The sequence below is a fragment of the Amborella trichopoda genome, chromosome 2 (genome assembly GCF_054954075.1).
Source record: "Amborella trichopoda isolate Santa Cruz 75 chromosome 2, AtrichopodaSantaCruz75HAP2 v2.0, whole genome shotgun sequence".
NCBI classification, from domain to species: domain Eukaryota; kingdom Viridiplantae; phylum Streptophyta; class Magnoliopsida; order Amborellales; family Amborellaceae; genus Amborella; species Amborella trichopoda.
In genome coordinates, this window is record NC_142337.1 from 58,091,339 (window position 1) to 58,146,784 (window position 55,446).

Below are 55,446 nucleotides of genomic sequence, written 5' to 3' on the forward strand. Positions count from 1 at the left end.
GATGAATGAATATGAAGAAAAAAATGAATATCAAGTACAAAAAATAGTGCATATTGTAACAAGTTATCTAGACTGTTTATTTTCAAGATTCTTAAGTATTTCTTGATATGCTTGATATGTACTATTTTTAAAATTTAAAATTTTATAATTAAAGATAAAAATAGATTTTAAAGCCATCATAAGATTTTCAACAACGAAATGACCTCTCTAAATAAATTTTATAGGTGTGCCATACTTCTACAGTATAAGAGGCAACCTTATACAAAACCTCACCCCTCATGCATTACGCGTATAGATAAACATAGGATTACTAGCCATGTTTTATTGGGGTTTGTCCTCTTTGGAAGCGTGTGGTCCCATAAAGACCAGATTGTTCATTGGTCCTACGACGGAACCAGGGGGGGAGGGGGTGGTTATTTGACTTAAAAAATTTTCCCATATTTTACTCAAGAAAAAGTATAGAATGACACCATTTACCTTTGGTACAAGGTAAGACATTAATCTTTACCATTGGATGTGAAATTGAGTGGCTATAATTATTCTATTGATCAAGCTCAAACTTTCAAAATAAATTTTTTCAAACTTTGTGAACATCCAAGCTATCAAACTTCACATCGGATAGTTGTAAAAAATTGTGACCACCTCCAAACTTTGTGATACATCCAAGCTATCGAACTTCACATCGGATAGTTGTAAAAAATTGTGACCACCTTATATCAAAGGTAAATGGTGTCATTGTATACAATCCCTTTACGAATCAATTAAAGAAAAAAAGAGTTGGAGTTGATAATCCTTAGATATGATATCCTTCAAAATGAACGGCCCACATTTATTTATTTATTCATGGAGCAGATTTTGATTAGGAGCACTTCATCAATTTTTTATATACTATGCTTCCTTTGGATTATTGTACGCCCACGTTTATAAAAGAACTGATTTGGAATCATATAAACAAAGATTTGAGAGTCCGTGAAAATGACATGCTCCCAACTAGGTGTTTGACCAATGGGACCAAGTGAAAAATATGGTCCCAACAAGTCCATACTTGCTTTTTGGCCTTGTTTTTGTGGAAAAGATTGTATGTTCTCATGGACGCCAAATGTAGACTTACTCCACTGACTATAAGAAACTTGCTTAGGAGTATTCTATGAACCACAACTTTTTGGATATAATTTTCTTATCCACTTAACCAACCTATATGAATAAAAATAAAAAAGCCTCGAGACTTAACACAACACATTGAGCTTTTGGTTGAACAGATCTAGATGTTTAGAAATTGTTTTCTTCTTTAACATTGCTCATGTAATGATTCTAAATTGATTTTAAATGTTTTAAACCAAACAAATCTTCATGAGTGGGTATTTTGCCTGAGAGAACATACGTACAAATTGGTCTCATGACTCACTTTATGCATCCTTCTTTTTCTTTTTGACTTTTTAGGTAAACATTTTGGCTATGCGTGAGATATACCCCCCCTTCTTTTATAGCAAATACCCCCTCAAAATAAAAAATAAAAAAGTCATAGTTTTTTTATCAAAATGTCCTCCCCTTCACGCCTCTCTCTTTCTCTCCTAATGATAAGACATATTTGCCCTACGGTCCGGCAGTGTTTCTTGCAAGTCATATGGTTTGGCAATTCCTAATGCGGTCTGACAGTATAGTTTGCCGGTCTAACACTATGATGCCTCGATTCGGCATATATTCATACTATTCCAGCAGATACTGTGGTACGGGTTCCAGTCTGACAGTAATATGTACCAGACCATCTTTGGAGCTTGTAGGAATGTGACGTCTTCATGTACGAACACAGATATTTTTGTCCTCCAAATGATGGGACAAGGATATTTTTATCCTCCAAATTATGATGACTTTTTTGAATTGGGGGTCTTTGCTATAAAATATAGTTTTACAGTAAAAATTGCTATAAAAGAAATAGGTGGGGGAGAGAATGTAAAGAAAGTTGAATCAATGGGTAAAGTTTTGTTTAGGACTTTTGTTTTTTATCCTTTTAGCATTTGGTCACATCACTCCCCCTCTCTTGCCACGCCTATACACATGAATGAATCAATCAAACTTTTTTCCTTGCATAGTTTTTTAAAGTAATGTAGGAATGGAAGTTGAGATATAGTGCTATAAAAACCTAACTACTATTGTTTTGACCCAAGTCCGATTCCTCTTTTTTGTTTGCATAGGTGTCTGTTGCATGAAATTTGGTTCCTAATCTAGAACTATAGACTGTAAATCTTCTAATAAATAAAAATCTAAATTCTAAGCTTTAGAGCGTAGTACCAAATACTATTACTAGATTCTAAGCTCTTCTAGGTCTCCATGTGGTATATGCATCATAGAAGAACCAAGAGAGCTTTTGTTGATATCCGTGTGATGCAAATCTGACATATTCTAAATCAGTTTCATACAAACACAGTCTTTGGACTTGAACTAGAATGAAGATCATGTTGTGGAACTACTTCCTATACTCTTTTGTGTAACCTAATATCCATCCTTGTGTGCCTGGTCGGAGTCTTTTCGGATTCGGGCGAGTAATTCAATCTCGCCTGAGTTTTTTGAGTTGGGCGTACAACTCAGGGATATAAAAAGAATAAAAAATTAAAAATTCTTATTTTTTTTTAAGTGTTGGATTGTTTTATAATATTTTTTTATATGATTGGATGTATTTGGTAAAAATTGGTAATTACTTTTTTACGATAATCACTATTTTTATATCAGCTAGGGGGCAAGACCAACCCGGAGATATAAAACAAATAAAAAATAAAAATTATATATTTTTTTAAGTATTGGATTATTTTATAATATTTTTTATATGATTTGGATGTATTTGACAAAGACTGATAATTACTTTTTTGATAATCACTATTTTTATATGAGCAAGGTGCAAGTTCTGGCACCTTGATCTATCCTATGTTGACCCTGCCTTCCATACACTAGCCTTTACTGACATTATGCTGCTATCCTTAGGGTTAATGTTGGGAGAGTATGTGTAAGTCATTTATTTGTTTTTTGTTATCAAGTTCTCTTGTGAGAGTGTTTTTGTTTTTAATAATGTGATAGTGAATCTATTGATTGTCTTTGCTCATGGATGTAATCACATTAGTGACGAATCTTGTTAAGTTCTACTGTTCCTGTATGATATTTTTCAATCAAAAGGGTCCAACAACATGAGTTGGAAATAAAGTCTACACACTTGGCACTTATCGAAATAAAGTCTTTAGCACGAGTGGCAAGTATGTAGACTGTGTTTTTTTATACATGAAGCTCACAATCATTCTTGTCATTTAAATTTCAAAATGGGTGGTTGTAAGAATGTCATTAATAAACACAAAATTAAAAAAAAGAAGATAAATGGTCTCCTTGTGGACAATCCCTTCTCGATTTTATCATACATGAATTGTTTTATGGACATGGTTTGTTTGCGGCCAGCCCACATATTGTAGAAATGTGGGCTTGGCAATAAATATATATTTTAAATATAATTTGATCCAAATTTTCAGAGAATATATAATCTCTAACATAGAGATCATGACTATGACAAATAAAACAAAATTAAAAACTAGTATTAATAATTATATTAAAAAAACATCATTAGTTACACTTATTTTTAATTAGGCCACTTAAAATGGATGCTTTATACCTCCAGCATATTGTAGAAACGCGGTTCAGTCTGCATGCAACAAATTTTCATCCTTGCCTCTCCCCTCGTTTTGTCGTCCCTCTCTCTCTCTCTCTCGCTCTAGTCCAAATCCAACAAGCCCACAACTATCCTCTCCTCAAATTCTCTCTCTATAATTTTATAGCGCACCCAAAGCCCATCTCAGCCTCTCTCTCTCTCATTTTGTAGCGCGTTTTAGTTCACTGGGCCTCTCTCGCTTCAATTTTTTTTTGCTTAAAACGTTAAATAAAACCTTAAATAAAGCACAATAACATTAAATGCCTCTTATTTTATTTTGGATATTCACTCTACCTTTAAACAAAGTCTAGCTCTAAGTTTTTTTTTTTGGTTTTTAAGCGAACCTTAGATGGACTTTCTAACGGATCAGAAAAGAGGCATAACCCTCTCTTCACTGGTTTCCATCACTGATTTTAGTGAACCTTTTTTTTTTTGGGTAGATCAATGGGTATTACTCGCCCGTACCAATTTGTTTGAAATTATTAGTGAGATACCCATTTCGAAAAGAGTCAATTTGTTTGAAATTATTAGTGAGATACCCATTTCGAAAAGAGTCAATTTGTTTGAAATTGTTAGTGAGAATGGATACGATGACATTGAAATAGTACTACCACCACGACTCTAGCTTCGTTCCCTATTTTAGTGACCTTAAGTTCCCTACCCATTTAGGCTCAATTCCTACCAAAGGTAGGGGCCTTCTCCCCACTCCCCACTAACTCATCAAAAAACAAAAATTTAGGACAGCTGCAGGGGTCGTGGTGATAGCATATCCACACCTAATCACCATTCCTACCACTAACATCACCCCCCTAACACTTTCAAAAAAATCTAACTTCTAACCTACTTAAAAAAAATTGGTGGGCTTAATAAAAGACAACTAGGGCATGTCTTCCAAACTGAATCCTCATTGTACAATTATCAACCAAATAAGAGCCCAACAGTAAATTGGACTAACATCAATAAAATATGCCCAAAATAGAGATAAAGGTTGAATAATCCCCATCAAGAGGAATGATTTCATGGTACGGTTGTACAAGGGGAATGATTTCATACAACGGTTGTATAGTAATATAATGCAATCATCTTCAAAAATCATGTAAAAGACATTTGTTTGACATAAATTTTTAAATATACACTCTTTTCATTCTTAACAATAATTACAAAAGATAAATGGCATTTTTGTAGTTAATTCTATATTAAATCGCTATTTCTAATAAGAGCAAATTTAAGATGTAATCTAGAGAATTCCATATTAAATCGTATCAAGTAAGAGCAATGTATTTTCCAGGTTGCATCTAAATATTACCTAAACAATATCAAGTTCCAGGTTACAACACTATCGAGTAAGAGCAATATATTTCCCCGGTTGCATCTAAATATTACTTAAACAATAACAATCTATTTGCATCTAATATATTAGGCCATCCATTTGCATGTAATATATTAGGCTAGTAATATATTTCACACCTAATATATTTCTAGGTATCCAAACGACACCTCAAAGATAAAAGAAGAAGAAGATACAAATCAACCAAAAAAAAAAATGTATAGAATTTAATTAGATATGAGATTCTTTTAAGCAGGAAATCACTGGAGATTTGTTAGGAGGAAACCGCGTTTAATAACTAATTGATTGAGGTGATATAATATTACACGACATAATGCGTGAGAAACCTCATCTAATTGAGATATTATCCCATTAGAAAGTGTTTAATGATTAATTGATTGATGATGCCTCGAATTGTGGGGAACCTCCTCTAATTGAGAGATTATCCCATTTAAAAAATTATCCGCAAAGTCTTTGAGAATGGCTTGAGGCAGTGGTATTGCCTAGCCCAGTATTGAGGTATTTGACTCCATTCTCATCACAAGGTACATACTCAAATCTGTTGAAATCTTAAGGGAAGAAATAGACCATCAAGTTCACAAGAGTTGAGGCCAATGTCATGAGATTGTGGATCGCAAAGGTCAGGATTTTCTAGAACAATGAGAACTTAACAATAAGAACTCAAAAGAAAACTTCCCTGTGTGTGGCTTAAGAACTCGACAGATAACTTCTCTAAGCGTACCTCTCCATGGTCATGAAAGACCTAGTTATAGAGGGATAGAGGAGTCTGTTCTCTAACGTTTGGCTTTATTTTCGAATCTCTGATAAAACGTGGCCCCATTAGATGAAGATATTAGCCCTTATTTTTAGTGATAAATATTAAATGATAAGAGAGAGAATAATGACACGTTTAAAGGCCCCATGGCCAACCTACACGTACTAACAAAATCTCCACTCACCACTTTTTTAAGAATGGGATTGAGATCGTGGTGGTAACCTACTAGTTTAGGTGGTTGAGGTGCTAGTGAAAGCACCACATAAGCCTCACTCCCGGTTTAGGTTTTCATTTTCTCTAACGCATTTGCAAATCGCTAATTATTTCCATTGATCTACCTAAAAAAAATAGAAGATTATCCCCAAACTATTAAGATGAACGTTCCGTATTTAAAATGATATATACAATTAATAGAAATAACGTAATACATTTTGAATATTCTTAACAGACATTTATTTGGCAGAACATAAAATATCCATTCTTGCCATTTCCACAACCTAAATATTATATATTTTAATTTTTTTTTTGCAAAAAGAGTTATTGCAAGTTCTTAGAAGATAACTTAAATAATCGATTTATTTATTTTTGTAGTAGACAACACAATTTATTTTAGAAATTTTAAAATTTTATTATCTAAAATTCAGGAAAAATTAGTTGGTAGTCACGAAGCAAATGGCATACGTGGATACCAAGCGACACTGAAAAGTTCTTAAGAAGAAAGAAGTCTTAAATGCAATTTCAAACTTTTAAATATTCAAAACTTTAAAACATCACTAATTTCTAAATTGATGTCATTTTTTCTATTCTATAGACGACATTCTTTATTTCATACATTTAGATATTTTGTCATTAAAATTTTGTTATTCAAAAAATTCAGGATTTTATACATTTAAAATTCATTTCTTAAAATTCTAAGAAAATTAGTTGGTAGTCATAATATTACAATAGAAAGCAATTGGTTATCGTAATCAGTTGGTAGTCACAATAATACAAATATGGATTACAGACAACATACAAATATTAGATTTTCTTGTTCTATAACTTTTAATAAGTTAATAAAGAAAAGGAAAAAATAGTTGTAAATATTTTACAAAACCATTCAAAAAAGGGTGTGGTTTCTATAAGGTTGCATCCTTAAACAATCCAATTAAGGCGTACCTCCAAATTATATCATAACATATAATTTTGTTGTAAAAACATTCTTGGGTTTATCTCAAAATCTATTGTCATATCTAACTAATAAATTTTAAACTCCAAAAAAGGTTAAAATTCACTAGATCTATAAACATATGAAAATTTTTAAAATGGACGGTCTAGACCAGCGTTTTAAAAAACGCCGAGTCGAACCGGACTCGCCCGGTTCGACTCGGAAATAGTGAAAAAGGAACCGGATCGCCCAAAAATCGGAAATCGTCCGGTTCTAGAGAGAACCGGACGATTCTGTACAGGTGAATCGCCGATTCACTGTACGGATCGGCGAGTCCGAACAGTGAATCGGCGATTCCGTACGGAATTTTTTTTTTTATTTTTTTATTTTTTATTTTTGTAATCCATGATAGATTTTTTTGTAATCCATGATCGAATTTTTTGGTTTTTTGTAACCCATAATAGAATTTTTTGTAATCCATGATCGAAATGTTTGTTTTCTTTTCTTGTAATCCATGATCGATTTTTTTGTTTTTTTGTAACCCATGATAGAATTCTTTGTAATCCATGATCGAATGTTTTGTAATATATGATCGAAATGTTTGTTTTTTTTTTGTAATCCATGATCGAAATGTTTGTTTGTTTTTTTTTAATCCATGATTGAATTTTTTGTTTTTTGCTTTTTTTGTAACCCATGATAGAGTTTTTTGTAATCCATGATTGAATTTTTCGTAATCCATGATCGAACTATTTTTTTCTTTTTTTGTAATCCACGATTGATTTTTTTGTTTTTTTTGTTTGTTTTTTTTTGTAATCCATGATCGAATTTTATGTAATCCATGATCGAATTTTATGTAATCCATGATCAAATTTTAAGTAATCCATGATCGAATTTTATGTAATCCATGATTGAATTTTTTGAAAATTTGTGATTTTTTTTGTTTAATCCATGATCGAATTTTTTTTTGTAATCCATGATAGAATTTTTTGAAAATTTGTGATTTTGTTTTTAATCCATGATCGATTTTTTTGAAAATTTGTTTTTTTTTTTTTTTAATCCATATTATTCAAAGAGAAAACGAGAGAGATGATGATTCTGAAGCCACCCTATCCCAGCCATATTATTCACATATCGAGTCCCAACAGCAACAGTGTAGGGATGAGCACGAAATACTGTAAATTAAATGCTGAATGGCGGTTCATGCAGGGAAAGAACATATCAATATTCGCATATTCATTCAAAAACATGAAAATTCTTAATGGAGTACCCTCATTTTTTATTGAATTCCTAAAAACCAATATTTATAATGAATTTTAATAATTTTTTCGGATTTTTTTGAAGCTTTATTCTGACCGATTCACCCGATTCCGATCCGGATCACCGATTCGCCGATCCGGATCGCCGATTCGCCGATCCGGATCGGTTTTTGAAAAGCCCGATCCGGGTCACCGATCCGGTTTTTAAACCATTGGTCTAGACAATGTGATGCAAGATGCACTATTTTCGGAATTCAAATTCTTTTGTTTTTTTCATATTCATACATCTCGTTGTCGAGATAATCAATTCGAGGGTTTCTCAACATTAGAACAACATTTTCCGATAGACTTTTGAGGCACATATGTATTTCTACATTTTAAGGTTGCAACCTTATGTAAACTTTTTCTTTTAAAATTAGGAATGGTAGTTGTCACTATAATTCAAAAATCTATTAAAAAAAAGTTGTTCCCATGCTAGAAAACCAGCCTATTGATCATCTTGACCTCAAGATATTTGGATATCCCAAAAAAACAAAAAAAGTAATTTCAAGAACTTAAAATACTGCATCATGTTATATATTATCTGGACCGTCCATTTTTATGATTTTTAACTGTTCATAGATCTCCTCGATCTGAACTATTTTAAAAACTTTAAATTTTTATGTTAAGGGTAAAAATATATTTTTATGCTATCGCAAGACTTTCTAGCTCCGAAACTACATCTTTGGATACAATTTGGAGGTGCGCCTTATCATGCCCTATATAAACCTTTCTCTTCAAAACCATTAAAGATTCAAGATTCAGGTGCTGATTTAGCAGGCGAGGAAAAAAAAAAGAAGAGATTAGGAATACATTAGTAGATCCTTGAATAAGTTTTAAATCAGAAAATAAAGGAATTTACGCAAAATATAGAAATTGGCAATAACGTTTTATGGTATTTTAAAACTATTTTAAGTCGATATAAAAATTTCTAAAAGTATAAGAGACCATTGAAAAATATGAAGTTATTAAAATAAAGAAAGAAGTTCTTTTAGTACCTTATTTTGTAACTAAGTGATGGAAATACTTTTTAAAAAAATTGAACATTAATAGTTAGAAAAATCTTAAAAGCAGTCATAAAATATTTCTATATTGCTTAAGAATTACAAATTATTAAATTCCAAAAATAAAGACCCGCTACCTTTTTCTTTTCTCATTTTCCTAGTCAAAATAATGTAACTATCTTAAAAAAATTGAAAATTTGTAACAAAAAATTAATAATTAATCATCACATTCTTTAGAGCACAAAAATTCATTATTAATACACGTGAATATAAAAACCTAACACTAGTGTTAAAGATCTAATATTGTCTCAACAAAATTTAAAAATATATTAATTTTTTAAGAAGCTCGATTAAACACATCATTTTTCTAGACATTTTGAAATTTTAATTTATTTGCCACTTAAAAGCAAATAAAGGGTCCAACAGCACGACTTGCTTGCTGTTATTTTTTCTTCTTTTTCACATTTTTATCTCAAAGTTGTGAAGTATGGTTCATTATGGTGAATGTCAAGAATCTTAGCAAAAGGCATGTTTGAGATGTAAATTTTTTGGTCTTCTTAATAAAATCTCAAATATTCAACCATAAGGTGATAGAATTATACCGACTTTGGCCCGTATCATAAATGTCAGTGTCTTCCTAATCAACCTTTTATGTTATGTATTTAACTCTTGCTTGATACGGTTTCAAATGAAGGGCCTCACTCCTTAACCCTAGGTATTTGTGAATGTATGTGTTTAATGTGTTTTAGGTATTTTTGTTCTTTGTGGACTTGAGGCTTTTGGTTTTGGGTCAGTTTTAGTCTAAGTTTGGTGGAAGTGGACTAGGCAACTTGGAAGTGTTTAACAAATATTAGAGGTACTTTCAAATGAAATTATTCAATAAATGCTAGCCAAAGTTTGGTGGACGTGGACTAGGCTTGAACTTGAAGTGTTAACAAATATTAGAGGTACTTTCAAATGAAATTTCTCAATAAATTCTGTCTCGACATGGTTTTATTCTCTTAATTTGAATGACGAAGTAAGCATGTCATAACATGTAATTTTTGTTATAGTTTTTTCTATAAGGATGCAACCTTAAACAATCCAATTAAGGTGCACCTTAAAATTTTATCATAACATGTAATTTTGTTATAAAAAATTATTGGTATTATCTTAAAATCTATTTTCATACCTAATTAGAAAATTTTAGATTCCAAAAATGGTTAAAATGAAATAGATATATAAACATATGAAAATTTTGAAAATGGACGGTTTAGATAATGTATTGCAAGATGCACTATTTCTGGAAACTTAAAAACTCTTTTTCTTCATATTCATACATCTCAATATCGATATGATCGATTAGAGGGTTTATACAACATTAAAACAACATTTCCGATAGATTTTTTAGGTGCATATGTGATTCTACATTTTAAGGTTGCAACATTACATAAACTTTTCCTTTTATTTATATCATTTGAATGACTCATTTTGGTTTAGGATAGGATGAGTGTAGCTGAGGTAAAGATGTTGAGATGGATAAAGGGCAATACAAGAAATGATAAAATTCGGAATGAATGTATTTGAGAGAACTTAGATATGGCTTCAATAGGTGTTAAGATGGGGGAAAATAAACTTTGGTAGGCAGATCATGTGCAGTGTAAACCCAAAACAATACCGGTTAGGAGATACAATTTGGTTAAAGTAGACCGCTCTAAATGGGTAAGAGAAAGGCCCAAAAGGACATGAATGGAAGTAGTAAGAAAAGACGTGATGACTTATAGTCTTATTGAGACCCTTCATAAAACAGAATGACGTAACATAATTTGTGTAGCCGACCCCAAATAGTTGGGATAATACTTTTATGACGATGATGATGATGAGAAAGCTGGGATTCAAACCTTAGATATTATTCGTACCTCACATTCTTAATCACTCTCAATACCCAATGAATCCTCTTGCCTTGCATATTTAAAATATTTAATCACCAGTGAGTTCTCTCTTATCTTCCATGAATTCACCATATTAATGGACAATTATGGGGAGGAGAGGCTGTTGATCAAGGATAAATATGGCTCCAGATTACGAGGAAATAATGGTTGTTTTAAGAGAAAATGAATCAAATTAATTTGGTGCATGAATATTATATCCAAAATTTTAAATTCGGATAAATCGGAAATCATACATGAGGGTAGAGTTGCTTCAGCCTGCGATTACAGTATAGAGTGTGACCGAAAAGTTTCTCCTGTTATGAAACAAAAATCTGCAGAGTGTGACCAAAAATTTTCTCCTGTTGGGAGAAGATTACCCACCGGAGCAAATTGTACACTTGCTCTCTTGGGCAAAACCCGAGCTTAGACTATTTTTAGGACTCCAAATTTTGGGAAGAGACCTACTCAACCAAGTAAGGAAAAAGAGATTCCTACTCCACCTTCTGGGAACATAAAGAAATAAGAGTTGGAAGAGTATCTTAAAGTTTTATGCAGAAAAAGTCATGCCCTAGGTTTGAATAACGACCATTCATTTTTTGGACGGTCATATCTAAATATATAATACCTCAATTTTTTTATTTTTTATTTTTATTTATTTATTTAATTTTTTTAATTTCCTCATATGGTGGTCCTAAACTAATCCTTAATTCAGATCTAATAGATCCTCTTAAATGGGTATCTTGCCCTAAAGCATATGTAATTTTTTTCAGTGGGAACATAATATTCATGTCATTCTCCATAATATTCATGTCATTCTCTTTCTTTCTTTTCATTGTATATATTAATCATTTGAGTCTTATTTCAACTATTTGGTTTGGTTACACGAATCTTATTCTGCATTAGAATTCATGAAACATATGTGATAAAAAATTTATACTGACTGTCAACCAAACACATCTCTCCTCCTTATCCAGGCTTGAGACCAGCATTTTCTATATTTTTCATGTAGGTAAATTAGAACCCCACATTGGAAGTTGTGGCCTTGGAGTCCCTTACCAGCACTAAGCCATGAAGTTGAAACACCATTTCATTGGCATTTTATTTGAAGGCTTTATGTTATGTGAAGAAGTAGGACAAAAGTCTTCATTAAATATGTGAGCTACAACGTATGTGATGCCATGCACAAGAAACATTTGGGCATGGGCTTAAAGAGGGAGCATTCACATTGCACAATCAAGGTGTGAGTGTGAACACGCATGTACTTGCCAAATGTTTTTTGTGTGCCTCAATTTTTCTAAGACTTGGACTGAATTTGGTTCTCAACGCACTTTTTCAACCTACTTATCACCAAAATAGGGAAAATATACAATAAATTCCCCATTGTGGCCTAAAAAGTTATAATAACCCCCGGCCATCATATGTAAAATCAGGCGAGGTGTATTAATGACGGCACATAAAGTTAGAGAATTCTTGTTTGACGGCACATAAAGTTAGAGATTTTTTGTTTGAATTTATACATGTAAATGTTATACTTGAGCTGTCTAATCTTACATCCAACGGATTGATGTGCTTGTGACCTTTGTGGAATGAAAAGCAAAAATCTCATTGCACCCGATGGTTTGCGAGTTACCCATTAGAACATAAATTTTCTATCCTTTTGAAATATATAAGAAATTTCAAGTTTTCCAAAAGATTATAAAAAAATCTCTTTCTTTTTATAGAACTGGGTGTAAATGCGTATATGATCTTCTTTCAAAAGACTTCTTAAAAAAAACTTATTCCATGTTTCAAATGTCCTTATTTTTCGATCATTCTTGATACTTCCTTTCTCTCCTTTGATTTTGAAAATGCAAAAAATTAATTATTATCTAATAGAAGCATGTATATGAAGATAGATCAATAAAAAAATCTCTTTTTTTCTTTTCGATAATTCAGTGAGGAAGACGGGCCCTACCCATTTAGTGAGGTGAATGAGCCTCTTAAGGGATAGATGGAGTTGAGAAATTTGTGGTGGTGGAGCTTAGATTTGGTGGTGGCGGCGGTGTCGAAGCTCAGATCTGGTGACAGAGCTATCTCTCTCTCTCTAACATTGCAACGCTCTCTCAAATCTATTGGCGGTGGAGGCTATGATAAACTATTCTTACCGAAAGCTGCAACTGGCCAGGTTTGTTAAGATTTTATAACCATTTTAGATGCGAAAACATGAATCTCAAAAAGTTGGATCGTGTACTTCACTAATTCGAAGCAAAATAAATGATAATACGAACTATAATACAAGAAATAAAACATAAAACACAACACATCGCAAGAACACAAAGATTTATGTGGTTCAGGCTACATCCACAAGCATAGTAAACTGAAATACATTATATCAATGAAAGTTACATCATATATTTGGGAAATAGAGTTACCTTTTTCACCCGTGTTAAAACCTAGTCGAACATATCCTTTTAGACCCGCTCTCCCAAACCGACATCAACCATCAATCTCCCATATTTATTCCACAACTAACCACTATACATGAAGAGTATTGTGAGAGCAACTAAAACTTTATTTCACTAAAAAGAGGAAACTACCCAAAATCTTTATAGGAATTGCTTCTCTAAAAAAAATAGTATCTCACTCTTTAAGATGCACCATCACATTATTTCTTTTTATAAGAATCTCTCATCTTTAAAGGGAGACATTGCCTCTAATGCACAGGAGGTCCCTGACTCTCTCTAGAAGAAGTCACTTTTCTCATATGGTGTCCTAAATAGGGCACACATTTTCTTTCCTCTCTCATTCTTTATATGCAAGGTTAGAAATCCATACTAAATAGGAAATTTTTTATATATGTTACATATATATAAAAAACCAAGAGATATACTTAAGAGTCATAATTATTTTTATTTATACTTTTATTTAGGAAACTTATCAATCTACTTTTATTTAGGAAACTTATCAATATCAATCATCATCCTACATAATATAAGATTTCCTTATGTGCATTATTTTTGCATGTCACCCTATCCAACAAGGGTTAGGGTAGGAATGGGGTTGACGTCGTGGTATAGTACTCCCTAAGCCTCATCTACTAGTTTAGGTTTCTATTCCAACTAACGCCTTTGAAAGCCACTAACTATTTCTAAAACAGGTAGGGACCTATATTCCCCACTGAGGAACGGCTTGGCCAAACTGGGCTGCGCTTGTTGTGGTTCTAGTTGAGCCCACCTGGCGCTGGAGCCAAATATTGTATCCTAGGCCCTAGTTTTGTAGGGCTGGGCCACCCAACTCATTGCTAGGCCTATACATAGTTATTAAAAGTAGGCTAGACTAGCTGGACCGCATATTGACGCCTTGGTTGGTCTAGTATCATGCAAAAACTAAGTTTGGTAAAAAACACCAATTCAATGTTTCACTAGTTTGGCAGGCCAGATCATCTAATAAACTATCTTTTGTAAAATATTTTGTATTTGTAAATTATTATTTTTAATTTTCAAAATTTTAAAATAAAAACTGATCAAACTAGTCAAATTGGTTTTGACTAGACCAAACTTGCCATTGGTTCGGTGGTTGGTCTAATTATGATAACATTGCTATAGTTCGTGGACTTTGTTAGATTGGTTAATCTATAACATTAACCACATAAATATGCTCTTTGTCGGGGATACTTCGTATAATTACTGTCTCGAGTGAAAGACACAGGCAATTATTTTTTTTTTTGTAAAAGTTTTGGGATCCACACCACGTGAGTACACCCAAACTCAGGAGGTGAAGGTGGGGGCTTCCTCTACCTTGGTTGGTTTGATAAGGGTATTCCATCAAATTATGGACCACAAAAGTATCGACCTCCTGGTCCACCTTTTATGATCAACCAGCCATGCCTGCTAAAGTTCACCCAAAACTGAGAGAATGCTATGGAAAGGCTTAGAAACATGGAGAAGGTGTTTTAGTAGAGTTTAAAAACAAACTTGAACTAAGAAAAAAACGAAGGGGGGAAATGTGGTAACTGGGCCCATAGGGTTGATATCCAGGTCGGGGCCTGAATCAGACTATTGACATGGAGGGACTGTTCCCTATGTCTTACAGAGTCCTTGAGTCATAGATGGGCATTGTCAAAGTCTTATCCAAGTTGATTAGGCCTCGGAGGTGAAAGGGAACTATGGTGGTCTATGAACCTAATGACAATCCATAGTTTATGTGTAGGGGTTTAGGCAGTTTTGTATATAAATTATTGGGTTTTATTTGTTTATTATTTTAATTAATTTCAGTAAAAAATGGAATCTAGGTTAACCATGGTGGCTTGATGGTGATTAGATGGTTTAATCCAAGCTAGGCTTTCCTAATCCAATGTTTAGGGCGGATTTGGAAAGGATTAACCTAATTATGTATGTTTTAAGGTTGGCTTAGGCTAATTTGGTAAGTTTTCCTAATAAATTGGGTTGATAGCAAGGTTTTAGGCCTAACTAAGCTAGCTTAGGGTTAACTAATTCTGTTTCCCTACTTGTGGGGACTTCTATGGCATGTTTAGTTTGCTCCCTGTGGGATTTGGACTATATGGTATGGTGCACCATGAACTAAACTAGTGTATGATCCATAGGGTGGTTTAGGCTAAGGAAAGGGTAATTTCATGGGGTGAAAGCCAGGTTTTAGGTTTTGGATAGGACTGAGAAAGTCACTACTTTTGGGCCTTGTGGGTTTGGGTTGCGAGTCATTGGGAATTCCCTTAGCCAAAGCAGTCTTCCTGGTCGCTGTTTTTCTGTTTTTTTTAAAAACTTTAAAAATAGATTTTGAGTTATATACAGTTTAGATCATCTTAGATGGGGCTCTCCGAATCCAATCTTGGGACATTACTTTGGGTGGGCGAAATTTTAGTTCGTCACTATCTTCATGAGGAGGTTACATCGTCAATTTTTTGGGGCGTAAATATATCCGCGGCTAGGGGTGGCGAACGGGTCGCGTCTGGTTGGACCCATACCCAAAATTTGGACCCATAGTTGGACTCGTCAGGTCCCTGATCTGTTTGAATCCATTACCACCTTATAACTATGATTTATTTTAGTTTTTGCTTTTTTTATAACATCATATATCATATGACTATGATTTTTTTTTTTTTTTTGCCAATAATATTGTAAAGGAAAAAGTTTATATAAAATTGCAACTTTAAAAATGTGGAATTATAGGTGTACCTCAAAAATCCATAATGTAGAAATATTGAAAAAAAGAGATTTTCAATCCCATAAATAATGCATATTGAAACACATTATGTATACCGTCCATTTCATGGGTTTATAGATATACCAGAAATTGGCTGAGAGAGTGAACAGGTGCTACATTGATCCAACAGACAGGGGGAGCGTGAGCATGGCGCCTTGAGGCAGCCAGCAATGTGCTCAACGCCCTGCCCTTCTCTCTCATCGAACCACCCAAGATGCCTCCGCCTCCTCCACTCTCTCACTTCCGTCTCCATGCCCCACCTCCTCCAACTCCACGCCCAAATGCTCCGAAACCACTCTCTCTTCCTCTACCCCTTTGCAGCCGCCAAGCTCCTCGAGCTTTTCTCGCTCTCTCTGTGTGCCAATCTTTGCTATGCTTTCTCTCTCCTCACCCACCTCCCCAACCCCAACACTTTCTCCTTCAACACTCTCATTAAAGCCTACGCCAATTCCCCGTCTCCTGCACCAGCCCTCACCATTTTCTCTCTCATGCTTCGCTCCAACACAAACCCTAACTCCTACACTTTCCCCTTTCTCGCCAAGGCGTGCGCTCATCTCTCTTCGATCAATCCAGGTCTCCAAATCCATGCTCACATTGTGAAATTTGAAGGAAATTCACGAGTGTTCTCACAAAATGGCTTAATAAATATGTACTCTACTCATGGAAATTTCGATGAAGCTCGTCAAGTGTTTGAGGAAATGCCTCATAGAGATTTAGTCACCTGGAATTCGATGTTATCTGGTTTTGTCAATTGTAGTCTCATCATTGATGCTCGTAAAGTTTTCGATGAGATGCCTCAAAGAACTATAATTTCGTGGAATGCTATGTTAAGCGGCTACATGAAGTCTGGGGATGTGACTTCGGCCAAGTTGCTTTTCGATCAAATGCCTTCTCGTAATGTTGAGACTTGGAATGCTATGGTTGCGGGCTATGCAAAGTGCGGTCTCGTGGACCATGCGCTTGAGGTTTTCCATTCAATGCCTGAGAGGAATGTAGTCTCATGGAGCGCTGTAGTTAGCGCGTGTGCACAAGGTGGGCACCCACGCAAGGCCTTGGTGCTCTTTGGGGAGATGAGAGACACTCATGTGAGGCCCAATGGTTCTGCTATAGTGAGTGCACTATCGGCTTGCACTCACCTAGGTGCGCTGGACCATGGGAGGAGATTACACAAGTATCTAAAGGCTAACTGGACCAGGCTGGATACCATAGTCGGGACTGCACTCATTGACATGTATGCGAAATGTGGGTGCTTAGAGGATGCATCAAGCGTTTTCCAGTCATTAGGGCAACAAAAGGATGTGTTTGTATGGACTGCTATGATTGGAGGGCTCGCTATGAATGGCCATGGCCAAAGGGCTTTAGAGCTCTTTGGTTTAATGGAGGATGAGGGTGTAAGGCCAAATGAGGTTACCTTTATTGGTGTTCTATGTGCTTGTAGCCATGGGGGCCTTGTTGAGAGGTGTCGCCGATATTTCACCTCTATGAGCAAAATTTATGGAATTAATCCTCAAATCGAGCACTATGGTTGTATGGTCGATGCGCTTGGTCGAGCTGGTCTTCTCGATGAGGCCCGAGCTTTTGTTGAGGCCATGCCATTAGAGGCCAATAGCGTTCTATGGGGTACCCTTCTTGGTGCTTGTTGGATACATGGCAATGCTGAACTTGGTGAATATGTGGTCAAGCACTTAGTTGAGCTGGATCCTAAAGATGGGGGGGTTTATGTTCTCCTCTCAAACATATACGCCAGAGTAGGAAGGTGGGAAGAGGCGAAGGAGACTCGAAAACTAATGCAATCTAAGGGACTTCAAAAGAGCCCAGGCATAAGCTCAATAGAGGTTGATGGCGTTGTTCATGAATTCTATGTAGGGGACAAGTCACATTGCAGGACAAAAGAGATATATGCAATGCTTGAAGAGATGGCCTCAAGATTGAAGCTTGTAGGGTACACACCCAACACATCTCCAGTGTTGTTTGACATAGAAGATGAGGAGAAAGAGCATGCAATCTCTCACCATAGTGAGAAGTTGGCATTGGCCTTTGGGCTTGTAAGTGTGGGGTTGGGCGTGCCCATTAGGATTGTCAAGAATCTCCGGGTTTGTCTCGATTGCCACACTGTAATGAAGCTTATTTCTACAGTTTACATTCGGGAAATAATCGTGAGGGACCATAATGTGTTTCACCATTTCAAAGAGGGATTATGTTCTTGTAAAGATTATTGGTGACACCTGTGCTAAATGGGAGCGTGGTTATGCTGTTCTCCATGTTATGGATCTATGCCAGGATCTGCATCTTCAGTACTCAAGCATTGCAGATCGAAACTGCTTGGAGTTTCTTATCCATGATTTAGAAGCCCCCTGTTTGGTGAGTAATCTTTAATTTGAACCCAAGACCACAATTTTGCCTTCTGACCCTTAACCACTAAGCTAATAAGCCAGTCATTTTGTATGATATTGCATAAATTTATGCCATTTGTATTTTTACAATGTACATTGTTGTTAGACCATGGCATATTAACTTGTATGGCCACATTTGTTGTAACAATGATTTTCCCAAAACTTGAGCTCAGGTCTAATCAAAGTTTTCTATGGTTTTGTGTTTGACCAAAAATGCAGGATCGAGTCAGCTAAGGTAACATATGTCCTTGTTGAGTTCATGGATTCAACATCATTGGTTAAATTGTTGATGATTGCATATACCACCCTCAATAAAAAACACACAACGTTAAAATAAAAAATAAAAAAATCTCGAAGCAGCGTGGTCTACTCATGCGATTCGTGTATGGAATCACAGGCTTGGTCTTTGATGTATGACTCGTTTCTTAGAATACCTTCTAAAAACCCTCCATAGAGGGTCTTGGTCTTTTGATGAATGCCTCGTTGGTTAGTAAGCCCTCTAAAGAACCCTTCATAGAGATGGTTAAAAACAGTTATTTAGAAATCTACAAGTCCGATTTGGCCCTGACCCTGCAGGCATTCTGATTTACCGGTCCAGGGATTCCCATGTTGTATTGGGCAACAACTTACAGTGAAATAAAAGAAAATATAAAAACCAGATTGTATTGGGCAACTACTTACAGAGAAATAAAAGAAAATATAAAAATCAGAAAGAATTAGGGCGATTCAGCATTTCCTCGATCATCATTGGTTATTTTTAAATCAGTGGTTGGAGGTCTTCGTGTAGGACTAAAAAAGGAAAAATAAAATGAGAGAGATGGAAGGAAAAAAGAAAAAGATAAGAGATGGTGTTTTTTTTGTCGATGGAAAAGCGCAGTCCTTAGATGACAACCTCAAAGTCATCATCGACCTCGTCGGTGGCGGATCTTGCGTGCTGCTTCATGACAAGCACTGATGCTGTGATTGAGAAGTCCGGCGACGCGAGGAAGTCCCCGACTGGCCCCAGCTCCGGACAGTCATCCCAGTCACTCATCCCTTCAATCAGCTTTGATGGCCGGCTCCCCTCTCCCCTGCCCACCACAAACAAATTGTACATCTCTTCCATCCCTCTCAGCTCCTCCACCATCTCTGCCCCATTCCCCACCCTCCTCTCCAAATACCCCACCTGCCCTGTCGCTATGCATCGTGTGTGAAAGTCCTCCAGGAACTCGCAGTCGAGCCTCCTCTCCCTCGCCCTCTCTGCTATTTCAGAAACCTTCTCGACATCTGCATCTCCTGCTACTGAAATGTTGTCCTCGTCCTCAACCATTGGAATAAAATGCACGACCTCGATGCTGATTCCCCGGTGCTCCGCCATGCGACTTGCGAACGCGAGGGCCTCACGGTCATCGGCACCCCCAAAGAAGAGTACTGCCACATGGTGTGATACGTGCACTGCTGTGAGCTGGGTGGCTCCCCCAATCCCCCGGTCCACTAGGATCGCCACCGAGCACGGGGCACTCCTTTGGACTCTGCGGTTCACGCCCTGGAACCCAGGCCCGGCTGACCCAGCGACCTCCTCCATACGTCCATCCACCCTCTGCACCTTATGGAACGGTAATAATATGAGCGACACGAGCGCATCCTGGGCTGCATTCACAATGTCCTCATGCATAGTCGAGAAGGAGGCGATGGCATTGAGGTGGCGTATTGTGAGCCCTGATGTGGAGCCGACATATGTGTCAAGGGCCTGGACAATTTCATCATTCTCAATGGAGGCCTCATCCGTGGGGGCGGCAGCAGAGGCATGGCCAGTGGGGTCGGCACGCACCTTGAACATGATGGTGGCGGCGGTGCGGTCGGTGAGCTCGAGCAGGTGCATGGCATAAACAAGGAGGGGGGAGGAGGGTGTTCCTTTGGAAGCCTCGAGGAGGCTGATGGCGGCGGGTACATTGCGTGGGCTGTGGAGGCACGCCATGATCCGGAGCTCAGATGATGGGTTGTGCCACTCGAGGCCCGCCCACTTGAAGTGGGCTGTGCGGCGGGCACGGCGCACGATTAAGGAGATGATCGGGCAAACGGTGCTGACGCTGAGGAGGACCACCAGGACCATCACTGTGAGCGCCTCTTCTGAGATGATCTGCATGGTCATGGGTACATAATGCCAAGCTGAATTTAAGTCACCTTTTGAGATTTAATAGACTCTTTCTGATGAGTAGAAAGTAAGATTAAATAAAAAAATGAAAAAGAAAGGGTGCACATTTTAACAATGGAAAAGGTTTATCCGAGGTTCTAAACAATCAAATTAAAACACACCTCAAAAATTTCTCTAGAAGAGTTTGTTTTGATGCCCAAATATCCTTATATTGATTATCTTGACATCAAGATGCTTGGACATGAGAAAAAAAATGGATTTTAAGTTTTGGAAATAGTGCATCTTGTAACGGATTTTTGGACCGTCAAGTTTTAATATTTTCAAGTTTTTATAAATCTGCTCGATCTACACTATGTTTGAAGCTTTAAATTTTATAATTAAAGATAAAAATATATTTTAAAGTTATTACAAAGATTTTCAGTATTGAAACTACATTCCTCGATACTATTTGAAGGTACGTATTATTTTGATTGTTTAGAGCTTCTGCTCTATACAAACCGCATCCTTTAATATAACAATTAAAAATAATTAACGTTGAAAAGAGTCCAACATGAAACGTAGCCAAGTTAAGATCTGATTATGTATGATCAAATTTGTCTATGTCTATGGTTTAGAACTTATGTCATAATTATGGATATTTCAAGTCGATTTCTTAATGGTAATTTAGTTGGTTAATATGATTAAAAAAATTTACATAATGTGTCAACTTTATACTACAGTACTAAGTTGCACCTCAAAAAACCCATTTAGAAGTTGTTCTTATGCTGAAAAACCCTTCCAATTGATCATCTCATAATCGAGATGTACGGATGTGAAAAACATGATTTCAAGACCAGGAAATAGTGCACCTTACAGTAAATAATTTATACGGTTCATTTTCAAGATTCTAAGTGTTCATAGATTTGCTCTATCCACCTAATTTTGGAACTTCAAATTTTATTAGAAGGCTAAAAATCTAGATTTTTAAGCTACCGCAGGGGTTTTCGGCAACAAAACAACATATTTCGACACGATTTGGAGGTGTGCTGTATTTTAATTGTTTAAGGTTCACACCCTGTACAAACTGTAATTATTCTATTTATACAACTCTCTGTCTCTCTTGTCGATATTAAACCATTTTTATGAGCCATCTCCTATATATAATATGCTCATCAGAAGCCCTTAACAACGAGGTTATCAATCATCTAGATGATGACATGGGGAGATTAGGGATATAAATTTCAATTGGTTGAATATAAGGTGAAAATTGCTCCCATTCATTACTGCTTAACATATTAACTGTAGTACAATGAACCACATGACTATGGTTGTTTGCTATGACCATATGGTTCCGATGATATCTTTTCTTCTGCAAGTCTGCAATCTTGATTAATACGGGTTGTGCTTACACTTTTGATGCATTATAACCATATAATATTATTTTTCATATTTTCAATATCTCAATGAAGATTCTCAATAACATATAGATTGGACGTTTGGTGCGCATGAAAATATACTTCGCGTGAATAAACTCCCTTGTGTGATTTTAGAAGTGGAAGTTTCTATCCTACAATTTTTCCCATTTTTTTCTTTTTGAGATTTTTTGTTGAGGGGCTTGGATCCAAAAATTCTATCAGGTAAAATCAATGTTATTAAATTCGTTTCGCTTTGGCCAAAGAGGCCGAAGTCTTCGGATTTTTGGACTAGACCAAAGTAAAGTGATGCGGCCCCTTTGGTGAACTTCGGTTCAATTCGGCCACTTTGGCCGAAGCTTTGGCCTCTTCGGCTGAAGCAAAGAAATTTCTTTTTTTTCCCATTTCTTCTCTCTTTTCCATTTTTTTCTCTCTAAACCACCTCTCCCTCCTTTCTTTTTTAAATCAGTTGCAAGGTTTCACCATTCAATATCCTACTGTCTCTCTTCTTTCTCCAACCCTTCAATGCCCTCTCTCACTCTCTCCTGACCTTTATCCTCTCTCTTCACTTTTTATTTTTATTTTTCTTATTTCGTACTCCGGAAAATCCCCAACTCCTCCACCTCTTCCAACTATGCCTGGTGTTGTTTATTCAGCCACCAATGGACTACAGGTTCCTTACTCTTCTGAGCCTCGATTTTCCAAAGAAATTTCATGCAACAAAGTGAAATCTTAGGGTTTTTATTTACTAAAACTCCATGGCCAGGCTTTTAGGCTTTAGCATGGCCTCAAGAGAGAGGAAGAGGAGAAGAAAGAGGTGTTTATTGTGGGAGAGAAATCGATCGGTCTTTGAACCAGGAATATAAACTGGTTTCACAGGGAGTTGAGAAAGGAAACAGCTGATAGTTTTGAAGGGGTTGGACGAAAAAGAAAACAGTAGCAGGGAATATAATAAGATGACTTATTCAACAGCTTATTTTCTAATTTTTTATATAAAAAATATTTTATTTGTATTATTATTTTTTTAAATCCTAAGTCTTCCTTTGGCCGAAACGCCAAATTGTTTTTCATATCTAAAAACACTCATAGAATATTTCACTCATGGCTCATTACTATTCAAAGTTTATCCGATAGTCACGATTGTCGGCTAGTTTTTTTAATTTTAATATTTTTTTTATAAATCATATTAACCTAAACTTTTTTATGTGTGTGTGCCTTAGTAAGGTGCACTTAAATAAAATATAAAAAATAATCAAAATATCCAAATTTCCCCTATAAATATTTTAGTGGTATTTTTATTATTTTATCTTTTGAGAATTATTTTTTAATATTTTACATAAGTGTGAATTGCTTAGATGTCCACGCCCCAAATTTCATATGAATCTGATTTCTAGAAAATTTATTAAAATTCAAACACTATCAGACACATGTGATTGCATAATGGCCCTTGAGTGGTGATAAGCCATAAATAAAAGAAAAAAGTTTATATAAAGATGCAACCTTATAATGTAGAACTACAGATGCACCTCAAAAATCCATAAGAAAAGATAGTTTTAATGTTGAATCATCAAGATATGTGACCATGAAAAATAAAAAGATTTTTTAAATCTAAAAAATAGTGCATTTTACGACATATTATCTACACTGTCTATTTTCAAGTTTTTCATATGTTTATAGATCTACTTGATTTTAACCATTTTTAAAATTTAAAATTTTATGATTAGATATAAAAATAGATTTTGAGATAATCCTAAAAACATTTTACATCAAAATTATATACCATGATAAAATTTGAAGGTGCACCTTACCTCTACAGCTACGGATGCATATGTATGCCAACTGCACCCTAAATAAAATGGATAGTATACAATGAGACCATTTAACAGGAAAGTCAGGATTACTTACAACCATCCTATGTGAAATCTGATAGCTTAGGTATGCCACATAGTTCGAGAAAAGTTGTTTTGAACTTTGAGTTTGGTCAATGAAATAAATGCATCCACCAAATTTCACACCCAATGGTCAAGATTAATTGTGACCACCTTGTGCAAAGGTAAATTATTTAATTATATACTTTCCGTAAATAAAATACTATATAAATTTTCTCATGAGGGTTTGTAAGTGTTTTTATATTATAGAGGACATTATATTGCAATGTTAGATCAGAGTGACACGAGATCATTCCACTATTGTTGATTACATATAAAGGGAAAAGTTTATATAGAGCGGAGCTCTAAACAATCAAATTTGAGCCTACATCAAAAGCTTAATTAAAAGTAGTTGTTTTGATGCCTAAATATCTTCAAATTGATCATCTCGACATCAAGATGCATGGACACGGGAAAAAATGGATTCCAAGTTTTGGAAATAATACATTTTATAACGTATTTTTGAACCATCAATTTTCAATATTTTCATAGACTACACTTATTTTTAAGAATTAAATTTATAAATAAATATAAAAATATATTTTAAAGCAATCAAAAGATTTCTCGTATTAAAAGCACATTTCTTGATACTAATTGAAGGTTGTCTCTTATTTGATTGTTTAGAACTTAGGCTCTATACAAACCACACCCTTACATAAATGGAAAAGTATACAAAAAAACCATTGCAATTACTTTCTTGAGTAAGTAAGATTTTAAATGGGGTGGTTATAAATGTGTTATTAATTAATTTCATAGTAAAAGCATAAATTTTTCATACTTCATGATATATGTTAGGCTGGAGTGTTTGTGAGGTCCTTGTATGAATTGATATGATAAATTGTGCGGTAGTATGCAAACTTGAATCAAATGCAAATGCAGAGGGAAGCTGATGAGATATGATTGTGAAAGAGGGACACAGAGGTAACGAGGGGGAAGAGCATGGTAGAAAGAGGAAAGCTCATTGCAAAGAGAGGGGAAGAGTTGGTTAGGGAGGGAAAAGAGAGAGTACTCACATTCATCCTCCTGGCAAAATGGAAGCACATCATATGGAACGGCCCCTTGACATTCATGAGCAAACCCACCGCCACCCCTTCATGGAGAGGCATATCCACCGCCGCCGCGGCAGTGACCGTCCCCACCAGCTTTCCGCCTGCCGCAAGCACATAAACCAACCCCAGCAACCCCAACGCTTTTGTATTCGCCACCAGCTTCAAGTTCGCGTCCACACTCGCCGTAAACAAAAACACCGGCATCACAAATGTGTACAGAACATAACTCGTACTCTGGAGTAGCATGCTCGACACCCTCCCCTCTTTTGGGAACAGAAGCCCGAAGAAGAACGACCCCACGATCGAACTGAAACCGATGGCCTCGAAGCCGGAGCACACGACCACCACCACGAACAAGATGAGGGAGACGTGGTTGGGGTTCATGGGCTTCCCGTCAGGGTTGTGGTCGTTCAGCCAGGAGACAGCCGAGCCGACAGCATGGATAACAGTCAAGGCAAAGGCGGTGGCAACAGCGACACCGATCAAGAGCACCAGGTACTTGGGAATGCTCTCACCCCAGATGTTGCGACCCATAAATTCGACATAAGAAACGATCATGAAGGTGAAGAAGAGAGACATCATGTCATTTAGGAGGGCGGCGCGGAGGGAAACCGAGGCAACGTTGGATTTGAGGAGCTTGAGGTCGTTGAGGAGGCGGGCAAGGACTGGGGAGGAGGTGTTAGACAGAAAAAGCGTGAGGAAGATGGAGAAGGGGATGTGTCCGAGTTTGGAGGAGGAGAGGGTATTGACGATGGGGGCGGCGACAATGGAGAGGAGGGAGCAGGTGGCGACGCTCGCATAGGCGATGTAGGGGGAGCGGGAGTCAGGGGAGGTGGAGAGGAGGGAGAGGGGGTCCATATCGAGGCCGACCAGGAACATGTAGAACTGCATTGCTACCATCGATACAGAGGCGAGGGCTTCATAGCTGGAACTTGGAAATATAAAATCTTTCACATCCTGGATGCTACCGATGATCAGGCCCGCCTGCTCCAAACAACCCTTAGAAATTGTATTTCTATATATATATATATATTTGGGCCTTAAGAAAATAAAATCTTGTATCCAAATATAAATGCAGGTTTCTATAATTTCCAAAGAACGAGGAAGAGAGTGAGAGAGAGGGGAGGGGGGGGGGGGGATTTACTAAGATCTCAGAGACCATGCGGGGCTGGCGGAGCCGCTTGAGGATGAAGTGGAGGAGCGCGGAGGTCACCAGAGCGATGATGGCCTGCCAGGAGAGCAGCACCGAGTTTGAAGACGCATATAAGCAGCTGTTGGATGATGGTGCAGCCGGAGGACCTTCGGCGTTCATGGCCTCAAATTATGAACGTGGAGAAAGAGAAAGGAGAATGGTGTGGGGTTTTGCATGGGGTGGTGGAGGTGAGTAGAGAGAGTGGTGCGGCCACCCTTCAAACTGAAAAGAGCCTCGGTGTGAGGTGGAGAGCTTGTCCAGCGCTTTTGCACTAAAAACAAGTAACAAAAACTCTCTCTCTCTCTTCTTGCATGCCCTCATCTCTTATCTCCTACAAAATCGGTCTCTCTACGGCAACTGCAAATGCGCCGTTTCTTCTCTCATCCTTTCTCCCTCCTCGTCCTCCTCTCTCTCAGTTACCGTTTTCAAAAGTAAAAAAAAAACGGTTTAACCTTCTTCTTACGTAATATGGACGACATTTTGTTTTTACATTATGGGTCATATTTTTTTAAAATTATGCAGAGACCACTTCATTGCTGGCTCTTCTTTTCTTTTTCTTTTCTTTCCTCTTTTTTTCTTTATTCTTTTTTTGTTAAAAAAAAATTCTCCAATGCTAGACAGTTGGAAAAACTTCGGTATTTAAGGGCACACTTGGTACTACCTAAACCGAACATACTCGATGTTCAGCTTTTGTAATATTGAACATCTCAACTTATAAACAATATCTCTTACCTAGGGCTAGTCTAATATTTGCACACCAAACAACTGTGTTGTCCACTGTTTCTAATGCTGAACAACGTAACTTTTCACGTTGTCCGGTATTAAACATATTTATCGAAACTATTATAAGTATTTATTATTATTTAACTTATTACTATTTAACTAGTATACTTTATGTAATAGAATTAATGTTATTTATTTTTATTTGTATCTGAATATATCTTTTTCAATAAAATTCCTTAAAATAGAATTTAGCATAGTAGAAACATGGACCGGTAGTATCGAACAAGCCCTTGCTACTAGAGAGATGCTCGAAAATGTGGGATTTCCCACCTGTCTGGTGTTAAAAATACCGGACAAGTGAGCAATTACGAAAAAAAGGGGGGCCACAAGGTGGAGTAGGTCTATGCATAGTTTTTACAAATATATGACCCATGCCATAATTGGAAACCCGTCTGTACAAATATATGACCCATGGCATTGGAAACCCGTCTGTACATAATTTTTCCCACTGTCGAATAAAAATACTGGTCCATGTGTTAAAAAAAATGAAAAAGGAAAACTAAGTATGGGGCAATCCAAAGTTTCCAATATTCGATTGGTCTAAAAAATGAGGCGATCCAATATCATGGGCATATCATAGAATCACAAAAAAAATAAAAAATAAATAAATAAGTGGTTAGATATTTGCCAGGGTTCAAACTCGAATAAAATAAAAAAGGGAAAAGTATACAAAAAGATCATTTACGTTTAATACATAGAGGTCACTCTTGTCCATTAAATTTCGAATCGGGTGGTGTTAAGTGTGTCATTGCCTGGAGTCACAAAACTCAGTTTAATAAAAAAAAAATTTTGAACTTTATGACACCCCCAAGTATCAAAATTTGATATCTAATGGCTAATAACAACTGTGACCTCCTTGTGGCAACTATAAATGGCCTTATAATATTTAACCTAAAAAAGAAACCATAAAAAATGGGCATGAGCATAAAATTTTGAAAAAATCAGGATCATGTGGTATTTCCAAAATTATCTCTAGATGTAAATTTTCTGAAAATCTAAGCAAAATTATGTATTGATCAAATTTCCCCAATATTATTGTTTGGTTCATATTTTACAAAAATTTACATGGAAACCACCTCTCCCCCCTCATTGGCCCTTTATTTTGCCAAGTTTGCCCCTTTTGTCCAATATTTTCAATGTAGAACCGGTGGGAAATTCGCTTTTTTTTTTATCTATAAATTCTTCTATTGAGTTGAAAAAAGTTATTTTTTTATTATTTCTATTTTATTTTTAAAAAGTTATTTATTTTTTAAAAATAATGATGAAAAAATCTTCAAAAATAAAGAATTTTTTTTTAAAAATATTCAAAAATAAATTCTCTATTTATTTTGAATATTTTGACACCATTCTTTTTTAAAATGAAATCTCTATTTATTTTCCATTCTAGACATCTTAAAACTTTAAAAAGCCGTACATTCATATGTTCTATATTGCTAGATGTCTGGCACCCTAGGAACTTGACTTTTGGGGCAATCTTACAATGCAAACACCAAACCGCTCAACAAATAAGGCACTTCAGTGTTTTTTATATTGGACATATCATGAATAAAAGAAAAATAGAACATTTGGAGAATTTCCCACTTGTCCGGTGTTAGAAATGTCCAACAAAAAAAGTAATTCTAGCAAAAAAAAAAAAAAAAAACGAAAAGAAAAAGAGAGGCAGCAGGGTCTCGACATAATATTTTCAAAAATATAGACCATTTCGTAACAAAGGTGGGAAATACGGCCTGTATATAATCTTTGTGATAGCTTTAAAACATATTTTTTTATTTATTTATAAATTTTAAAGCTTCAAAAATAGTGTAGATCAACATATCTATATAAACTTAAAAATCTTGAAAATTGATGGTCCAAAAATGTATCACAAAGTACACTATTTCCAAAACTTGGGACTCATTTTCTTCTCATGTCCATGCATCTTGATGTCGGTCGAGATGATCAATTTGAAAATATTTGAGCATCAAAACAACCTCTTCTAGTAAAATTTTTGAAGCAGGCTCAAATTTGATTCTTTAGAGTTTAGGCTCTATATAAACTTTTCCCTAATATATATATATAGATATATATATTAGGGAAAAGTTTATATAGAGCCAAGGCTCTAAACAATCAAATTAGAGCCTACCTTCAAATAGTGTCGAGAAATGTGATTTCAATATTAGAGATCTTTGTGATAGACTTAAAATATATTTTTATATTTATTGATAAAGTTTAAAGCTTCAAAAATAGTGGAGATCGATAGATCTATGAAAATCTTGAAAATCGACGGTCCAAAAATGTATTACAAAATACACTATTTCCAAAACTTGAAATCCATTTTTTTTTCATGTGCATACATCTTGATGTCGAGATGATCAATTTGAAGATATTTGGGCATCAAAACAAACTCTTCTAGTGAAATTTTTGTGGTAGGCTCAAATTTGATTGTTTAAAGCCTCGGCTCTATATAAACTTTTCCATATATATATAAGAATGATTTCATGCAAAGGTTGTATAGTAATATAATGCAACCATCTTCAAAAACCATTTTAGAGACATTTGTTTGACACAAAGTTTTAAATGTACACGCTTTTATTATGAAGAACAATCCCAAAAGAGAAAATTTTGAAAAAATGCACTAGAAAGTTTTCATTCTAGCCTAATTAATATAAGAGGTCCATTTTATTGAGATGGTTAGATATAGGCCTCAGAAGGATTTTGTTATTCCAAAACTTTTTATATAGCATTATCATCATTAGATTAATAATGCTAAAAAATAAAAAAATGATTTTGAATTTGTTATGGCTTAGATCTTAAAATTCACCAAATGGATGGTCAAGATTTCTTGTTGGATGGGTACTAATTTTGACCATATCTAAGATGCAAATTGAAAAAAAAATTCATATGATTGATTATGAGGATGAAGAGAATGTGTGTGCAAATTTTGAGGTCATACAAATGCCAAAAATATGGTTATCGAGATGTGTGGTTGCATTATACTACTATATAACCATTGTATAAGGAAAAAGCTGGGATTAACCCACTACCTCATATGAACATATGAACCCAACGGTCCAGATTGAATATGGGTCGATATGATGATCAAAGAAGGCTAGTAGTGTTTGAATTTTATTTTATTTTCTACAAATCTAAAACCCTTAAAATTTTAGATGTATGTTCGTAAAAAATAGGTGAATCTTTGAAAAATATCAAAAAAATATTTTACATGAAATAAATTAACCAAAATACCCCTGAAAAATTTAGGGGGGTATTTTGATAATTTTTTTCGTGAATAATTTTTTTATATATATTTTTATTAGGTGCGTATTGATGAGAAGAACACACACTTAAAATTTCAAGTGATTTGGATTTGTAGAAAAATAAATAAAATTCAAGCACAACTAGACATCCGTTATCGTCAAATCGGCCCAGATTCAATTTGGGCCATTGGGCTCATATGTTCAAATGAGCTAGTGGGCTAATCCCAAGTTTATATATATATATATATATATATATATATATATATATATATATATATATATATATATATATATAATCATCTACAAAACACCTATAGGTAAAGTTCTTCAGTACTTCACTTACACCTTGTCACCGTCCAAAGTTCATCACACGATTACAGTTATATGTTATTATTTGATTTTTTATAATTATTGTACTAATCAGATTTATCTAAAATTTTGGGCGTGTGTTCATATGACCAAGTCGCACCGAAATAAAATATTTTAAAAATAATAGACATCAAATAAAATGATAAAATTACCCCTAAAACTTTATAAGGGTATTTTACATAATTTTTATCATTCAAATTATTTGTTTTATATTTTATTCATGTGCATCTCACTAAAGCGCACACACACCTACAGAATTTCAGATCATTATGATTTGTAAACAAAATATTAAATTTCAACACACTATCGGACATCGGTGACCGTGTGATAAACTTTGAATGGTGATAAAGTCGTAAGTGAAGTACTGTAGAACTTCAACTATAGGCATTTTGTAGTGTTTTTATATATATATATATATATATATATATATATATATATATATATATAAAATTACAAAAGACCTCTATCTCCTATAAATGAGGAACTAGGATCCTCTAATACTATACAGTCTGATAGTTATGTAAACTTACTTAACAAAGTAATTACACAAAACTGGTTTACATTAGTAAGAATAATAGTTCATAAAGAGTACAGTTTCCAAACCTTAGCATTAATAGACTCAAGCGCGGACCTAAATTGTATAAATGAGGGATTGGTCCCTACAAAATATTTTAGCAAAACAACTCAAATACTAAATACAGCTATACCTGTCTTCCTAATTTGGGAGTGTATTCTCAATTATTTGTATAGTTATCCGATATATTGTAGGACCATTTTATGATCCATGGTATTTGGTATAATGTCATAAAATACATGTGAAGATCTATTCTTGTATCATTATTATTGTATTCAGCAAATTTCCTCTGAGAGGCTTGTATTTTTGGCGGCAGTATTTCGGTTCCTGATCCCCATACTTGGAACCAGTTTTTGAACCAATTTGGGAATTCTTCTATCACTGGTATTTTAATTTTATATATATATATATATATATATATATAGAGTCTATTTTAGATAAAATTAATTGTCATCCAAAAAAACCAATAAAATACACTGTTCACGAATATGGTTAGCAAAGAAGGCTATTTATTATTATTATTATTTATAAAAGCTAATTCCTTCATTAACCTCTGCACCAAAAGTTCACTAGAAGAGGTTGTTTTGATACCCAAATATCTTCAAATTAATCATCTCGACATCAAGAAGCATGGACATGAGAAAAAAATGAATTTCAAGTTTTGAAAAAAGTGTATTTTGTAATACAGTTTTAGACCATCAATTTTCAAGTTTTTAAAATCTGTCGATCTACACTATTTTTGAAGCTTTGAACTTTATTAAATATAAAAATATATTTTTAAGCTATCACAAAAATTTCTAGTAGTGAAACCACATTTCTCGACACTATTTGAAGGTAGGTTCTAATTTGATTGTTTAGAGCCTAGGCTCTATACAAAACACACCCTTTTCTATTTTCAAAACATTTTCTCTGAAAGAAATGTATTGGATGAAAGCAGTTCGGTTGTTTTTTTTTTTTTAACAATATTACTGATCTTTATTCATAATGCTGAGTAAAGCAAGATCAACCAGCAATTACATGAGTAACCTCTAAAGAGTCCAAAGCAACAACTCCAGTGGTAGCCCTATACACATGCTGAAAAGCGAGTCCCATCCCTCTACGTATATCCAACACTTGAGCCCCATACTGACAACAGTCTCCACGCCAATTAGCTCTTTTTATTGTACCAGTTAATTATATTTAGGGGTTCACCTTCCACAATACGCACACAAAACTCTGCGTTATCCGCAGTATGGACCGAAAGAAAGTAATACATGTCCTTATGAGTTTCGCACCAAACCGCCATCCCGGTACAACCTGGATTCCTAACTAAACTACCATCAAAATTTTAACTTAAAACTTGAGTTGTTTTTTATTTTAACTTAAAACTGGAAAACTCCTCATAAATGAGAGGCCCTTCTTTCATTATGAAAAGAAGAGGGGGTGGAGGTCTTTACATACACAACACCCGTGACAAAAAGTGTGAGAGCTCTTATTGAGGGAGGAGAGAGTACAATTACTCTCCCATTTAAATTCTACATAAAGATCCAACCCTAGGAGATAAAGAACTTTGCGAGAACAAGTCTGACCTTGAACTGCTCATCATACTGCATTTGTACAAGTATTCGTGAGTATCCACCTTGCTCGAGGTTTTCAGTGTGGAACTGATTTCGACAGCTCTAGTAGTTGCCGAATTACCTACACGAGTTGATCATCTTTCTCCAAATTTGTTCACTGAAATTGATTTGTGAGCACTCAGGAATGATACTCGGTTACTCACTTGTTTAATTTCTGCTTCCGTTTTGACTGTTGGACCGGTTATTCTATATAATATAAATTTATTATATTATTTTGAATTTGATTCTTTTTTTAATTTGAATATTTTTTATATAAGTTTATTTAACATGACATTTTGATAGTATGTTAACCTCAAAAAAGGACCAAAAAAAAAAAACCAGCAAAAGACAATACGCAAACAGTACCCATACACATTGGTCGTTGAACATGTCAAGATTGAATCCACACTGCTGGGCTACTATTATTCCAAAAGGATGTGTTTACACCCACAATTTGATAAGAATACCAACACAGATATGCACTTTCCAAGCAACACAGCTTCCTTAAATTCAATAGAGAAATAAATATACACTCATCATTTAGCACTTGTTGTATATCTCAGCTCAATGACACATTATGAGGCATGGGGACACAGAAGCCAAAAATTGTTACCCCACACAGACACAGATCAATGATACATCACTCCTTCACCTTCCACAACATTACCGATAAGGTATGCCTTGTGTTCGACTAATATCTGGTTCGAGGCCTCCTTGCTTACAACAAGGACCATCCCTATGCCCATATTGAATGTTCGCCTCATCTCCGATTCCTCGATTCCTCCAGACTACAAAACCAATTTCGAATGTCAGTTAATTTTCTATTCCTTCATATATCAACATAAGTGGACTGTACAAGTATGGAAGATATTCTTCGTAAAGCTGTGGTTTTATGGTTGAACCTGAAAATCTCACTAAAGGGTTTTGATGTTAGGAACCTTGCAATCAATCATTTCTACCTCAATGATCATAGATATGGAAAAAAGGATAGATTTCTAGCCTGAAAATAGTCCATCTTGCAACATCTTTTCTAAGCCCTCAATTTCTAGTATTTACAGATTTGTTGGATGTGCAAAATTTTTCAAGCTTCAAAATCCACAGCGACGGGCTGAAATGGATTATAAGCCCATCACAAGGGGTTTTTGATGCTATGTCTGGTTTTCTGGGCAGGGCTTTGAGGTACAGCCTTGCCAAACTTTGTGAAGTAGTGACCTTACCAAAACCTCATCCTACAAATATTAGTGATGCAATGGGCATGCATATGACTAAACAAGTCAAATTACCATGGATTATTCGGAACCCCACCCAATTTGTAGAATATCCACTTTACTACTGCTTTACTCTTTTTGGGGTAAAAAAACACTGCACACAGACACCCAAGAGAGAGATCGAAGGCGGGGTGGGTTTGACCTGGAGGCGACGGAGGCCCAGGGGGAGGGGCAGTAGGGGTTGCGTATGATTACAGGTGTTCCAGGGAGAGTGTAAAAACCGTGCAAGGTGTCCAATCATATATGTACCCTGATGACAAATCCCATGCAAAGATTATCTTACCAATAATCTATCTACTGCAGCCCATACAGTCGATCACTAGTATTCACATTCCTTTAAATGCACATAACATATAACAGCAAGCTAACCACAGTAACATCTTCAACAACTCTATAATTTATTGGTACTATTAAGGGATTTGGAATTGAGCTCATATACCTCCTGGATCCAGTTGAAAATGGCAGGGACTTCCCAAGAGCCTTTGTCAATTGCAGCACCTAGACCTTTCGGAAAGACTCTCGGAATATTGTCAGTGAATCCACCACCAGTTATGTGGGCGATCCCTTTCACACCTCCTTTACTAATTATGTCAAGCACCTGTCAACCAATAGTCAATTTTACATACTCTTCAAGCCAAAGTGTCTTAGCTGAAAATAATTTTGAAAAAGAAAAAGAAAAGTGATTAACGGTGGAGCATAGAGAACCTCTTTGACATAGATGACAGTTGGGGCCATTAAAGCTTCTCCCAGTGTGATGGCCTGGAGACCATTACCAGGAAGTGAATCCTTTAAAGAGAGACCACTTTGAGCCAAAACCCTGTTTAACATCATTAAGAACCTTAGAACAGTAGAAATTAAATGTGCCTGGAAGAACTGAAAATCAATTATTGCTCAGAAATCCGCAGAGCAAGAACAAATACACTACTGGAAACCAAGAGATGACTAGCTTGAAGTATAAGTTTTCAGCTAAGAAATATGCATGGTCGATGATAGGCATTAATAACAAAAGAAAAAAGCTGGTAATATAATTTACGAGAGGTGATATTTTAGAATGTGCATTTTTATTTGGGCAATAACTTACTTTCTAACAAGTGAAAACCCATTAGAATGGACTCCACTGGATGGAAGGCCAATAAGAACATCTCCGGCCACAATGGATTTCCCATCAACCACTGAGTTCTTTCCAACAATACCAACGGCAAACCCACTAAGGTCATACTCTCCTTCCACATAGAAATCCGGCATTTCTGCAGTCTGCTTGCAAAATGTTAAAATCCGATTCCTTTTATAGATAACGAAGCTAATATCAGTAATAGCATTAATATTGATAATCAAATAATATTTATTGATGTCACTACTTCAAATGCGATTTAAAATTACAAAACTACGAGTTAAATGAACATATTCTCTCACAGCAACCACAAATGGGGGAACTCCAACCCTTTACAAACTTGAACTTGATTACATTTTTCACTTCTTCATGGAAATCATTTCCACAGCCAGAAATAAACACAAGGATATCATTGCCACATGCAGTATACCTAAGTAACTGGATTTCTACCCTTTTTTATAAATTCGCTCGGCAATTAACTTTTCAGAAGCTTTAATTGCAGCAACAAGATAGTTACATAACTTCATTGTAAAAGAGGTAAAACATACCTTCATTGTAAAAGAGGTAAACCATTCAGAAAATAAGAACCCATGAAAGAGTATCAGGTCTCTGTATCATGAATATTGGCTGCTATAACAAGTCAAGCAGGTATCACAAAACGTGCACATATGCTAAAGTTCTATGACACAATAGCTTGTACTTTTACAGCAGTGCAACCAACCATAAAGCAGATCACGTATTCATGAGTTTGGCATAGCACATGCACTATCAAAACAGCCCCAATAAATCCTGCTTTAAAAGTCAGCAACGGAATAGGTAAAACCTAATTCCAAGCTGAATGTAGTCAATATATAATTACAGCTAGTTAAATAATACATATAGAAAGTAAATCAAATGCAAAAAGCATAAACAAAAAGCATTTCCAAAAGTTGGATCCATAATTGTAAAAAGACTGAATAGTTGGATTCATAAATAAGAGCATCTTGATTCTTTCTAACATAAGAAAGAATAGAAAATGGTCTAATTGGGGTGAGGACCTTAAACTTTCACTAAACCCACCCCAAGGCCGGGAAAAGGAGGTGGGTTTCGTTAAGTCAGCAGCCAGTGTAAAACTTTGCCACATCTTACCATGGATCGTGAACCTATTGGAAGAACAGGATTCATATAGCCGACCCCAAATAATTGGGATAAGGCTTGGATGATGATGATGATAACAAAGAATACGAAAAACAAGGAAAATCAGGTGAAACCTGCCACCACAACTACCACTTTTAAGAGTTAAAAAATAGACCAGTACATTATGGAGAAAAATGGACCAGCATGAGCAAATCACAATATTGCTCCATAAGGAAGTAAAGGAGAGAAAGAACCCTCTAAGAGAACAATAAATTATCATCCAAAAGATAGCCACTACGTAAATAACTGGAAGCAATGTATAAGAAAGTAAAGTTTAGTTTCATGCATCAGCAAGGAAGTACCTCTCCCCCTAAAAGCGTGCAGTCTGATTGTTGACATCCATCAACTATCCCTCTTATCACCTAAAACACAAAGACACTAAGATCTCATCCAAGAGTATTCAATAAGAATTATCTAAACAACTTTGAATATGATATAGTACCTTTTCAGCTAGATCAACATCAAGGTGACTGGTAGCAAAATAATCAAGGAAAAATAGTGGCTTTGCTCCAGAAGTCACAATGTCGTTCACACTCATTGCTACCTGACAAAGTACATACTCATACTGATGACAAGCTCAAATTTTTTATTATTCCGATAAAAGGTGTTAACACACTCAGGAAAAAAGAGAAAGTAAGAAGTCAAGAAAGAAAAAAAAAAAAAAAAAAAAAATCCAGAACCAGTGTACATACCAGATCAACACCAATTGTGTCATGGATGCCAGTTTCAAAGGCAAGCTTCAGCTTTGTCCCAACACCATCGGTACCAGCCACAAGGTAGGAATCACCTGCTCATGGAAGAGAAATAATGATTCCTCATAATATTTAATCAAAACTAAGAAAATTTCCCTGTTCATCTTACAGTGGCACAAACATCACAGGGATGATATGTTTAGTGCCCCCCCCCCACCCCAACAAAAATAAAAAAAAAGACGTAAAATTCGAAGCAATAGGAGAGGGGATTAAGAAGGAAGGCTCAAGGAAAAACCACAATAGTAAAGAGCCCCATCCCATATGTATTTTTTCTGTAACTGCAACAATAAGTTTGCTTGGAATTTTGGCAAAATTACCTAAATTTTTCAAAACAAGTCGTAAATTTCAATAAATGGGATCACTAATTCACCATAACATCTCTATATGGGTGCATAACATGCAGGCACCACACAGGCTAATGGTACTAAGTTCCCAAAAAGTGAAGAAACTATTCTAATGGTACAAGTCTATTTCTTAGAAGCTTTCTTCTTTTATATGTAACTTTGAAGTTGAAATATTTTGCACACAAACCTAAATGAGAAAGGGTAGCTTAGTATGAAGGGGAATGAAAATTATGGATCATAAGGCATAAACTACCCATACAGGAGCCTTCATTACTCATAGTCATACAAAGTTTCACAACATCAACAGAAACCCCTGAATCACTGTGCTCTCCACATAAACTAAATTTTTGAAAACCAATTGATTTCTATCAAAAACAAACATTACATAAATAACACTTTCAAGGAACAAAATCAAATGCTAAAAATTCACGCAAAATCATAACCACCCAAACCATTGAGAATTGAAAATAATGATAGCATGCCTAAACCCTAAAAAAGAATAAGCACAAAACAGAATAGAAAAGAAAATTTTTTTTTTTATAAAAAGAAAAGCACACTTGTGTTGTCACCATTGAGACAATATAATATAAAGCATAACAAATCTAGATTAAAAGGAACCAAAACCATACAATCAATCAACAAACATAAAGAAGAAGGAAAATACAATCAAATGGAAAACTAAAAGAAACCCGAGAGAAAAAGGCACAACAACATCCAAGCAAGCCTTGAGGGATGCATAAGAATCCATGAAAAGCCCCGATGACCAGAAGATAAGAGACACGACAGCAAGGGAATCTAGCAACAAAAAAAAAAGAAGAAAATTAGGGCAGAAAAGAGACAAACCTAGAGGGAAAAGACCACCAAAGCCACCAATACCAGGCGCCATTTTCGCAATTCTTCGAACAAGCTCTGTACCAGCATCAATGTCTACCCCTGCATCTTTGTACGTGAGACCTTTGCTTTCACTTGCAATTACATAGAGAGAAGGAGAATTACGCACTGTTTTTTGGCCCATGGAGAGCTTTCGATGAAAGAGAGGGTTTTGAATGAAGCTTTTCTGGTTTAGCTGGGTTTTTTGCAGAGAGATGCCACTGAAGAACAAAGACTTAGCTCCAAGAGCCATGGCCAAACAAGTCCCTTTATGGTTCAGAGATGGTTTTTTGAGCTGAAGTGACCAAAATTCGTGCTAGAGTTTAGGGTTTTCGAGAGAGAAAATGCGGGGCCAAAATATGCTGCAAAACGCTCTTATGATGCCGAAACCCGAAATGAGATCAGAGATTTTTAGTCACTCTTCCAGTAGAGCAAACTATAAAAAGCGAGAAAATTAAGAGAGGCGCCAAGAGAAAACGCCCCCTTCATTTTCGAACTCGCTCTCTCCCTCTCTCGCTGTTTTTAGAATGCGGTTTGTTTAGAGTCGAGGCTCTAAACAATCAAAGTAAAGTGCACTCAAAGGTGCCCGATCGATGTGGTTTCAATATTGGAAATTTTTGTGATAGCTTTAAAATATATTTTTATTTTTAATTAAAATTTAAAGCTTAAAAAATAGTATAGATCGAATAAATCTACGAAAATTAAAAAATCTTGAAAATTGACCATCCAAAAACTTGAAATCTATTTTTTTTTCTCATGTCCATGCACCTTGATGTCGAGATAATCAATTTGAGGATATTTGAGCATCAAAACAACCTCTTCTAATAAAATTTTATAGATGGGCTCTAATTTGATTGAGACTCAACTCTATATAAACTTTTTCCTACTAGAATTGGGAGAAGGCAATGGACCAACTCATAAAAACACCGTGATTTAAAACCCGATGATTTTCAATCCGGATCTACTGTTGAAGTAAGGTGAACCTCAAAATCCTCCGGCATAGGAGAACCCTCCATTTGATCATCTCGACATTGAGATAAATGTACATGAAAAAAAAAAAATTCCGAAGTCCAATAAATAATACATCTTTTAATAAGTTATCTAGACTGTATATTTTCAATATTTTCAAGTGTTTCTTGATCTATTCAATCTGTACTTTCAAAAATTTTATAACTTAGGATGAAAAAATATTTTGAAGCCATCAAAACGTTTTCGATACTAAAACGACATCGCTAAGTAAATTTTATAGGTGTGCGGTATAAATAGGCAGCCTTATAAAAACCTCACCCTTTATTATTTGGTAAGACCCTTTTGGGCCCAAATTATTAAAATGTTTTTGATTGTTCAAACATCCTAACCCTAAACAAGGGTAATTTGAAAATATTTTATGATTTTTTTGATAAGTCAAATGAAAATAGAAGGTAGTCTTTTAAATGTTAATTAGAATCATTTAGCCCATTAATGATTATGTAAAATAAATATTTTCCCTTTTAACTTTGAAGGGACATATGCCATGAAGCATGGATCATGATTCGACTCGTTATAGCAACAATTTTTACTCATAAGCTCATCACCATCCCATGGGATGGGTTGGAGGACTACAAAGGGAGAGGAGAGAGGGCCCACCAAAACATGAATGGTGCATCCACTAATGGCCCTCGTTACCACATAGTTACCAATATCGTAAGAATCACAGTATACTTCGGTTTAAATAGAACTCAACCATCTCTCTACATTCCCCATGATAACTATACATGGGTCATACACCTTGGCGCCCTTTAGGAGGACTAAATTTGGGGTACAGGGTCTTTTTCTTTTTTTTTTCCTTTAGGAATGACAAAGGGCCCAGCTTGTTCTAACGCACTATTCATCGATACGTCCCATTTGTGAACCTGCTATCAACTAAGAGCCACCTAAACCTTGTGAAATGCAAAATGTACTCTATCCCACTCAAACCCCATTTATAAATAACTCCCTTGCTCTGTGGAGTTGTCAAGCCATGCAAACAGGGCCTGAAAATCTCCATGCTCATACATCTATTCCCCGAACAATGGATTGGCTTCCCTACACTGCCTAATGTTTTTAATGCACTTAGATTGGCTTTGGTGACTTAGATTGGCTTCCCTGTTGAGGCAGTGTTCTGTATTCTCAGATGTTCATGGGAGAAACCACAGATATGCCGAACTATCTATTATAGAAAACCATACCAATCTATGTAAACCATCGGAAACATGTCAACATTATTCAAATGCTTGAAAATCCAAAATAGTCGGAGCTTGATCCATCAAAATATTATCTAATCCAGAAGAAGCTACATGTTGTTATTTTCATTTTTGCCTTCTTGGTGTGCATTCTCATCAACCAACTGTACTTGAACCCCAATCATAAGCACATCTGTGCATGCCTTTGCATGTACACACACTTTCCTTTCACTATACATGCACACATGCACACACTTGGCATAGACAAGCTCCTCCAATTGAGAGAGGGGGCATCGCTTCAGGACTCTAGTGGAGTTATAAAAGCAGATGAACCATGGGCAACAATTATGGCAGGCACTGAGACCCAAGCCTATTTACAAAAGCAAATGAATGATGATCACCAATATACACGGTAGTAAAAATGGTCTACGCAAATTCAGCATAATGACTAATAATTCTACTATTGCTGCGAATTTTCTAAGGCCACCATGGCATGATTAGAAAGAGAAGAATATCTGAAATGGCTTCCACCACCCTTAGTCAAAAAGGCCCTCTCTGTCATCCCTCATCGCTTCCTCTTCCTCTGCAGTGAAATCATTCTCAATGTTGAACGTCTTTCGAATCTCTTCAGGAGTCTTCCCCTTAATCATATTCGCCGCAGTTTGGCAAGCCAGATCCATCAAATCTGGTATATCAAGAAAATTCGCAGCCTGAATACAAATAAACAATAAATGATTTTCTACAAATAAAAGAGTAAACCACTTAATATAAATTAATTAAATATAATTGTATAGAATGTTCAGCATTAAGAAATAATCCAGGCAGAATTCCCACTTGTCCAAGGGGATTTCTTTTTTTAAATAGGGATAGTACACTATAAGACCGGCAACCTTTTGTAAAAGCCTTCAAATTAGGTGGCTTGGGGTGTGGTGCTTAAAATCTGAGGAAATTCTTCTCAGACTATGTGCATAGAAATAACACACTCCTAGCCACCCGATTTCAAATATGATGGCTAAGGATGATTCTAAAACTTCTTTTACCAAAGGCAATTGGTCTTACTGCATACAATCCCTTTAAAATATTAGAACAAACAAATTATACAGCTATGACTATGAAACAGCATCCAACTATCCAAGTTAGTCTAGATTACCTAATTGAACCATCGTTTTTGCAAAGATATATATCTCTAGAGTGAATTATCACTTGTAAAAGAACCAAAATAGTTTTATCGAGCAGGAATCACATAGCATGCCTTCTCTCTACTATTCCTGTTTTAAATCCTTCACATCGTATCATCAGGACCTTTTTTCTCTTCCGATTCGCATATCATCAATCAGATAACATCTCATTTATATATAAGAAACAACTACAGTTCACTTTCACGAATCAGACATTCAGATGGATGAGTATTTCATTCATTTTGCAAATTCCCACTGACATGCAAACTTTAACACACATTCCAGAACAATCTCAAGAAACTCATCAGAAGCTGCAATCATTGTAATATCAAAATTCGCCACAAGACTAGAGTAACTATCCTTTTATTTTTAATGGGGATCAGTAACAATGCCTTCACTAATTTTGAAAATATAGTTAACATAATGGTATTTTAACTTGCAGCCCTAAGGTCAACCGAGACAACTTGCACTGCTTGCCCACAAACTTATTAAAAAACTTGAGCCAATCAAACTCCGCTGATTTATAATGCCCGTTAGAACTGACCAAACAGAGTTTGACAATGATGACCCTAAATATTTTGGGAACTGAAAAATAATAATAATAATAATAATATAAAATACTGATAATTTTGAATAATAGTTCACTATGTTATGCATGCACCATGGGACCACCCTAAACTTTCCCTTTTCACGTTTGTTTTAATTAAGTTAAGATAATTAAATATAAAGTGATGTATCATAAGGTGTCATTATAAGAAGATGATGTGTCATTAAGTATTATTATGAGATAGTGATGTGTTAAGAAGATGATATGTCATAAAGTATTATTATAAGATAATGATGTGTCATGAGGTGGCACATATGTAAGTAAGAAAAAAGATACATGTTTGACATGTGTCAAATGAAAATTGATCCTCTTCACTTACAAATAACCCTCATAGGCCCATCATTAGCCCATCACAATTTCCCTTTCTCTCTCCTCCCATATGTAAGTCCTTATTCTCTCTCTTAATGACTTTTTCCTCTCTCCTCATGCTCTCTCTTATAACAAATAGTTTTTATGTCTCTCGTAATGATTCTCTCATAACAAATGATTTTTCTCTCTCATAATATTCTCATAAAAATATTATTATTATCATAATGCTTTCATAAAAATAATATTATTATCATAATGCTTTCATAAAAATAATATTATTCTCATAATGATCCTCTCATAACAAATGATTTTTCTCTCTTATAATATTCTAATAAAAATAATTATATAATATTTTTCTCTCTCATAAAGACCTCATAATAGGTTCTCTCTCTCATAAGGTTCTCATAAAATAATTATATATTATTTCTCTCATAAGAATATAATATTTTTCTCTCCTTAAATATGAACATTTTTTTTTTATGCTCCCTCTCCCCATACATAAACTCATTTGGTCTCTCTCTTCCCATACCTTTAGCTGAACATCAGTAATCCCGGTCTTACTCTGGTAGCGATAGCAACACATCCATCTCAGAGTGTTGTATAAGTAAGTGACCTTATTTTCCTGTAAACTAATTATTTGAAAACTGGTATTTTCGTTTTTAATAAAATTGTGATAATCGTCTATTGTTATGAATTTTAGATACCGTAAGTTCTATGTGTAAGTGACCTTATTTTCCCATAAATAAAATTATAATAGTTCTGTCTATTGTTATAAATTTTAGACACTATAAATTTTACATGTACGTAAGATTATGAAAACTAGTATTTCTGCATTTAATTAAATTGTAATATTTTCGTCTATCATTAGGAATTTTTTAAAGTTGAAAATTTAGCATTTAACTCTGGATTTCTATAAGAATTCTTCTATTGTCAATAGCCTGCTTATCATGTTAAATTTCAATTTTTAAGAATGTCTCTTAGAACTACTACCTTTTTGAAACCATATTTAAGAAATTGAGCCCAAAATATTTGACTGGTTATTTATAGAAATATTAGTGAAAGTGATTGCTATAGATTGCTTCATGTGAATTCATGTTAATGATTTCAAGAATATTTTGAATATTCAATATTATTGTTTCCTAATATTTAGTGATAAAGAGTTTCTGAGATATTTTAAAGATACAAGTGGATCTATCCAGTACACTGGTAAGGAATAAGTGGACTCATCTGGTACACCGGTGCGATATAAGTAGACCTATTCGGTACGCCGGTAGGGAATAAATAGACTCATTCAGTACGCCGGTGAGATATAAGTGGACATATCCGGTACGCCAGTAGGGAATAAATGGACTTATCCGGGATGCTGGTGAGATATAAGTGGACCTATGCAATACGTCGGTAGGGATTAAGTGGACCCATCCAAGACACTGGTGGGGTATATAAGTGAGCTACTTGGGACGTCGGTAAGGTATTTAAAAAACTTTTGAATTATATGAAATTGTGTTCTTCATATTGTTCAATATGTATTCAAATCTTTGAAATTGTGTTCTTCATATTGTTCAATATGTATCCAAATCTTTGAAATTATGTCAAAACTGTATATTTCTATTGAAGAATTCAGAATAGTTCTCCTTGTATGCTTTTCCTCATATTATTTCAATATGCCTTCTTTCAAAAAATAGCTACATTTGTCAACCATGATTATTTTTAAGGATTATGATGGTCACTTACTGAGTAGCCAAACTCATCAAATTATTGTGAATTCTTTTCAGAATAAATTGCAGCCTTATTGTTCGAAAGTACAACAGAAGTAGCTATAGAAAAGTTTGTAGTCACAGTTAAACTTACCATTGTAACTTTTGTCCTATCAAAGATGTATATATATGGACCTTCATGTTAATATAAGTTGTAATAGATTTTGTACAATTTTGAAATTTTCTGAATGGAAAATCAGACAGTCTTGTGCAATATATAAAAGAAATTTCGATTTGTTAAAGATAGACTGTCACACCTCAAGAATGTTAGTATTACACAACTTGGGATGTGACATTCATTGACCCACCAAAGTTGTCCTAAGTGCTGCTCATAGTGGAAGAATGTCCAAGCCAGCCAAATAGGAGTTACCTTCTAACTGCTAGATAAGGGGTTACCTTTGTACTACCTTGCTGAATTCAAAGATTTATGAAACTTTGCCAGGTTTGTTCGATGAGGACTAAATGCCTAATTCTCCCTCTTGTTAGCCTTGTTCTACCAGTCTCTCTTGTGCTCATTCTCATCTTCCTATCTCTCTCTATAAGCTAAACAACAGTTACCTACCCAAAAAGAGAGGTGCTTCACTAGAGTGATGGAGGGTGTGGGGTATTGGCATTTATGTGCATATATAGATCCATGCAAACATGCACACATATGCATGTATATTTTGGGTTGTTCAAACTTCAGAATGACTTGAACAAACCTATTGAGTAAGAATGTCTAGTAAGCAGTCACAGAATTTTACTTCTTTTTTAAAAAAAAATTGGAATTACTAATAGCCATTTGATTAAGGTAAAACTACGACAGTTTCTAGAATTAGAGCCAATAGCTCATAATGGACCCTCCATACCATTTCACCACTAAAGGAACTACAGAAGTTCCATCATTGATGCTCCTAGAATGGCCAGAGAGCTATTGGTAACGCCATTTACCCTTACCCACCAGCCCTCTTTCCTATGCCATCTCCACATGGAATATTTTGAGGGAAGAATTCTGTTTCAATGTCAATGTTATGTCGAAATAGTGTGCATACCTTAGGGCACTCCTTGTTACCCTTAGAGAAGATGTCAGATTCTAGGAGTGAATAATATAACCTCATTCTGTTTTGATGTCAATGTTATATGGAATAGTGTGCATACCTTGGGGCACTCCTTGTTACCCTTAGAGAAGATGTCAGATTCTAGGAGTGAACAAAATAGCCTCATTATGCAAACTATTATCTCAGGTAAAATGGTGGCTATGCTCTCTTAAGAAGCCTTCCGTAAATATGCACAGTGACACTTCAAAAATAAAAAATAATCTGGAATTATATTGCCACTTTCTGCTTTTCTCTTGATAAAACAATAACCGATCTCAATATGCCTTCGTCTGGTATAGAAGACACAGTCTCTTGATAATTTTCTGTCATTTTGATAATCATAATACGACCTGAAGTGGCCAATGAAAGGTGAGGAAGTGTCAGCCAGGATAGTTATACAGTACTAGAAATCATAGCCCCCTAATGAACCTCAGCACCAAATAGGGTACGTCTCTATTGCTTGCTACTCCAAGATACTAAGCAACCAATAAAATACACAACTCCCACTTACTGATCTTCAAGTACTAGGATTTCTGTGCTAATCCAATTTAATAAACATAAAAACTCACATCCAAATTTGACCATCTCAAATTTTAACAAATGGATCCACCATTTAGTGTTCCTTCAATATCCTTCACAATCAAATTTCGCTTATCACACATCAGATGCATAGGATTATGCATGAACTGGTGCACCCAATCAACAAATAAATCTCACTCACATACTAGATATTATTTTCTAGAAACCACCAACCATGTATCGGTGCTAGGAAATAAGGGAGTACCATGGCAAAATTGTGCTGCAGTAACAATGTGTCACAAACAGATCTTTCAACTCCAAGAAAATCCATCAGTTCACTTAAATTGTGTATCAATATCTCTTTAGGTTTTTGATATTCATTGTATAGCTTTGACATCATCCACAAAGAGATTTTTGGATAACAAAGACAATCAATTGTCAGGCTCAGCTACTCTTGTAATAGAAGCTCTGATTTTGAGAATGTTGCAGAAACCATCACAATGCCCTTTGTGCATGTTTTAGCAAAAATTACTTCTTCACCTTCAGGCATCTTCTTCATGGAAAACAGGCAGTTATTCCTTGTTCTTCCCTTAGTTTCCTCGTAAAAGGCCTTAACAGTTAATGTAATCCCCATCTTGATTATGGAGCAAAAGGTTTCTCAGTAGTGCATTCTATGCAACTGAATGCGGATATTAGCAACTATTCTGGCCTTGAAATGATAATCCCCATTTGACAGGCATTTTACATTGTGCACCCACCTGAGACTCTTAATGTCCAAGTGAAAGTATAATCAACATCATCAATTGGAATAGCCACCACTTTGCCATCACGTGCAAGACACGAAATCGTCATGGTCTCTATCATAGGAGAGCCCCAACTGGTAAAAAAATTGTGGAAGGTAAAGGAGACTCCCATAGCTTAAAACTACCTTTAAGGCTCAAGTAACAGGCTAGAGGCTCTATAGAAACCAGTCTCAGGAAGGTGATGGAATACAAGGAGCATGGCAGCAACAGACAATGCGGCAATGATTGTAGCCAATCATACAACTCTTCAGCTTTATGGGATACCTTGTAGCATTGACAGCTATCAGTATGAACATTTTAGCCAGTGTTTCAAAACTCGCTAGTCAGACTCAAACTCGAGCGAGTCATTCAGACCAGGCAGGATGCCAGCCCGGGTCCTTGTGAAAGACTTACGGAACCAGCTGAGTCTTACCAGGTTCCCAAGGTTTCTGCATTATTGTTTTGAAACTTGACCAAGTTTGACTTGGACCCAGGCCCCACCAGATTTGAGGGCTGACTCCAGTTTAAAACACTGACTCAACAAGTGGGAGGAATTAGGAATCAAGCCAATCACTCTGATACTACAACAAACATTAAGTGAGAGCCAATTAATAACATGAACAGCTGTGTCAAAGGTCCAACTCATAAGCAGCTAGGATCTCAACTGTGAAACATCATAAAAAGTGTGGACCATGTTTGTGATTCTCTGGTTGTGCTTAGAAAGTAGAACTCCATTTGATGCCTCTTTAGCATAAAGTATAAGGACAAAGAATTTGTTCTATGATACCATCCTCAAAAAAAAAAAACAGACAACAATAACAAGGAAAACTCACTACCAGTATCTCTGCAGAACATTTTAACTTGGTGGTTCTAGATTACTCAGAAAACATCTTAAGTTGTTTAAAAATTGGAAACACATCTGCTTTATGCTTAAGAAAATAAATCCACATGAAAGGAGTGTGCACATAGTAATAGGAGACATTCTGCAGAGAGGCAAATGCTAGATTCTATACATCATCTTGCAAAAGCTCAATAGGACAAATGTTAGTTCCCTTAATAGACATAAAAGAGCTCATGGACAACTTCGGAACTGGGATTGAGATAAAAATAAAAAATAAATAGGATAAAAAGCATAGATCATAAAACATATAAACAGTAGAATAGTTGGTATGGCAAACTAAGCAATAGGCTCTATCTTCCAAGTTAAGACAAAGCATGCAATAGGATTAGGCTCTGTCATTCCTGAGTATGTGGAGATTCCGACACCAGAGTCCTTAACTATGACTTCCTAGGAAGCTTCATCGCCACAAGAAACAGTTGAGTGAATTCCAAGTAGCACATAAAACGGCAGAATTGATATTCCTCATAACTTTGCAAATCAGAAACATGTTGGGAGTAAATGCAAGTCATAAGATATGTAATTAATTTTTGTCATTATACGAAAGACTACTAAGAAATTTTATCTTGATTAGCAGTGACATGATTGAATCTAACAACAAAGAAATGTATCCAATGAATTCCATCAGCAATAGATGATTCAATTACAAATCAAATCGAAAAAACTTTCTAATAAAAGAATAGTGGCAGAATTCCTTAAATTGCATTAAAGTAGATACATAAATAGATAGATGGATAGATAGATAAAGAGAACTGGGCCATGCCGACGAGTTGATTCTAGATATTCAGCTGTCAAGTTCCACAGTCAGGAATGGGAAATAGTAGTTCTCTTTCCATCAATAGGCAGTTTCTTTGACAAAATTTAGTAGTGGGGGAAAAAAGAGAATGGAGAGGAGGATGAGGAAGGAACCATGAGAACATGAACGAAAGAAAATCAATAACAACTATCCCTTAACAATCAATATACTGTTAATTCACTATTTTACCACATCAAGATACTTCACCTTCATGAAATCAACATTCATCATTAGACATCAAAGAAGCATCTCACGCTTACAACAAGCTCTTCTATACCGAATTACACCCTTTTTTATCCACATAGAGATGTAATCAAATACCCTCCATGCCATCAAAAACAGAAACCCTCTTTCAAATCAATCAATCAATTGTAAAATAAACAGGTAATTATGGATTAATATACCGAACTTAAAGAAAAACCCCTGCTCACAAGCATCAAGTAAGACAGATCACTTGCTTTCATCTTCATATTTGGCATCACAAAATCAACAAACACGATAAAGAGAACTCAATAAAAAGAATAGCAAGAAAGAAACAATATGGCACAATTCAAGTAAACAGGAAATAATAAGCAAACTTGGAACTGTGAAATCCAATAACAAAAAAGGAAAGAGAATTTACCACAATGAGATCATAAAGTGTATCAGTATCAACATTGACAAATTTTGAATCCCAAACATTGATCGCCTTCAAAGCCCTCTGAGCCCTGCTCTTTTGAAGCTTCTTGGCCCTATCCACTGCAAATTTCTGGCGCATCTCCTCTTTATCAATCTGTACCTTCCTTTTCTTCCGTGTTCCTTCCATTTCAGCCATTTCATCAGAAAACTTCTCCAACTTCTTTTCAGAAGCGTCCATGGTCAAGGACCTGAGTTTCATTTTAGATTCAACGTGAAATTTACAATAATCGATGATCATGGCAAGGATTTTGCTTGAAATCTTGGGGAGAGGGATCCCAAACTCCGTAATCCCTTCCTCGATGATGCCCTTGATCATCCGTGATTCCATAGCCACGCACTCATCGACCTCGAAGGCCTTGGCTTCTGAGCTCCTCAGGATCACCTTCTTTTCCTCATTCATGTTTCTGCAACATGAACAACGAAAAAACCCGATGCTAGATTTGAAACCCTAGCCTTCGAGCTTCTCACTATCTAATGTTTAAATTGAAACCCTAGCCTCTCTCTCTCTGTCTCTCTCTAGAGAGAGAGAGAGTGGTTGCCCCAAGTTTTGAAGATAAATTCCCTCCAGATTTGGGCATGGAGAAGATGAGGTTAGGGCTGGTTAATTCAATGGGTTGGGCCACTACGTCATTAAGGGAGCCTTAGGTTACTGATTTTGTATGCTTCATAGGTCTGGTGTAGAGAGTCCTCCCGCGGGAGCATACTGTATACTACTTCAGGCTCCAAAGGCACTTTTATTAGCCAACTGTCCAAGAATCGATAATGCCATAAGTATGCTTTAAAGGCGTCTCTATAGAGGTTTCTGTTTTATAGTGTATTGAGGCCCCTCTCCTTTCTTACATGCCCGATGTGGGACTAACATGCGTCACGTTTTCAAGCTTGTGTAGATAAAGTAAGGATATTTTTTTGGACACGGTTTCTGCCCATGTAGAAATGAGTCGACCCTTAATCTTATTTTTGAGATGGATTTTCAGACCTAATTTTTAAGGACATGTAATCTCTGATATGGAGATCTTGAATGTGCTGTGTAAGACTAGCCGTCCGAACAAAATAAATTTTAAGAAATAAAAATAATAATTTTATGAAAAAATACATTTGAACCGTTAGTTTCAATTATTTTTAGATGGACCACTTATTTGCATCCATCTTTAAGATAAATGCTTTATACTTTGGGACAGCATATTGTAGATAAATATTTAGAGCCATGGATGCAATGAATAAAAGGCTAGAGAGCTTTTGCTCCTCTATCTCCATACCTTAAACACAATTATGTTTCCAACTTATAAGATCAATAAAATTCCTGAAGGGTGGACATGTTCGAATTTTACTAACTATTCTTTATTCATAAGTCAATAAAAGCAAAAGTCCTCGAGTAAATTTATGGTGGATTTTGCAATAATTATGGATTCGTTGTTAGATCATTTAACTCATGATTTGGCACAAGTGCTCTGTTCTAGGGTTTTACGGTAATAAGTTGTAAACCTTTTATTTCTTACTTATTAATGAAAAACGAGTAGGGGGCTTTCTCCCCCACTGCTTACCCAAAAACAAAAAACGTTTATATAAGGTTGCAACCTTAAAATATAGAATCACATATGCACCTCAAAAATCTATCGGAAATATTGTTTTAATGTTGAAAAAGCCCTCTAATCAATCATCTCAACATCGAGATCTATAAATATGAAAAAAAAACAAAAATAGTGCATCTTGTAACACATTATCTAGAACGTCCATTTTCAAGATTTTCATATATTTATAGATCTACTTGATTTTTACCATTTTTGAAATTTAAAATTTTCTAATTAGGTATGAAAATAGATTTTAAGATAATACTAAGAATTTTTTATAACAAAATTACATGTTATGATAAAAGTTTAATTGAATTGTTTAAGGTTGCAACCTTATAGAAACCTCACCCTTTAACTTATGCATGACCCATTTGAAATTGCTTTGTATTAGACTAACATATGGCTATTTCTTATCAGAAACCCAAGTCAGGTATCAGAGAAATCAGAAATTTGGTTTAGAACTCTTGTCCTTGAAATCCCCTTTGGTTCAATCACCATAGGTATTTCGATATCAAGAACAATTCTCGTTGTTTTAAATTTTTTATTGTTTAGGAAGTGTTCCTCATCATTTTTCCTCTCTGTAAATGGTTTTATTTCCTATAGAGTTGCTTGTGCTTAAATGAAAACCCAAAATAAGCTTATCACCTTTTATTTTGGTATTATGATATATTTTAGTGGTTGTATGCTCAAATTTAGACCATGTATATATATTCATGGTGATTGTAACCTCTTTTTTTTTTTACAGTGATGTGAATGTAATGGTCATGCTGATTGTAACCTCTGTTTTTTTTATATGTATAATGGTCAATAGACATCCAAATGTAATAGACGACATTGCAATATTAACATATTTATACAACATTACATTATTCACATATTTTTGTAATATAATAGAAGTACATAATGTAGCAGCCCCAATTTTTAAAAATTTTAAAAAAATTAAACTCAAAAAACTATTTTTAAAGATTTTCAGTAATTTTTGAAAATTTTAGAACTGATCTTAATGATTTTTTTCCACAAATAAAGGCATGTGACTCCAATAGCTCTCTCACTCCCTCTAATCCATAAGAGATAAAAAATAATGAATTTGAATTAGGAACCATTAGAAATCAAAATTATACATTTGAAATAAGATTCATGAGAGATCTAAATAACACATTTGAATTAGGATTGGTAAGGGTGCGCCAGGCCCGTGCAATAGTGCAACGCATGGGCGACGCTCAAGGGACCCACAAGCAAGCATATCATGTGACCCACTGAGACTAAAGACTAGAGAGACTGCTGAGGATATGGGCCAACATACAATAAGTAAAGAGAAGATATAGAGCCTACTTTCAAATAGCATTAAGAAATGTGGTTTTACTACTAGAAATCTGATAGCCTTAAAATATATTTTCATATTTATTTATAAAGTTTAAAGCTTTAAAAATAATATCGATCGGTAGATCTATGAAAACTTGAAAATTGACAATCCAAAATGCGTTACAAAATAGACAATTTCCAAAACTTGAAATCCATTTTTTTTCTCATGTCCATTCATCTTGATGTCGAGATGATCAATTTCAAGATATATGAGCATCAAAACAACCTCTTATAGTGAAATTTTTGAGGTAGGCTCATATTTGATTGTTTAGAGCCTCGGCTCTTTATAAACTTTTCCCAATACCAAAAGCCTTTGTTCATCTTTTTCCTATCTCTCAAAGTGCTCCTCATTCTTTCTCTCCCCTTCCCAAATGCTCTCTGTCCCCTTTCTATTCACCCCTCTTTCTTTCTTTTTTCTTTTTTTTTTCTTTTTTTCAAATATTTAGTTTTTTTTTTTTCAAATATTTAATTTTTTTTTTTAATTTTTGTTTTCAACATGTATACTTCTCGGCCGAGCCCACTCGAACTCATCTGAGTAACGTGGCTTGGGCCAGGGCCAAGTCTGCCAACCCGAGTTACTGAACATTGAGCACAACTTGTTTCACGGTAGTGCACTCCACAAATGACCTGCTGGTTTTCTTGAAGGGAAGAAGAAAAGTAGGAAAGAAGTAACGATCCGAGCTTAACTTCTCTGTTTTTCTGAGGAAAGTGAGCAACTCGCCTACTGTCAAAACCAGGGCTTACGCTTTTTCCTCTCAACATGTGCAGGGTTTTTGTCTAACATTCTTGTAATACAATGATCATTGGGCTTTGCGACTAAGGTGAAATTGAGGAAGCTCTGAACTTACTTTCCCTGATGCAAGCTTGTAATGTCCGACCCACAATCGTCACATATAATGCTCTTATTTATGGCTTTTGAAACTGATTTGCTTGATAGAAGCCGAGAAATTACCAGATAAGATTGTAGAGAAATGTTTGGCTTCTAGCGTTGTAAGATAAAAGTTCTTGAATTGATGGGTAATGTAAGTTGGGATAAATGGAAGAAGCTCAATTTGTCAAAGAGATCTGTGCTTTGATGTTTCAAATGTATAATTCTTGCTGGATTTTCCTGCGTTTCCTCAACTTGTTGCAGAGTTGTTACTAGATTGAATTGTTCAATTCTCTAACACATTTTCTTAATTCAGTCTAATGTTCATATCCATTTTTTTTTGCTGTCTTTTATAGCGAAATTAAGATTATGGGAAATATTTAATGGAGGATATTGAGTTAGGCTATTTTCACATAAAAAAAGAGTAAGGCTGCTATCATTATAGTTTTTACCTCAGATTGTCTTGAACTTGATCCATATTGAGAAGGATGTGTGTTACTGATTAATGAATCTAGTTATTTTGAGTCAACGACTCACTAAAATTTGTGAGTCTCCTTATGCATCAGATGTCCATCTCTAAGATGGATGTCAAAAAAAATACCTCCACTAAAAGCTAAAATAGATGCAGAGAAAAAAAGAAAAACAAATTTTATCTTTATCTTTCAAATAAGAAAAATTCAAGATCTACGATCATCATAGTCACCATAAAATTTTGAAGGGGGGGACGCATATCAATACGCGAGTCTGCTGGCTCACCAAATACTTTTCCTTCATTAATTGGATTACTATTTCTATACGGTTTCTATGAGTCCATCTTGAAATGAGTCACCTCTTAAAAATCTATTTTTGAGATTGATTTTTTGACCTAATTTTTATACATGTAATCTCTAACATGGAGATCATGAATATGAAAAAATAATTAAATTTTGAAAATTAAAATAATAATTTTATTAAGAAAACAATTGGACTGTGAGTTTCAATTGTTTTTAGATAGACCACATATTTGCATCCATTTTTTAAGATGGATGCTTTATACCTTGGGACCGCATATTGTAGAAATGCAGTCCAGCCCCGTATGAAATAATTTTCCTTACTATTTTATGATTTAGAATGTGTATTTTATAAGAAATATTATGGATGTTCGAACCATCGGACCACATGATTTTTGTAAAAAGTTCAACAGAATGTGGTCCGACGGTTTGAACATTGGACTGCTTGATTTACCTGAAAATTTCAACATAAGGTGGTCCGATGTTCAAACCATTGGACCGCTTGATTTGCTTGAAAATTTCAAATGGTTTGATCATCAGACCTCTTGATTCACATAAAAATTTCAACAGAAGGCGGTTCGATGTTCGAACCATCGGGCCACTTGATTTACATGAAAAGTTTAACAGAATGTGGTCCGATGGTTTGAACATCAGGCTGTTTGATTTACATAAAAAATAGTAACAGGAAGCACTCCAATGTTTGAATCATTAGGCCGCTTGCTTTACATAAAAAATGAAAACATCAGTTTTCAAAAAAAAAAGAAAAGAAGAAGTATGTCAGGTAGAACATAAAGTTTGCAATAACCATTTCACAAGATAGTGAATATGCGACAACATATAAAAATTATAGTGCAGATAAATCTAGTGAGCCACTGGTCAATATTACAATTTGCAACAAATCCATACATAGGGTACCCAAATGTTGATAAACGTAAAAAACATCACAACATTGATTCAATGTCTTCATAAAAAATGTGCATCCAAATACTAGAAGCAAAATTAAATATAAAAAATTGTAGCATTACTCAATTCTCATAATACATATGAAACATAGAGATATTGATTCAATAAAACATAAAATGGGCATCTAGATATAAGGATCAATATGAAAGATATGAAATTGCAGTTACTTATAATTAATACACTCTACTAGCAATAAATGTAGAAATTTCATATTAAATAAAAAGATTAAACAAACACAAATAGGAAATTGATACATGACGTTTAAATTCATTTTGTGTACCTCAAAAATTTGTTTCACCCAACTTCATTGTTTATACGACGTACAAATACGAAACCCTGTTAAAAAAACTCCAGAAATTTAGGGCATATGAAAAAGCGAAGTTGAAATGGATAAGAGGGTAAGAGAGAGTGAATTGAGAGATGCTGGCAGAGAGAGATAAAAAGCGAGAAGGAAGATAGAGTGAGAGTAGAGAGAGAGAGTGCTAGGATAGACGAGGGGTTAAAATTTTTGCGCTTAACGCTATTTAAGCCTTATTACTTTAAAAACGAAAAAAAAAAAAAAATTAACTGTCCGATTTTGAAAAAATCATATCGATTTGAAATGCTACCA

The 55,446-nt window shown here is 35.2% G+C and overlaps 3 protein-coding genes and 1 pseudogene across 12 annotated transcripts; 1 reads left to right on the plus strand and 3 right to left on the minus strand.

Annotated features, from left to right (window-relative positions):
- The first annotated feature begins 16,392 nt into the window (after positions 1-16,392).
- LOC105420413 (pentatricopeptide repeat-containing protein At5g66520 pseudogene) lies at positions 16,393-21,975 on the plus strand (annotated as a pseudogene). Its single transcript, XR_016049781.1, has 2 exons — positions 16,393-18,703; positions 18,955-21,975. The product of XR_016049781.1 is annotated as a pentatricopeptide repeat-containing protein At5g66520 pseudogene (transcript).
- Positions 16,607-26,696, minus strand: LOC18431274 (cation/H(+) antiporter 15). Its single transcript, XM_088858880.1, has 3 exons — positions 26,382-26,696; positions 25,202-26,221; positions 16,607-20,854 (listed from the first exon to the last, which is right to left on the minus strand). The coding sequence occupies exons 1-3, from the start codon at positions 26,547-26,549 to the stop codon at positions 19,616-19,618; spliced, it is 2,427 nt and encodes an 808-aa protein (XP_088715006.1). The 5' UTR covers positions 26,550-26,696; the 3' UTR covers positions 16,607-19,615.
- A 6,681-nt stretch (positions 26,697-33,377) lies between these two features.
- On the minus strand, positions 33,378-40,834 carry PUR5 (phosphoribosylformylglycinamidine cyclo-ligase, chloroplast / phosphoribosyl-aminoimidazole synthetase / AIR synthase (PUR5)). Of its 8 annotated transcripts, XM_088858883.1 has the most exons (10): positions 38,638-39,087; positions 38,481-38,570; positions 37,234-37,328; positions 36,984-37,085; positions 36,844-36,903; positions 35,336-35,508; positions 34,960-35,071; positions 34,694-34,852; positions 34,397-34,504; positions 33,378-33,774 (listed from the first exon to the last, which is right to left on the minus strand). In XM_088858883.1, the coding sequence occupies exons 2-10, from the start codon at positions 38,521-38,523 to the stop codon at positions 33,616-33,618; spliced, it is 1,011 nt and encodes a 336-aa protein (XP_088715009.1). In that variant the 5' UTR covers positions 38,524-38,570; positions 38,638-39,087; the 3' UTR covers positions 33,378-33,615. The 8 variants fall into 8 exon arrangements, 5 of the variants coding, with proteins under 5 accessions (XP_088715009.1, XP_088715007.1, XP_088715008.1 ...); XR_016049783.1 differs by having other exon boundaries at positions 35,336-35,536; positions 38,481-40,834; XR_016049784.1 differs by having other exon boundaries at positions 34,270-34,504; positions 35,336-35,536; positions 38,481-40,834.
- LOC105420412 (SKP1-like protein 1B) lies at positions 40,784-50,084 on the minus strand. 2 transcript variants are annotated; one of them, XM_088858885.1, is made up of 2 exons: positions 49,250-50,084; positions 40,784-41,393 (listed from the first exon to the last, which is right to left on the minus strand). In XM_088858885.1, exons 1-2 carry the CDS (start codon positions 49,703-49,705, stop codon positions 41,388-41,390), a joined length of 462 nt encoding a protein of 153 aa, XP_088715011.1. In that variant the 5' UTR covers positions 49,706-50,084; the 3' UTR covers positions 40,784-41,387. The 2 variants fall into 2 exon arrangements, with proteins under 2 accessions (XP_088715011.1, XP_011622217.1); XM_011623915.3 differs by having other exon boundaries at positions 40,784-41,418.
- Positions 50,085-55,446: the final 5,362 nt, after the last annotated feature.

What these genes read in the sequence shown, in the direction of transcription:
- LOC18431274 (XM_088858880.1), bottom strand. Translation starts at nt 26,549, where the DNA reads ATGAACGCCGAAGGTCCTCCGGCTGCACCATCATCCAACAGCTGCTTA. An exon ending in GCATGGTCTCTGAGATCTTA is followed by an intron (nt 26,222 to 26,381) that starts GTAAATCCCCCC and finishes TGTTTGGAGCAG; the next exon opens with GCGGGCCTGATCATCGGTAG. An exon ending in ATTTTGCCAGGAGGATGAAT is followed by an intron (nt 20,855 to 25,201) that starts GTGAGTACTCTC and finishes ATGACCATGCAG; the next exon opens with ATCATCTCAGAAGAGGCGCT.
- PUR5 (XM_088858881.1), bottom strand. Translation starts at nt 38,760, where the DNA reads ATGGCTCTTGGAGCTAAGTCTTTGTTCTTCAGTGGCATCTCTCTGCAA. An exon ending in TGGTGGTCTTTTCCCTCTAG is followed by an intron (nt 37,329 to 38,480) that starts GTTTGTCTCTTT and finishes TTCCATGAGCAG; the next exon opens with GTGATTCCTACCTTGTGGCT. An exon ending in ATGTTGATCTAGCTGAAAAG is followed by an intron (nt 36,904 to 36,983) that starts GTACTATATCAT and finishes TTTGTGTTTTAG; the next exon opens with GTGATAAGAGGGATAGTTGA.
- LOC105420412 (XM_011623915.3), bottom strand. Translation starts at nt 49,705, where the DNA reads ATGAATGAGGAAAAGAAGGTGATCCTGAGGAGCTCAGAAGCCAAGGCC. An exon ending in CACTTTATGATCTCATTGTG is followed by an intron (nt 41,419 to 49,249) that starts GTAAATTCTCTT and finishes ATTTGTATTCAG; the next exon opens with GCTGCGAATTTTCTTGATAT.